The sequence below is a fragment of the Lytechinus variegatus genome, chromosome 17, assembly GCF_018143015.1.
Source record: "Lytechinus variegatus isolate NC3 chromosome 17, Lvar_3.0, whole genome shotgun sequence".
NCBI lineage: Eukaryota > Metazoa > Echinodermata > Echinoidea > Temnopleuroida > Toxopneustidae > Lytechinus > Lytechinus variegatus.
The window spans coordinates 28,692,287-28,764,375 of record NC_054756.1 but is presented as its reverse complement, the minus strand read 5'-3'; the positions used below and the strand labels follow the sequence as shown (position 1 = coordinate 28,764,375).

The following is a 72,089-nucleotide window of genomic DNA, read 5'->3' as shown; positions in this document are numbered from 1 at the left end:
TGGATTGCATGAATCTGTCAGCCATGTAAATGTTAGTGCAATAAGCAAATGTTTCAAGCATTCTAGTTACAATCAAGGAGAGAAGAGGGACTTATAAAATGACGTCTGCGGAAATAACAATATCATGATTACTTTATTTTCATTGATTCATGTCAAAACGAATATAAAACAGTAATGTGTTTTGTAATGCAATTATAATAAGACAGAAATAAATGTTGTTCATCATGTCTTGTTATTACATGTATGTTAATTTTCCCGAGTTTGTTAACTAATTTCCTTTATTAGATAACATTGTGTATTTTCCCTTTTGGATTGTATTCAAAGTCATGTATATTCTTAAGTCATACAGGGTCCACAAGTAAAACACTATTATACTATTGACGGGACTCCCGGTTTAAAATTCGTTTAATCTTGAGTTTATGAATTCCGCGTGCTAAAAATAGTCCGAGTCAGACCGGTGCTATCTTTACCGTTTTCAGTAACTCATGTTCTTGGGTCTGCACCAGGCTTGCACTGAAATAGTCCACACCACTAGCGTTCAGCACAGCAGATCTGCGCTACTATTTACGCAATTGTTACGATGGCGCTGGTCTGGTGCTTAAAATGTAGCAACAAAATAGCCCGGGCGTAGCGATGGCTTTTTTAGCCTGCGCCATTCATAAAATCAAAATTTTACGACTTAGCTCAGACCTGGTCTGGACCAGCGAGTTACTATAAGCGGGTAAACATGTTTCGACTTAGCCCGAAACTGGTCCGGATCAACCATGGGCGGAAATCCTTGGGGGACGCCACCCCCCCCCCCCACCCAAAATAGTAGGGGGGTACAATATCAAGTGTTCCCGTCACTATTTTTGGTCTTTTATGACGGAGAGAAATATATCATTCAAAATCGAAATAAAACATGTATTTTGGACGAGATGACCTAACTTTTGGGTAATAACTTTTTTTCCGCTGGCTTGTCAAATTTATTTTGGTGGAAATGATCTTTCAAATAGGGTGATAACCTTTTTTTTCCTCTTGTCTTTTTTTTTTTTTTCTGCTTGTCAAAATTTTCAGCCCCTGGTCCCCCTACCATTGGTGAGAGATTTCCGCCCTTGGGATTGGCGAGTTACTGAAAGCGGTTTAATTATACCAACTGGGACTGCCCCGGATGGCAGGATGGAAGCTTAGACCACACCATAATACAAATACATGTACTCACATAAATAAACTGTATACAATTATTTGTGTTTTCTTTTTCTCGTTATCCGAAAGCACTCAGAAAGAGTCCTGTTTCCAGCATGTGCACACGAACTGTTTTTCTGACGGTCAATTGGACCTGGCTTGCCCTAGCCACTAACCTGTCTCTGTGGTCTAGTGGTAATGCACCGTCTTTAAACTAAGGCTTGAGCTCAGGTTCGATTCAACGGCCTCACCAACGCTTTGAAAATAAAAATGATAGCATTCGGGAACTCTGATATATCATTCGGCTACCCGTATTCTCTATCCCAAAAACTAAAAGTAGGTATATATGCGATGAACATGCAACTTATACATGAATAACCATTAATTTAATGGTTATTCATGTATAAGTTGCATGTTCATCGCATATATACCTACTTTGCTATTGATGATTCTAACTGTGATATAAACACTTACTGTTCCTGAGGAGTTGTGTCATACAGCTGTATTTAATAGTTGTTATTGTTGTTAATGTACACTCTGGAAAATATTGGGTAAAAATACTCCATGAGGGTAATTACATGTCAAACCAAAATTGGGCATTTCTTTGGGGCATTTTTATTAATCCAGTGTGATGGAAGTTTTGCCTATCTAAAGTTAATGCTGCTTGTTATTTAACTTTACTGGACAATATGCCTCACGCATTTGGTAAATTACGGGCAAAAATGGTTGGGCACACTGGAGATCCATGAGATCCGTGAAAACATTTTTTTTTTGCATGTCAAATTTTTCCACCGAAAAATCGTGGATCCGCCCCTGGTTTGACATGTAATGGCCCTCGTGCTAGTTTAAATTTCATACAATATTTATTTTTCAGTGTATAGCTTTGACTTGACTATCATTAAGCTGATTAAATTAAAATATATTATACACATGCACGTTTAACTTGTAAAATTATCATCCTCAATTTCCTTGTATTAGACAATCAAAAGAAACTGAAGATCTTGGAACAAGTTTGCTTGTGTGAATGCAGAGGAATCAGAGAAACACTTAATGAAAGTTTTGAAAATTATGAGAAGCTTTGAGCATGTTGCTATCATTAATGATCAATGATTTGGATATCCTCTATAATTAACAATGTGACCATCATATGTTTTACGTCACAGCTCACCAATTCCTTTTCTAACAATACTAAAATGAAAAATATCAAATCTGTCCATAGATCAGGTGTGTTTTCCATGGGAAGACATAGTCCAGATACTGGCCGTAATCTATTGTCCGCTTAATTCTCCCTCACATTTCGCCTCTGATTTACATAGTGCATACACCGCGCTAGTCCACTGATCGCGCTGTCCACGAAAATAGGGATGATTTTTTTTTTTTTTTTTTTTTCATCCTTATTTTTTATGAATTTTTTAAAGTGCCAATTTAACACACGAGTCTATGGGGAATGAATTAGGCCTGTGATACCTGTATAGCAAGTGATTTAGAAATCCAAACACTCAAGCTTTCTTACCATTTGTCCAATTGTTGTGGGGTTGTTTGAGATGTTTTGGGGCTGGAAGGGGGTAATTGGTGCTTTTGTGTCTTTTGGGGCTATTTTCGGGGTAAAACTGTATAATTAATGATTTTGGGTTTGATTTGGGGTGTTTTAGTCTTAAAATAGTTCATTTTTGCTCTTTCCACACAAACTGACATAACTCGATAGTCTCTATTTAAAGGAATATAAGAAATTCACGTAGTGTAATTTGTCTAGTAGCATTCTTTCGTGAAATTGTATTTAGATTTGTAAGAATAGTAAATTGATTTGTTGTATGATATTAAAGTGATTATCATAAATTCAATTAAATTTAACATATTAACCATTTATTTCTGTGTTAAAGACGTATGAAAAGAGAATGATTTGGTTAGTGGATCTCTTCGTTACAAACCATTAGTAATCAAGGGTAATAAAATGTATCATTTAACAAATAAAAAAATTAAAGGAGCAAAAATAGAAAAAAAAATATTAATGACTGGTATCTCTTTACGTCTTTTGTCTTTTTTAATAATTCAACAATTCAATCTTAATAGCCCAGGGGGTTCAATGACATATGCTTCGGCGACAATTGCTCCGCAATAAAGTCCACACACTAATCGAATGGATAATATCTTTTCATCTACACAGAAGTGAAAAAAAATGTGTGAGGGTACATGTGGGAGTGTGTGTGTGTGTGATATTTAATTGGTTGAATAAAACGGATCATCACCATATGCGGCTTGTCCTTGGAATGTTGTTTCAAACAGCAAAAATCAGCTTATCATTTTTTTGTGTGAGGATATTCAATAATTGATTAAATGAAAACGGTCGATCGCCATCTACGGCTTGTCATCAAATGATGTTTGTGAATGCGGAGGCCAGCGGATCGTGGTAAGCGTATGGAAATAAAGATGAGTAAACTAGACACGATAGTAGTTCGGATTTACGCCCTCTCGGGTCCCTTTGCTCCTGCAATTGGTGGATGTCATGGGACCCTCCCCCCCCCTGGACTATGCGTATAGACCCCTCCATCCACCGTTACAAAATTACCAGGATAGCAAAAACAGAGAAGTTGAATGAGAATGTACGGAGTAAGAAAAGTAATAGACTGCCACCTCCTCCCCTTTCAGGACTACGCGTCGAAACGAGAAACTACAACCAGAGAATGTTAGGAAAGAAAATGGAATGAGATGGTCTGGAGAGAGAAAAATAACAGACTCCCAAGCCCGCCCCCCCCCCTTCAGGATTACACGTCAAAACCCAATTAACCACAAGAAAAATGGAGCTGAGAGAAACAAAGATGGAGAAATAAACAGAGTTGAGCATAAATAAATGAGGAATAGACAAACTGGAAATGGACAGTAGATGTAAGAAAGAAAAAGGGAAGAAAGGGAAAGAAAATAAAGAAAAAAAGTAAAAAAGGGAATAAGCCAGGAAAAAAGGTAGTGGGTGACGAAATAACTATTTAGAAAACAGCGTGAAAAGAGAAAGGCAAAAGGGGACTGATGAGATATCGGAAATTAGAAGAGAGAGGGAGAGATGGGGAAGAGAAAAAAAAGTAAAGTGGAAATAAATGAGGATATGGGAGAGGAAAGGGGGATACATATATATGATAGACATCGGTGAATGCTCGGGGTAAATCCATCAAAGATTTTAAAAGTCAACAGAACTCTAAGTTTTTGTTGTGTGACGTCACAAATATTTGTTCTGTAAAAATCAATTAACTTTATGCATTTCATATCGCATAAAACATGGGCGGCTGCTCGTATATGACGTTGCAAATATTTTTTTTTTACTTTTTTCGGCCATTCTTAAATCGAACTTTTTTGTTTCCATGGTGAACTTCTCATTTAAAACAACAAGTTTAGCGCTGCAATTATCATCATAAGGAGGTTGCTCACTCTCTCATTCGCTTACTCGGGTGTATTTGAAACAAAAAAGTATTGCCATTTCAATTATTATAAAATCATTATTATAATTTCTACAATTATCGCTTCGATTAACAGTATTACTATCGCTTCCATTCTAACCCCTAAGTAACATGACTGTCATCATTGTCATCGTTAGCATAGTTGTTATGGTAATAATTTGTTTTAGCGAGAAAACATAATTACATTCAACTAATATCAAAATCTGATCTAAGAATAGTGTTCGCGCAATGATCGAACTGTGACATGATTATTTCCAGATACTATCAAGCCCTTCTAATCCGATTTACCTGGGATTATCCATACTTTTTTCATCAGGGGAGGGAGGGGAGTGGAGTATCCCACTTCAGGATAATCTATCGTTTGGTCTATTTCGACTAGTATTAAGCCATATTGGTTAAAATCAATATTAACTAACATCCAATCAGTCGAATAATAGTTCGTTAATAACCCATTATGAGTCAAATGTATGTTCGTTGTAGATTCTGTATAGGATAAAGAAATATTTTTTTGAACCGATAGAGCAAAGGTGCTTGGGATGTTGTACATGTTGTACTTGTACATCAAATTGGCATTCCTGAAAAATAACACCCTTTCAGATTAGTCAGAAGAGTCCTAGTTTTATTTTGAAATGCGAATACTTTACGATTATGATCATTCTTGCAGTACTGTAAGGTAAACCCTGGAAAAAGGAGTAAACCTTGTAATAAGTACTCAGCAAGCAGGCGGTACCCTCTAGCAAATATTCATATTCAATTGTAAAGAGACAGAAAGGAACTTTTCTGGTCGGTCGCATCCCGTGTATCTGAGGCACACACCTAATTCATACCATTGGCTCTGACGTTTACATATTTCTGCATGGTCGAATGGCTAAACTTTGTGTCTTTGACAATAGATACTTCTCTCCCAACGTGAACTTTGCTTTGGGAGTGAGGAATACGATATATTTTGGTATAGTGCAAGAAATATGAAAAGCGGCTACACACCCATTACCAGTCCTGCATACGTTGGTGGTAGACAGGACTTTACCTGTACTAGAGATATAACTGCTGCAGTTTAAATAAATTGCAATGGATGTGTAATTGGATATTGATTTATCATCCGTCATGGATTTTCATATTCTATTCTGGACTCAATTCATGCTACTAGCTTTCAGAGGTTCAGGAATAGTCGGACAATCACCAGGTAAATGTATTCTTGTTTAAGCGTATTTGGGATTAAATACGTACATTATATGAGCCACGCCTTTGGTATATTGTCAGACTCTGTTTATTAATAATGGTATCATGCACTCTTCGTGATAAGAATAACAGCCGATGTGTATTTCAGAAAAATAATTATGCTTTTTTTCATACTTAGATCAGTCTGATTATATGACAAATAAACTGGGGTAAATATAGGCCTAAGGTTAAGAACATATACAGGAAAAACGATATTCATTTTTTTTTCATACGACGCTTTTGAACCTCACAAAAGTAGTTTAAAAGGTTTACAAAATTGTTTTAGAAATATGACTTAATATCAGTGGTCCTTAAATTCATGGGGTGTGGGTACATGCGTGTGTATTTTTTTTCAGACGTGCATCAAATATGATTATTCAAGTTTCCGCCTTTAATGTATATGTCACTATTCGAATGACGTGAACAAGTTTTGAACCTATAACCTCTGCATCAATTTGCAACGCTACAAAGCCCATGTTAGGGTGGGACAAAATTTCAAAGTGGTATTAATTTGTATATATATATGAATATATGAAAAAAAATCCAAAAGGAGCTAAATCTACTTTAGGCATTTTAGTGTAAATCAAGGTTTTTTTATCCACCACTTTCCCTTAGCTACTGTTGTTTAATGTTGAAATATAGGATAGAACTATCATCTTGTAATAATTAAATCATGATTTCAATAATCTAGCATTCATTATCATTTTTTGTACATAATTTTTGAAATTTCATCTTTAATGGATTTAGCTTCTTTTGGAACAAAACTTAGTAAAATGTCAATGATACAAATTTAAACATATTTCATTTTGGAAATTGAACAGCAGGTGCAATACACCGAGTGAACATCTCCTCTTTGACGAATGTATTTGTTTTCAACGTGCATAGGCTGTGACTGTCCTATACACGGGACCAACATTTGCGTCCTTTCCGATGGACGGAGTGTTTTCCAACTGCATTCACACCTGCACTGAATGCAGTGGTGAGGCACGCTAACACACAACGCTATATACACTGTAGCATCAGATTTTTTGTCAGACGCGTTTCCGCATGAGCGGGACTCGAACCCCTCACGTTGAGATCTACGATCTTATCCGAAACATGCGCTCTAACCGACTGAGCTACACTGCCTCACATAATTTATGATGTTTATCCATTGAAAATTACAGAAAAAAGAGAGACAAATATATATATTTTTTTCTTTAATGAGGACGGTGTCTATTCGATATTTAATTCCAAAAGGAGCTAAATCACAAAATATTTCTGGAAATGTAAAATTTTGTTATTTTCAGCAAAATTTACACTGATAGTGTAAACTTGTATCCACAACCTAAAGAATTGAATGCATAACTTTATGTAAAATAGGAATAATAATCCATTTTAAGTAAACGTATAGTGGACTTAGCTCCTTTGGCACAAAACTGTTTTGGATATAGCTTCTTTTGGAACAAAACTCAAATTTGCAATTAATTTTTGCCAACTTTTCCAAAAAGTAAATTCAATCGCGATATGTTGCATTTTAATCCCACGCCTAAGATACATATATTTGTAAAAAAAATCAATTTTGGTCAAAAGTGGATCAAGCTCCTTCTGGAATCAAGCTCTTCATATATATCTATTTTTTTTTCTTTAGGTGACGTGAGACTGGTTGATGGCAGCTCTTCTCTAGAAGGAAGAATAGAAGTATATTATAATGGTGTTTGGGGGACGATATGTGACATCGGATGGGATAGCACGGACGCTGGTGTTATCTGCAAACAATTAGGTTTGTATGAAAATTATGGCGATAGGTTAGATGGCTATACTCAAGGCTGAAAATAAATATCAATAAATGAAATGATATTAAATGAGAAAAACAGTGAAGTTTCATAAATTTTGATTAAAAAATAGATCAACGTTGATTTGAATGAAAACAGAAAAACGTCTATAAACATTAACACTAAAAATTCATCAAAGTTTCGCTTAATTTTACAAAATAGCTATGTGCACATCCTGACCAGTATACAAATGAAGGGACTGATGATGTCATCCACTCACTACTTCTTTTGTATTTAATTATATGAAAAATATTCTAATTTTCTCCTCAATGTGCTGTTAAACAAAGTTTTATTCCTCTTTAAAATGTGGTATCACCATTGTTTTAGTATTCCATGGTTCATTCTTGTTTACCTTAATGTCAAATCAGCAAAAAAATGAAATACAATGTAATTTAAACAACAAAAACAACAAAAGAAATAGCGAGTGAGGGACATCAGTGACTTTCTATTTTGCATGTCCCTGAGTTGTACATATAACTGATTTTCGTGTGAAAAATAGGTGGTAATTTAAAATTCCATTTAACTTAGTAATTTTTATATCCGATTTTGATGACGTTTTTTAGCGTTATGCTTGTTTGAATTTTCTTTATTGAATCATTTTTTGTGGGTGGACTTGATCTTCAACGGTATTATGTGAAAACAGATAAAATTATGTTCATCCCAATGAGGTGGGCTGTTAATACCAGAAAAACCCACTTTCCACTTTCATACTATACATGCTATATATACATATCAAACTTATCATACATGTGTGTACAATATGTTTCCCTTGAAACAGAATACTATAGCTATAATTTAGCAATAAATTTTAAGTGTATATTCTCGAAATACGAAGTATATTTTTGAAGTAGAAAATGAAATATAAGTTCATATAACACAGTGTCAAAGAACAAGTTGTATATGGCAAGCATTAGGCATTGCGTAATCCGCGACGACACGCATAATTCCATTTAGCCGAAATAATGCAAAACGTTGACTTGTTATATTCTTATCTGATTTATTTTGTATTTTGTGTGTCTTTTTTTTACTTCTATTTGCATGTACTCCTCAAAATGTTTTTTTTTTCGCCTGAAATGTTTATGAGCATAAGTATGCCCCGAAGTATAAAGGGAAAGGTATGTAATCTTAAAAATTTTCCCTGTTTTTTTTTAACTTGTCACTGGCTCCATGTTAATCACATTCGCATTTATTGACATATGTGTATTCTTCAGAACAAATACATTTCAGCATCTAAGGGCCTATTGTCCATTGCTTAGAAATATATTTTGTTAGTTAAGCAGGGGTACTCGGGAGTTTTGGCAACTGCGGCGCCGAACGCTTTCGCAAACATAGAGAATGTATTGTAAAATGCCCTTCGTGAAAATGAAGTTTTTGTCGAGAGTTGGTGAATCGAAACAGCAGATTCATACATCAATCTTGGAAAAAGACTATTGCTATTTTCGTTAGCTTCCAACGGTAGGGCGAAACTGTTTTTCCGATTTACCAATTTTCGACAAAGACCTCCCAAATTCTTAAAGTGATTTGACTTTGCATTTTTAATGCATTTGCTGTGTTCTCGGAGTCGTTCTCCGTCGCTTTCTGACATCTCTCACAAAAACTCTTAACATACATGTACCCTGGATCTAATTGATATATCCACGAGCTTCTAATATGATTGAGACACTGCTTCAAAACTTGCAGTGACCTCTTCTTGTTCATAACGTGACCTTTTTTTTATCTCGTTCTTTTAATTTCTCATATGACGTAGGTTTTCAAGTTTCCTTGGGAACGAACATCCCAAGATTTGGGCAAGGTCCGTTCACACAGACAGTCTGGTTAATGAATGTCCAATGCGAATCTTCAGATGAAAGTCTTAACGAATGTGTTACCAGTGACCAGTGGGGACAAGCTTCAGCATGTCCTCATAGTAAAGATGTGGGTGTTAGATGCTCAGGTACGTCTTCCAAGAATGGACATTAATGAGGAATGAAATTTACTTTCTTCACTGATACTAATTAAATATATTTCTGTTTAATATTCATTATTCATAATTCATTAGAATATATAACACAGTCAATTCTCAATCTATTTTTTCTGTATCTCATGTCAAACTTAATTTCTGGTAAAAAACGTGTCAATGAATGGTTCATGATGATTAGCATCCGATGATTTGGCACCTGACGTTCCATAAATGGGTGGTTTTAGTTTATAACCTAGGTTAAATTGATAGATAGTTTTATTATTTTGTAGTTCAATTTTCACTCAGATATGCAAAATGAAGATTAAGACGAGGGTGGAAGACAATAGAAAAATCACGTGACAGCTAAGGGAATTGTAAAATCGAAAAAGCCAGTTTGCATGGTTAAGTTGACTACTCTACATTCTTAGAGAGGATAGGCTGACTTAACAGATATGATATTTTTTTTAAATAGAATTCTAACCGATGATTTTATTTAAGGATTTGGTTACCTTTTACCATTTATTTGTGTGTAGGGTGGTATCGTGCACACATTCAACAACGCGTTGGTGAAGTTTTCCTATCCTAAGATTGTAGTGGTTAAAATGTCTAAATACATAAAATTTATTCCCTGACAAAATTGTTTTGAAAAATAAAATCAAATAAAAGTAAGACGAATATAACCAGCAACACAAAAAACCTTCTCAATCTAGCCATGGACGATACAAAGAACGTAGTTGTCAGAGACCCTTCTGCATGCCCGTTTGTATAATTATAATGATCTCCAATGGCCTTTTAACAAGATATATGCCAAATGTTGTTTTATCTCTATTTCTAGGTTTAAACGTGGGGATTGCACCAAATTATCAAGGATGTTACCGTTTCGAAGATGCACTTTTATCAACAACAGCAATTTCTTTTCAGTTAAACACGATTGAAACATGTTTAGAACACTGTTCAAGGGATTCTATGTTTGCTGGTTTATATGGAACAACATGTACCTGTGGTGATCAGATCCAACAACCTGCCCAGTCTGTTGATAACATCATGTGTAAAATGCCATGTCCGGGTAACTCAGCTCAGCTTTGTGGTGATGATGAGACCAATAATGAATTTGTATCTATTTATTCTGGTAAGTATATCAGTGGCGAATCAACACCCCCTTTTTACCCTCACCTCCTAAAAAAAATGAATAAAATAAAATAAAAAATCAGGGGGCTCAAATGGCGTATGGGGCAACAAATGTGAAGAGCTGTGAGCGAGCGAAATGAACGAGCTAAAATGTGATATTTTCAATACAAGAATCATTTTTTAAATTGTTTTTGTTTAGACAGATGATTTGAAAATCATCACATATCACCCTTTTCCTTTCTTTTTTTTACCGTTCTCCTTTTTTGTTTTCTTGGTCGTTGAGAAGTACAATGTATGATAATATGAACACAAAGAAATGAGATTGCTATGAATGTAACTGATTCACCTCGTCAATATTACTGTTTCCACCTTCAAGATCAGAAGAAAAAAGGAAACGAAGGATGACCATCTCATAAAAAATAGAACGAATAGTGGAATTTAATTGGGCATCCATTCCTGATCGTATCTTAATCTGGATAGCAAAAAAAGGCAGCTTTCCGGACTTGTTTTTAACACCTAACTACATTAGATCTCAATCAGTGAATGGTTCTATATGAGGAAAAGTTGGAAAACTGGTAATCTTGTGTATTGTAAGAGTTTTAGTGTTGTGTGTGTAAATTCATTTACTGAAATACATATTTGATATTGACTATAGCCCTCCCCCCAAAAAAAAAATGAAAAGGCTCGATAAATTGCATACAGTAAATTAAAAAAAATCTGAAGGACATGGTGCAAAACTTGAAATCTATTTTTGTCCGATTTTAATGACCTACGTAATTACGTGCACTTTACCTTTACCATCAATTCACACCAACCTAAAATCAGAATGGAGGACTCCTTAACTAGCATGTATGAATGTGTTCGTGAGATAATACAATTTTCAATAATATTCAGGGGCCGCGAAAGCCCCTGAATATGCACCCCCGTGTACAAAAACGAAAAAATGACCATACGATTGTGATTTGAAAACCGTTCCGCGGCCCGGGCCTGATATTGAAACAGTATTCTTTTATCCAATTTGATTCAATTCTTGATTCTTTCCAGTGTCTATTGGGGATGACTACCTAGCATCGCCATGGTTACCCGGTGATTACGTCATATCTAGTTCATCACAACCAGCCAACCTCGTCTCCAGAATCAATGTGACTGCATCATCAGGAGGAATCCTGCTTCAGGTTCTAGCTCTAGACCTCGCACCAGGAGACACGCTGACTGTGGAGGTTGGAGGTATGACCATTAACCCTACAGAACCAGGTGACACTGTGCTGTCCGGGTTATCAACCACACCGACAACTATAACTGCAACGTTGATGAGGGCTGCGAACTCGCCTGGAGCATCGGGGTACCTTATCACCTCTGCCGGTACGTTAGACTTTTTTGTAGTAGCCTACTTGCCTACATGTCTATGAGTAAAGGTTGTTATCACACACTTAATATTATAATTTGTATTCCGATGATTAAATACATGTATGGACACCACCACATTGAGCATTTTGAAACGCTACCTGGTGGTAATTGTTCAATCATATTATGATCCCGTCAGGAGCTTAACGCCAACAAGTTAAACATAGATGAGTATGATATCCACTCTTGCATTTTATTCGTGTAACGCTGTGCATATGCATGCTCTTTAAATTCAAGTGAAAAAACAACTTTCATAATTTTCCTATTCCAAATCAAGCTCATGACGACGGTCTCCTGCGTTCTGAAATTTAATTAAATAATATTTTTCATATACTTTTTTTATATTCAGAAAGAGATCGTAAATGATACGTGTGTCTAAAATGTATATACATGTAATTGTAAAATCTATGTAATAATTGATTATGTTGTCATGGTTGTATTATGTTGAACATGTTGAACGCATAAATAAATTTCAAGCAAACAAACAAAGCAAACAAAATCTAATTCTTATTTATATTTTTCTGTTTTTCTATATGGATCGCCTTTGTTAGGGTCGACTTGACTTTTAACTATAAACAAACATAAAGTGCATTCGTAATCCTTTTACCATAATCACCACCGTCATCATCATACAGAACCTCCTTTAACAACAACGAATCCGAATCCTCCAACTATGGCCACGATGCCCCCTTCTCAGGCCACTGCTACAGCTGCAACTAATCCGTCAGTTGTGACCACACCGTCTATAGCACCAACTGCTACAATACCTGCAGCAACCAATCAAGGTACGGATGAGACCACGCCAGTGACGTCAGTCACCCAACCCCCTGTGAATACATCTCCTGTTGCCCCTGTACCTACGACCTCAAGCACCGACGCTCCAACTGCAAATGTTTGTAAGTATTGTTAAACTTACATCAAACATGTCAGGCAGGACCGGATATTATTAATTGCCTTAATTGTGGAGCGTTGTGGCCCAGTGGATTAGTCTTCGGACTTTGAAACAGAGGGTCGTGGGTTCATTATCCCAGTCATGGCGTAATTTCTTTCAGCAAGAAACTGATCCACAATGTGAAGCACTCAACCTACGTGAGGTAAATGGGTACCGGTAGGAGGCAATTCCTTAAAAAGCTGTGTGCGCTATGAACGCCTAGCTTAGCCGGGTAATATAGGAGCCATTTGAGCACCTAACAAGGTGGGTATGTGCGCAAAATAAATACCCTATATAATTATTGCAATGCAGTGATTTCTTTTTAAATGACCTAAAACGAACTTAAGCTTATTTACAGTAAATTAAGGTGAGTTGTGTTTTAATTGACGAAGATTTTGTCTTTTTTTCCGCGAGTGGTAATCATAATCTATTAATTAGAATGATTGATTTTTGTGTGTGTGTCTTCTTTTACCAAAACTGGCATTATACGGTTAATGTCACAGAGATCAAGTGTCGAAATCTTATAGATACACTTGTAGGCATTCCTAATGGTCTTCAAATCATTAAAATCTCCGTAACTCTTTGGATCCTCCAGCCACTTGTGACCATCCAGTCGTAGATGGAGGGCGCATCATAGAATCAGACCTGAGTTCTTACCAGGTTGGTCAGGGTGTGATCCTTGACTGTGATGCGGGTCTGAACCCTGTTGAGAATACAACTCTGCAGTGCCAATCCGACGGGACATGGTCTCCATTACCAACCTGTACTTCAACTGGTCTGGAAGTCTGGATGATTGTTGGTAAGTTATTTCAGGCCCTCGTTTCATTTAGTCTTCTAATCTAACCACATTCCCTATAGCATTACCACTAACAGCCGATAAATGTAAATGATTTCGGTAGCTTCAAACTTGTATTTGAATATTGTTAATATGATTTTTTTTTCTTCATTTCATTCAGATATCTTTTTTTGTCCAATATGAAATGCTTTCATAACGCAAGGAGATTGATTTCTGAGCCACACTTTCCATCGTTTCGAGAAAAATGCATAACCCGGGCAGTAAAAATGTGTTCCATTACGACATGTGAACCTGCTTCAATATGCAATCAGTTTCATAGGTGAATGCATGAAATATATGGGGTTTATTTATGTTTTCTATACACCAAAAATCATGGCTTCCGTAAGCAATGGTATTAATGTTGCCAACATAATGTATTAAAATAGTCATTCAACGCTCACTGCGTATCAGATGCATTATTAACTGTTTCTGTGGCATAGAATTAGGTTTTTTTCGTAAGCGTGGATAACCATTTTGTTTACATTAGAGAGTGGAAGGTTTTTATCTCACCTGCCTAGCAGAGCGAGACTAAAGGCACCACTTTTCCGGCGGCAAAGACGGCGGCGTCGTCAACATTGAAATCTTAACCAAGGTTAAGTTCTTGAAATGTCATCATAACTTATGAAGTATATGAACGCAGTTAATGAAACTTGACGTTGGGGTAATCAAGTATTACCAAATATCCTGCTGGGGTTTCAGGTCACATGACCAAGGTCAAAGATCATTTATGGTCAATGAACTAACACCATGTTCGGGGAATCTTAACCAAGGCTAAAGTTTTTGAAATGTCATAACTTTAAAATTTTATGAAACTAGCTCATGAAACTTGAACATAAGGGTAATGGTATAACAATGGACATCCTATCTGAGGTTTAAGTCACATGGCTTATGTCATAGGTCATCTTGGATCAACAACTTTGGCCATGTCGGGGTATTTGTTGAATTGCCATTACAACTGTAAATGTTTATGGATCTAGTTCATGAAACCTGGACATAAGAGCAATCAAGTATCACCAAAAAAGTTTCAAGTAACATGCCCATGCAGGGTCAAAGGTCATTTTAGGGTCAATAAACTTCTGCCATGTTGGTGGTATTTTCTAAATTGCCATCATAACTTTAAAAGTTTATAGATCTACTTCATGCTTAGGTCAAAGGTCAGTTAGGCTCAGTGAGAATGTAGTATTTTATTATCATATAAGTTTTTCAATAATAACTATTTTATTAGTTGTTTTTCAAAGTCAGCACTGCTTTTATATTGAATGGCGTAATGCAGGTGAGACTGCCAGAGGCGCTCCACCTTTTTTTAATATTGCGTTACTTCCAGCATATCCAGTATAGTAAGTTGAGAATGAATGTTGTTAATATCCCTTCGAGTGAATAGCGCCATCTATGATACATCCCTGCCAGATACATGCCTTTTGCCGTTAGCCGTCCTACACATTTTTTTATGATTTTTGTTATCACCTAGGGCCCGTCTCAATAAAGTGTGTTCGCTTTTTTAGTTTGGTATATTACCAGGGGATCCCTGATTGGGATTGACTGCTGAGTCATGTTACCATGATAGTTGCCATTATGATGAAGTTATTTCAGTTGTAACTCTTTATCAAACGGACCATTGACTTTTAAGGCTTAGTTGCCTGTATTCGAAGTGAAGGTTATTTATTGAATTAAAGAATGAATGCATGAATTATCCCATGCAGTAAATTCACAAGTTTATAGTCAATGATACATCATAAAACAAGAATAATTGGGACAACATGATTTTATGAATGCTAGTAAAGTCTGCGCCCTGTGACCATGATCTAACTCTGTGCTAAAATTATGGGAACCAAAAGTCACATTTTTTGTTTATACTATTTTTATTTATGTTTACTGGTGAATGTAACTATTTTATTTGCCCTTCCCAAAACAGTCATACATAGTAATAGATAATACTTTGTAGTGCGCAATTGAATAGGAAACTAGATAAACTGGCGCCTCATTAATGCAATATATCGTATTATAATTATTTAAGATTCTGTTTGTTTGTTTGTTTTAAATGCGGTGACACATTGGTAGTCTAATGTGATAGATCTACATGTACACAACTATTGACTAATCCATATATCAGTGTATATTAAACCTTGACTTTAGACAAGAGTATAAATTAAACCGGACTTCAGAATACGGGCCACTATTTTCAGGTTTAAATATAGGGGGGGGGGCAAATACATGTACTTTACTAGAACGTGCAAAGCTCTGATATATAATGTTTGTTTTTCATCTTATTTTTCTCCCAGTGATTGCGGTGGTGATCGCCCTTTGTCTCGTCATCCTGATCATCATCTTCCTCATCCTCGCAGTCGCGTTCGGAAAGAGGGAAAAAAGATATGGCGTGTAAGTATTAAATTTTTTTATTTACTGCATTTGGTCTACCCCCCCCCCTCGTCTCTCTCTCTCGTCTCTCTCTCTTTCTCTCCCTCTTTGTCATTCGATACTTGATACGATAATATGGCGGCTCAGCTACAGCCGGGGTAATAATATGATACCAAGTATCAAAGTGCAGTTGATTATATGCACATAGTAACTGCGCTATATAAATGGACATATTATTACTATTATTATTAATGAAATACGGCGGTCAGATGAGTTTGATTTTACCATCAATAGCATTACAACTACGAGAGTAGTAATGTTAAGTCAACACATCATTCACTGAACGGAATTAGTGTTAATAATATACATTTGACCTTCTTCTTGGTGCTACCGGGTTCGCGACTCAAACTTTCTATAAGAATGTATTTAAGTCATTGCACTGGTCGTCATGTCACTGCATAAAAAAGGGCGGTCAGAGGAGTATGACACTCTTTCCATTGTGTGATTTTCCAATCAATAGCATCAACAACACTTCAAGGGCAGTAATGTTCGGTTAATACATAATTCACTGATCGGAATCAGTGGTAGAAATACACATTTGATCTTCTTCTTGATGCTATCGGGTTCCAAATTCAATCTCTTTACACTAGTGTATTAACGCCATGGAGCTGGTCGTCTTGTCACTGGGTGAAACTGGTTCCCCTATTTACTTCAACCACAAGAATCACACCTAACTTGATACCAATCTTGAGTTTTCACCCTGGACTCCTATGATTATTTCATGGATTCGTATTAAGGTTCAACGTCTCAAATAACAATACTGGTCATTTGTATTCAAACACATTATAACATTTCTTTTACAAGTTATCATATATCATTGTGTCTTTATTTTGACAACATAAAAGCCTCAACAGCTCACACACATTCAGTGGTGGATCCAGAGGGGGGCGCCCCGGGCGAGCCCCCCCCCCCCCTATTTTCGCCGGATTTTTTTTTTTATGGTTATATTTACTGGATTGGTACAATGTAGTCAATTTCAAGGGCTAGATCTAGTCAAAACTATATTTTAACTTACGCTCATGGCCTCTGTGTTCGCACAAATGCACCTCTGTCATACTGTATTGCAATATGTAAATTCCGGAATTCCAGGGCGCGCAAGTCGATTGGTTGGAAAGTTGCACCACTTGTAATCGGGAGTTGCAGTGCAGTGACCAGTGTGAAGATGTTGGATTGGATATCATTTTTTCCCGAAATTTTGTGTTTTTTGTAACATGCGTTTGTCCGTCTTTATGGCAAATACATGTAAATTGTAAGTAACAGATCGCGAGAGAAAGTGTCAACGATGCGAATGATAATGTCTATCCCGAGATTATTCTTCACTCAAAGATGAAGCCCTATATCGGGCGCCACGTGCGCAGCATTATCATTCTGCCTTGGTCATGTACGTTTTCACTGAAATGTATAGGTCCAGTGGCGTAACTACGGGTTGGGGGGCATGGGGGGCACGTGCCCCCTCAATCGGCTGACAAAAAAAAAAAAAAAAAAAACGGGGAAAAGGAGAAAAAGAGGAAGAAAGGGAGAGAAACGTAGTGGAAAAGAAGACATTATTGTTCATTATAATGTTATATTATATCATAATTATGTTATATTACGTAAGAAACATTTCTTTTCATAACTTTATGAAACATAATTTGCATAGGGCCTATGTCTTCATTGTTCCTGGTGCTCGCATTGTCTGTTTACCGAGATATATAATCCTGTTATACTATAAAACCTCCCGTTTTCAAGTCAATATACAACAAACTGCCAAATGTATTTCCTCGCACTTCGAGTTATTATTGTTTTATGTACAATAGTGTGCTTCTTTTTCATGACTACTTAAAAGTGATGGCCCCATTTAAGGTCTTAATATAAATCATTTCCTGTCCGTGCTTACGTTCGCAGTGGTGGCTTTGTGTAATATGTCTGCTCTCCATGAATTCGTAGAATCAGTCCTTAAAATGTCCCTTTTTCTGATCTGAATATCAAAAATTTTCAGCTCGCGCTTCGCACTCGCATCATTTGGTTAGTGAACTACGTATGGTCTTCGTGAATTCCTACAAATAAGCCTTAAAATGCCCCCCTTCAGGTCTGCATTTCCTAAATTTTCAGCTCGTGCTTCGCGCTCGCAAGATTTGATTAGTGAGATGGGTATGATAATCATGATTACAAGTGCTTTATGTGCATGTTTAGATGTAATTCTAACAAAATAAGCAAGCGCTTATGGGCAATCGCACTAGATGACTATGGTGAGATGTGTATACTCTTAATGGATTCCTAAATATAGTCCTTAAAATCTTCCTGTTTGGAGAGTCAATATTTACAAAAATTTCAGCTCGCGCTTCGCGCTCGCATTATTTAGCGAGACAGGTACGTATCATGGTTACAAAAGACTGATTATAATGTCCCTATTTAGGTCTGAATATCCGTTTAATGGCACTGTCCTTAAAATGTCTCTGTTAGGTCAGTATACCTGGCAACTGGGCGCACTTCGCGCGCTCACGAAGTGACTCAAATTTTTTGCTGATGCCCCCCAATGCCGTAACCCACGGTACGCCACTGTATAGGTCAGACATATTTGTATTTAATGTAAACTAACTTTTACACTTTCTGGTAGATTCAGAGGCATATTATCCAGGGCGCCCCAACTAAGTTTCGCCGAAGGCAATCATTCCAACGAATTATTATCAAGGAGCAAAATTGTATATTCTCAATCACCAGTCGACCCCACTCCGCGTTTGCTGTGTATAGGCAGCTATATGTCAGCGTAAGGAGCGAAGATTTTATGTGACGGGAGGGGGGGGGGTGGGGGTTAGGGAGAATAAAAATACTTTCGTGCTGGGGAAAAACGTCCCGAGGACACATTGTGTATTGTTAAAAAGTAGAAATTGTGACATTAACCCCCCCCCCCTTACCCCATTTTTAATGTTTGATAATCTATAGGTTTGCTGATTACAATATATCGATTACAAGTCTCAGTTTCGTATCATTTAAATTTGACGTTTCAATCACACGATGCAAGCAAGTGAAGAGCCTTTGCCAAATGTATGTTTTGAATGACCGCTTGTCTGGAAACCAGCTCCTAAATGAGTCAGTATGTGTCTTTTATTCATGAAGTTACAGTGATTTAAGTGTGCATTTTTCTTCTAAAGGTGCTCTCAAAATACGACTTTTGGACATGATTTTTTGAAAAAGTCCTTGCCGTGGGAGGGGGGTATCCCCCTCCCACACCCTCGCCGCTGGCGCCCCCCCCCCCCTATTTCAAAATCCTGGATCCGCCCCTGACATTCATGACAAAGACACATAGACCCAGGCACATTTTTATCATATGGACACACAATTCCTGTTATATTCATTCGGTGCAATTCCTTTTTACCTTCATCTTTATTTCAAACGCCTTTAAATTAATTTAACATCATCCATTTTTTTATATCTTCTTACTTCGTTAAGACGTGAGGACGATGAGGTTCGTGCAATCACCCACATGCAAACTCCAGCAGACAACGATTACACGAGTAGGCCTCCTCTTATTCCCATCAACGAGTCATCAGCAGCGGGGCTATCAAGGCAAGGCACAAACATCAGCACCGCCTCCACCTTAGGCATCCCGCCTCCACCTCCTGCTCCAGCGCCTCCTCCTCCTACTCAATCAAATGCCGTGCAGCAGACGGAACCAATCATCCAGGATCCACCATCTGAGCCGGCCCCCGACCCTCCATCACCAACCGAGTCTTACCCTCCCAGAGACTACCCCGGGGCTGGTAGACCCAACTCCGTAGTCTCCAACGGTGTATCCAATGGCCACGTCGGCAACCTGGGAAACGAAGAAAGGCAAGCTGTGGAACAACTCATCAATGCTGTTAGAGCTTATGATGATAGTCCTGGGGTTGGTTTGTATGGATCTGTTCCTCCTCGACACCTACGAAGTGGGTCCAGTTTGTCAGTGATTTCCAACCCTGGCCGTGTCACTGATGGAAGGTCAAGTCCTAGGTACAGCGGTAACCTAAGATCGGTTCAATTTGATCCACATAGACCATAGATATTACTTAATTTACATAGCCTGGATTCTTATACATATAGCCATTATATTAATTGGTTAAAAATAAATATCAAAAGTTGCGTAGTCGGCCGAGACCTTTTTACCAGCTCAGAATCCATGTGTAACCAAAACAGAGACATTTAAAACACCATCGTTGGTATTCTCCTTCCACTGATTAAGTTAAACATTGGCCAACATGTAGAGTCTGCTATCTCATACACCAATGGTGAATGGGATTGCAGGGATTCTCCAAAAATATATCATAGTACGACGTCTTGACAGGAGAATCACTGGACTCCTCATAATTATGTTTAGGCCAGAATGCGGTTCAAGAATTAAAGTAGAATGCTTTTACAATCATTAACTGGACGCTTTCTGGAACATAGCTAACAAATTGTCAAAAGCCCTTCATGCCAAAGCAGTCTTTGTCGAAAATCTGTGAATCAAAACAGTAGGCCTAGTGTCGTCCGTGACTCTGGTCCAAATGGCATAGCCTTCAGCTCAGAATTTTCCTGGTTTACTAATATTCGACGAAGACTTTTCAGCTGTTCATTGTATTTTGACGATCATTTTCAATAGATTTTCTATGATGTAAAATCCGTCCTCGTTGCGATTGCAAAAACTCTATTGATTCGAAATGTAAAGAAGCTTAGTGCGATTCTCGCTGAAAGAGGCAGGCTTGAACTGTATGCCTAATTTGTTGGTGCCCAGAAAAAACAAAAATATGTCACAATAAGAAGAAAATAAACGATAAATCAAGATGAACATGTACGTGTCTCTTTTGGTGTATAATGTTATTCACATGTATCAAATGTGAAACAAAATATGAGGTCTAGAATTACACATAAAACAATAAATCTTTTCAAAATGAACGAATTTTTTGTTCATTTTTATTTAAAATTTGATTAGACTGATTCTTAGATTTCTCAATCGCATTTCTGCATGTAACCACTCAATTATTTTAATCCTCTCTTTTCTTGTTTACTTATTAAGTAGTGGAAGGCGGGGTAAGATGGGCATATGGGCAAGTTGAGCCACCACCCCCAGGCCGATAATGAATGAGTCAGACATTGTGGTGGTGTCATGTATTGGTGACCCATTACATAACCCCTAACCCCACCACATTGTTTCCAATTTACAAACAAAAAATACTTTTTAGAGGGGAAAATACAAAATTTAGCCAAAAAAGTAAAAAAAAGTGTGTGAAATAGATGAGTGTTTTTTTACACACACATGTCTTTAAATATAATAAAGTCACAAGAACAGCAATGTTAGTCCAGGTATGGATCTTCATTCTGGTCATAGTCTTTTACATGATAAATGCATAAGAAATATGTGGATGCGAAATTATCGCATTAAGTTCAGGCTGGGGTAAGTGGAGCCAGCCAACCTGGGTCAAGTTGAGCCATGGTAATTCTTATGTTAACGTATTTAAAAAACAAATCTTAAAAAGCCATCGATATGCAAGCAGAAAGGATCAAATTTACAGATAAATTCCAGTAGTTGCAGTTAACACTGATTTCATGAGAATGTCTGTAAAACAAGGCTTAATTGCCAGTATATTATCGAGGATCTAGATCTGGTACAGTTACATTAACTGGACTTTGTGAAATCTTGAAATCTACGCTGAAAAATGTTCACACCGAAACTCCCCAACACAGATAAGCGCACGTGGGACAATGTATAATTATTGCTTAGGGCGTCGGGCCCGACGCCCTACCCGAATCCCGTGCTTATTTGCTGATTTCTCAGCAATTACACAATTTCTTCCAGAATCCTTTGGCACATGCGTTTTATTTATACAAACAGACACTTTAGTAGTCATTTCATTGGATTCTGTATGAACTCATTTTGATATCGTTACCAAAACTAGCATTTACCTTTAAATGACTATTCTTTTCCTTTTAGAGGATTTGTATTTATCGATAATTAGCAAGTGAAAAGACTTTAAATAAAAAAAATTGTCATGCTGGATCTTCCCCCATACATTACATTTTTTACATAGTTTTTGTGGCTAAACTTACCCCAGAAGGTGGCTCAACTTACCCCACCGATGGGGCAAGTTGAGCCATTTGACATCTCTTTTTTCAAAGTTGACAATGACTTTCAGTCTGTTGGTAGACAGTTATACAGAGGTGAAAAATATTTCAGAAGAATCAAATTTTAAGGCAAGATACTTATTTCTTCAAGATTACTTATCATATCAATTCTAACATGCAAAAGAAAAAGGTGTCACAACTTACCCCGCTTTCCCCTACAGTATATTGTACAGTCTAAACCGGGTTAACTTTTGTGAATACCTTCCCTAAATGTAGTTTAATCAGGGAGATATTTGATTATCGTATATATTGAAATGGATACTATGTATACGAAAAGAATTAACATGCATTCCAAGTAAATTTATTTTTTAAGAAGTGAATCACATGGGATATTTCATTTCAATTTGGATAAATTGAAATGAATGAATTGAAATGAATGAAACGATTTGGATAAATTCTTAATTATCATGAATCATAATTGTAGTTTCAGTTCATTTTCTTCATTATAATGCTTGTTGACTTATATTCCTTATTGTATATACCATTTGATTATCATTATTATTTAGTAGAATTACTTTATCACTCAATTCAACAAATATGTTTTTCATAATCGTAAATCTAGTTCATGTACATAGAATGCAAAACACCAGGAAGCGGTGATATGGTGGGGTCCTCTTTGAATCGCAGAACTAAATTGATTCAGATAATATATAAATGGTAAAAACTAAAGATTTGTTTATTATATCTTTCTCAGGAAATGGTATGTTTTTCATTCATTATTCATAGGTTCTCCATTTCAGAGAAGATTTTTGTTTTACTTGCTTTCATATCTACTATCACTAAATATGAATACTAGAAAAATATCCGTACTTTCATTAACAGTTTTATTGCAACGAAGAATCAGACTAGATAAATAAAATATATGTTTATATATTGTGAAGAGATTTATCAGATCTGCCTTTACAGATTTGAATATATTTTAGAATTTGTTCGAATTCTATGCAATACACAGTGTCTTTTAGCAACTTCCAAAAGTATATATATATGCAATTAATAACAGTACTAAATCTGCAAGCCTTTTCTTCCTTATTTATTTCATCGAAATGACAAAAATACTTTAATATTAGGGGGATAATAAAACTTGGGAACAACGTGGTCCTGTCGTTCGTGAGGTTATTTGCAACTTACGTGCAACTATACAAAATGAGTATTATTTGTGGATATAATTTTATTGTTGCAGCAATTTCATATCCAAGTATGTTTTATCAAAATTGGTATTATATCTTTCAATATAGATCTGATATGATATTGCTAATAAATTGATTAATTCAAAAATGAAAATAATGAAATACAGGTTTTATTGAAACTACTTCTACATACACGTATTCTATCAATAAATACTGTATATGCTTCTATTGTCATATGATATATATATTATTTTTGTACCAAAGTTTTTTTTCCTCTAGTTTTTGGAAAGCTTACCTATTAAAGCGATGATTATAAACTTTTAAGACAATTCCATGTTCTTTGTCAGGTTTGAATGAAAGCAGAACATGTAATAATTGACGGTATAGTGACTCAACGATGAATTCCTTAGTATGTTCACGGTGTGAGAATGAATCCCAATAAACATCCGTAATAATGAAACACGTTTTAATTGCAATTTTTTTTTTTTTTGCTAAATATATATCAATAAATACTGAACTTCCTTTCATTTTGGGTTTTCTTGAAATAATTTTGACTCAGTTAAGCGTAAAGTGGAGCATAAGTATATGAACAGCAACGTCAAACAGGCGGATGACCAATTCAATAAAATTAGACTAATAGTAGAGCCATTTGCCTGTTATACCTTGTCTCAAAATTAGGCAGAATGATACAGGACGGTGAGACAAAATTTTGAATTAGGAATGAGAATCATTTAAAGAATAAACTCTTAAAAATTCTGATGATAATGACGCAAAAGAAACATAAACAACAAGAGGGATGTTCATTATGCACAACTGAAATTGAATGGAACATTGTATATTTTACTATATTTCAGAATGCCTGGCCTAAATGTTTTGTATACCTGTTCACAAGGAAAGCATACTCATGGTAACATAAACCAGTAAGCTTTTCCGGTATCTCAATTCTTCGCATCTTGGATAGAAAGATAACAAAAAAATCACGTGACATCAACATACTCAAGATGTAAGCTACGCAATGATGGTGGCGCCGTAGCCAGTAACAGGTGTATGATGATGTTGTTCTGACCACGAACACCCGAGTGGTTGACTTATCACATTAAAGTGGCAAGCGGGTGATTTGTCGAACATACAGGTAGGACTTCTATACACGATATATATACCAACACGAGATATATACCAAAACGTCTTTATATCTCCCTTCCTTCTATCTCATCTTTCTCTCTCTCCTTCTCTCCCTCTCTATCTCTGTCTCACTCAAACATAATATATATCACTTTCTTAATTATATATATCTGCCCTCTCTGCATGTTTCCTCTATACCTGAATATATTTTTGGTGGATGGGTAAATATTCCTTTTTTTCTTAAAGGCAATCTACCCGAGAGCCCAGTTACTTTCGTTCTACCCCCCCCCCCTTCTCTCTCTCTCTCTCCCTCTTTATCCGTCCGTCTGTCTGTTTCAGTATCTTCTCTTTCCATCCTTTCGTCCACATAAACCTTTATATCCCTATCGCCCCCCCCCCCCTCTGTCTAAACATGCTCTCCCGGTCTATACCCCCCCCCCTCCCCCTTCTCGTCTTTATGCAAGCAATTTCTACGCACCCTAATGATATAATACTCGCGTGATGGCGTTAAAGTAATGTTTATTTGGAGGTTCAATCAGATTTTGAACCATGCACTTTTCGCAGGGCATGTACATGTATCTTGTGATAAAACAACTCGCTCTTTGGCTCTGATAGAGAATAAACAATGATTAGACGAATCAATGCATTTTAGATTCAACGAATATGTTTATTCTTCTAATTAACATAATTTTCAACGGAAACAAGTCTTCTCCAACGTAACACGTACAGCGCATAATAGAAAAAAATATAACACTTGAACAAGGTCATTCGAATAAAGGTAGCTATTGGTGATAATGATCAATACAAAATATATATGGAGAAATCAAGCAAGAGAAGAATGAGAGCTTGCATTGAATATTGTCAGAATCTACCCACATGATTAGAATCACAAACGTGAATCACAGGGCCTTTTCATACCTAAATCTTGAATCATCATTGTAATGATGATCGCTATTGTTATCGTGACTGCGATTGGCGTTCGACTGTGATTCTATCATGTTCTAGTTTGGTTTCACACGTGCTAAATTTTCGTCATTAGCCGTATTTTTCAATGGAATCATCATTCAAATTACGATTTGTTTTACCTTGTGAAAGGGCAGACGGTCACGATTACAATCGAAATTATCATTAAAATGATGATTCGAGAATCACCTGTGAAAAGGCTATTAAGGTATTGAATTGAATGCACGTTCATAACGGAAACAAGAAAAGTTCATGCGTTGTACAATAATATACCAGCAAGTGGGGTTAACATAAAAAATAGCGACTAAAGTGAAAACAAATACTAGCGAGCAAACTAGAAACGGTACGACAACATTATTGCATACTTTACTACTTCACTATGTAAATATGTGATGTTTTAGTGTTTTTTTAATCTCAATGAATTTACCAGCTACCATCTCTAAGTAATAGGATATGGTGTGCGCATGTCAATATTTGATGAACGTGGTCTCTTCTGTTCTTTTCCTTTCTCCTCCCCATTTTTCGCCTCGATACTTTTCTCTCCTCACTTTTCTATCCTCTCCATTTCCTGCCTTACACCTCCATGACTTCCTCTTTTATTCCACTAACTCTATATTTTTTTAGGATCACATAATGTACATAATAGGTTTGTGTATCATTTAGAAAATGTTAAAATACTTTTCATGAAAACTTTATAGCTTGCATGTTTGTTTAGCCGATCACAATTCGGCCTTTGGCTGCGATGATTTTTTTTGGCTATACTATTTTATGTATGTATGTATGTATGTGAGGGTGTGTGTATGTGTGTGTGTATGTATGTATGTATATATCTATCTACCTATCTAACTATCTATCTAGCTATTCGATTCAATTCGATTCAAGACTTTATTCCAGACACAACTGCATAAGCAGAGGTCCATATGATAGTATATATTAAGATAGACATACAGAGACAAAACTAGATTAAACAAAGAACAAATAATTATGTATAAAGAATAGAACAATGTATAAATAATCACACTAAAATGATGCTAGAAATTAACAATGAATACACAAAGAAAAATGGCAGCAATGTATAAAAAGTACAATGGAAATATTCACAAATGGCAATATAAATAACTTGTTTAATATATCTATCAATATATCTATCTATTTATATTTGTCTGTCTATATATCTATTCTAACGAAGTTTCTTATTTCACTTTCCTTGACCTGTTGACGAAGACTTGCAGGTTGTAGAAAGATAATTAAGATATAATGAATAACACTCGAAATTATTAATGTTCCGATAAAGATTCGGATCAAGATAGAAAAAATAAAAGAATGTGTTAGTGTCTTTCCCATTTTTTTTTAGAATACTGTGTGCCAATAACTATGGATTTTGTCATGTGGAGCGGCACATTCAAACATACCATCCCGACGGATGTGAATCCATTTTATATTAAATGGATTTTATCTGAGCCAAACAAAGCTAGAATTTATTCGAAATAATGTATTATAGATTTGACACGCCACAGAGGCTCGCAAAGACGACAAATACTCTGCCATCAATGCAATATGTTTTAATGGATTGCATAGAATATTAATATGGATAATGGTTAGAGATATGGTTAACTTAAAACCAGAAACAGTAAATTGGCGCATCACGGGAAAAAATGAAGAGAATTGAAGGAAGGTCGGTTCATACACGACGCTTTCAGTCATAGGTTGCAACGAGGTAAAGCGTGCAATGCAATCGATCGCTCGACGCCACGAAAAAGGGAGTGAGGTTGCAGTGTTTTGTGAGTGTGTGTGTTTGCACTGTGCGATAGCTTCATCGCAGCCAACCCATTCCCGCTTCTGATTAACATCAACAAGAATTGAGTGCCTGGATGCGAGTTCTACACACACACCCACCATTAGCTGGATGTTGCTTTGATATTCTAACAATCTATTAGGTTCGCAACTAATTCTCGTTTTCTGAATTCACGACCCACAATCGAGCTTCAAGAATTTCCTACCAGCAACAATCGCTGCAAAAGCTGTCGTTGTAGGATTCTCTGGATATCGTCGCAAGCCAGGCGGTTGTTTTTGGATTGCGCGCTCATTACAGAGTGTGCAGAATACATCGCTGGTGAAATAGATTGGCAGAAATCAAAACAACCAGGTTACTTCTGTGGTTGAACATCCGGGACTTTTTGGAAACAATATTAGGATTATGGCGCACGGTGGGATCTGCATCCTCCTGGTGGCTTGGGTGATGTCAGCAAGTCATCTTTGCTTGGTAACATGCACCGAAGGTAAGATGATAATGCATGAATGGGTTTACGTGTTGCATGGATGGTATAGGGTAGTCATCTGGGTAAACATTCCGTGGTGTGTGCAAGGTTTTCCATCCATGTGCCCTCTCCCGAGGGGTGATGTTTACAAACTCGCATCCTGGAGAATCGATCAATAGAAAAAGGGGTCCCTTTAGATCAACACGGATCACTGCCTTCAAAAGTTAGAAGACATCTTTAGCCATAAACCTCAATCATCTATACCTTTTCCCTTATAGCTAAACACTGAAATGAAAAGAAAAGAAACCGTCGATGATTCAGGGTTACGGTTTATTATCCAGTTCAGGGGAGTGTTTCATGAAATATCATGCCAGTGATTTTCACGAAGTTGCTCCAGCCAATCAGATACTCGGGTTTCAGTAGCTTATAACCAATACTCAGTAAAAAAAGAATAATATTGTTTTTCATGAAATGCTCCCCTGTATGCTGTTTATCTCTCATCGATTCAGAACTCTAAAGTATTTATAATGTTGCCATCGATATGTTTGGGGTTATATATAGAGTAATGTGACGTATAGAGCCTTGTGACCCAGTGGACGATTCTCAGACTTTGACCCAGCGGATCGTGGGTTCGATTCTCAGCTACGGCCTAATTTCCTTAAGATAGATATCGACCCAAATTGTGTTGCACCCAACCCAGGAGAGGTATATGGGTACTGGCAGGATTGTATTCCCTTGAAATGAATTGCTCGTCCCAGCTGCTGCTATAGCCAGGGTAATTTTGATGCATTGCCGTAGAACGCTTAGTGACTTAAATGGGAGGATCACCCTGACCAAATGTTTTTTTTTTGCAAAAAAAAAATACCAGACAAAATGAAAAATCATTGGTTAAAGTTTGAGAAAATCACCCCCAAAAAAGTTTTGGAATTTTCTCTTCATATACGAGCAACTTCCCCATACGTTGTACTTAATAGAACTTTACCTTAAACATGTTACAGGCCAATAACAGGTCACCAAAACCGGGAAAATCAAGAGACTTGCTAGTGAAGAACTGTAAAAAAAAATGAGTCAAATACAATGTTATTATTCATAGAATTTTAATGACAAAAACCCTTCATTAAATCATCCACAGTCCCCCCCCCCAAAAAAAAAGAAATATCATCGAAAGGTAATAATCATTTTAATCCTAATGCAACTAAATGCGCTATCATGATATACGTGGCACTAGGGAAGGGCCTACGCCCAACGCCTAACAACTCATGCATAATACTTATGATATCACATGGGTAAATGCACTATTCAATTACATTACGAAGGTTATTTCAATATATGCCACCAGCTCTGCGTAAGTAAGGCATAGCAAATGGAGGGCAAGGCTAATTGAGAGATATGGAGGCAGCGATATGATATTGTTGGAAAAGAGGGGGTATAATGTGAAGGAGTGTGACAGAGATATGTGCTGATAGCAGATGTGACAGGGAAAGGGGAGGATGGGTGGCTAGCGATGGATTGGGTGTTTTGGGTGATGTATGTCGGGAATGGGTGGTATAGATACAGAGAGGGGGAGAAAGAGTTGGCCTTTTCATCTTATATCACTGTTTCCTTATTTCAATGATTTTATCGGTTTACATTATCTCTTGTATCAGGTAGTGAAAACATAATCTAATGAATCAATGAGACAGGGAGAAATGAGCATAATACAGTTTTCAATCTCTTTTGGACCAAAAATAAACGTACAGCATGGATTTTACATTGATATACACGATCTGATCAAGGGGAAACTATCATTATTTCAAGCTCTGTAATATCGCAGTAATATCATGTTCTGGACAGATTGGTCAAAACATTTGCACTGTTTTAAAAGGAGCAGCACCGGTCGGTTTGCTGCTTGTTTCCTTTATATGAATTCGCAATTTCTATTTAAAGAAAATGACAAAAACAGATTCTAAAAGTGTGTACAATAGCAATATCAATTCAAATCAACATCTTTTCTGAGGTGGCCTTGACCTTTAAATGCCTCAAGTTAAAAAAAAAGTAATGCTATACTATATCAAATTCAGTCCTTTGGGTTAAGAATTACCATGGAATCGTAAAAAGCATAGTACCCGTATTTTCAATGGTATTACACAACTTCTGAAGCTGGCTCGTATCTTCATATTTAATTCTAATATAGTATTTCTGTAAGTGCAACCATGGCCATTAGGTGAATAGAATTGCGATGTGTCTTCTCGCTCCCGGAAAGTGTTGCCTGCCTCTCCAGGAATGTAGACAAGGTGAGGACTTGATTAGACCCAGCAGGTAGAATCAGTCCTTCCACCTCCCCAATAATGCTACAGTCCCATTTACGAAACCGACGCCAAATCGACCGATAACATTTCATTGGAAATAACGTAATACAGTAGTTTTGATCGGTCTGGAGTATCTGAAGTGTGACAGCACCACAAGAGACGCAGTCTTTGCTCGACTAGTGTGAACAAATACAACCAGTACTAAATTTTATTTGTAGATCTACATCACTGGCATACAGAATGGGGGGTAGTTGGTAGGTTACACTTCGTAATTCCGAAGCTTCGTAATTCCGAAGGTTCTTTATTCCGAAGGTTCGTAATTCCGAAACACGTAAATTGCCTATACCTCGATGTTCGTTAATCCGAAAACGAAAAAGGGTTCGTTAATCCGAACATTTGTGGCGTAATTCCGACGGTTCGTTATTCCGAAGGTTCGATAATCCGAAAACGGAATAAGGTTCGTTGTTCCGAAGGTTCGTTAATCCGAAAACGAAATAAGGTTCGTTGTTCCGAAGGTTCGTTAATCCGAAAACGAAATAAGGTTCGTTCTTCCGAAGGTTCGTTGATCCGAAAACGAAATAAGGTTCGTTGTTCCGAAGGTTCGTTAATCCGAAAACGAAATAAGGTTCGTTGATCCGAAAACGAAATAAGGTTCGTTTTTCCGAAGGTTCGTTAATCCGAAAACGAAATAAGGTTCGTTAATCCGAAAAATTAAAACCGGGAAAGCAGAGGCAAGGGGAGGGGGGCGGGGGACACTGTTGCCGTTCAATTATTATGAGGATGGGAAGGCAAGGGCGGCCGAACGAATTTTCGTTGGGGGGTAAAGCCAAAAATGAAACTCATACGTCAAAATGGGCACTTTGGTGATATTTTCACCTTAAGATTATCATCTGCTTGAAGTCATTGTGTGTTTGATAGTGATTAAGTAGAGAAAAACTTTTTTGAAGTGACTTCTTATTATGGCAAAATGTATATTTACGATTTATTTTTTCGGGAGAGAGTATAATGAGCGAGCGGCTTGGTAAAACAAATTCAAAGGTGAAGTTGTAAAACGTTTTTGGGGGTCAATTATTCTTAAAATGGCATTATTGCGAGGTGTCGCGAGCGTGAATCACAAGCTAAAACTTTAGGGTATTTCAATAAAAAATGAAAATAAGTTTTTAAAAATCCTATCAGATTTCTGCTGCTGTCATTAAAAAATGTGCATCTAACTAAAAAATTAACACGAGCGCAAAACGCGAGCTTAAACATACTGACCAGAAAAGGAACCTGTTGAAGAAAGTATTTAATGACCTCTTTAGGATGCATATTTCACCAAGCGAATGAGAGTGCGAAGCGCAAGCTGAAAATTTGCAATATTCCAGCCTGAAAACTTAACTTAACTTGTATACTTTAAAAAGAGTATTTCAATTCGAAAAAACATGAAAAACGGCATATTTATTTTTGAAAAAGGAACTTTCCCATTTTGGAAAATATTAATTTCCCTGTATTTTATTTCATTTTTAGGGTGCAAGTGCCCCCTGCCTCCCTCCCGGCCGATCCAACTTTCGTCAAATGGGGGGGGGCAATTTTTTTTCAGTCATATTTTCCTCGATCGGCAGCTTAAAGTTGATTTTTGTTTGTTTCTTTGAAAGGGTAGTCCTAACAGTCAATAATTAGCTTTATACTTATAAAATAAAGTAAATATGTAATAACATGATAAACCCTTTTTAAATAATGCGAGCGCGAGCTATATATTTTTTTTAATATGATGGGCAATAAGTTTGTGATCTTTGAAACGAGATGCCTAATGTAACTAAATTTAGATAACTGCGAGCAAGAAGCGCGAACAGAAATTTTAAATATATAAGCTCTGACCTGATCTAAAGGGGACATTTTAAGAACTTTTTGCAGTTAGTCATGAAGACGGAAAGACAAGAAATCGGAAAAATTTGGCTCACGTTTCTCGCTCGCATCAAGTATTGTTTATTGGAGAAGTCATTCTATTCCTGGTTACAAATAAAAAAAAGTATGAAATGTCCAGTTTTCAGGTTGGAATATATTTTCTAGAGGTTACTCGCACGCGACCAACACACTTGATCCCCTGCATCTTTAAACCATTTGCTTAGGCAGCAATTGCTCAGATAAAATCGAAATCAGCCTATGCTTGATCAGGGCGCCTATATTCTTAATGAAATACATGCTTTTGGCCACAACACACGCATGTATCATCGATCGTTATTACTATCATTGCATAATATCGTGTATTGTAATGACAACATCGTTTTTGTTACCAAAATGAATTATTTTTATTTTCGGAAATACGAACCTTATTTAATTTTCGGATTAACGAACCTTATTTCGTTTTCGGATTAACGAACCTTCGGAATTACGAACCTTATTTCGTTTTCGGATTAAGGAACCTTCGGAATTACGAACCTTATTTAGTTTTCGGATTAACGAACCTTCGGAATTACGAACCTTATTTCTTTTTCGGATTAACGAACCTTCGGAATTACGAACCTTATTTCGTTTTCGGATTAACGAACCTTCGGAATTACGAACCTTTTTTCGTTTTCGTATTAACGAACCTTCGGAATTACGAACCTTATTTCGTTTTCGGATTGACGAACCTTCGGAATTACGAACCTTCGGAATTACGAACCTTCGGAAATACGAACCTTCGGAATAACCGAACCTTCGGAATTACGAATGTATGCGAGTTGGTAGGTGGTGGTGAGAGCATGAACGTTTATAAACAAACAACAAGAGAGACGGCTTAAGATCCTGTCCTGTCCTGGTAATGAGGATGGATGCCTAACCAAAGGGCTCTAGCAAACCAAGTGGGAATCGAACCCCTGCCATAACGACTGAGCTATCGCGGTGGAGGGACATGATTCTCAAAAAGGTTTCATAAACCACGGAAAGGTGTAGTATAAGAAAGATGAGAAAGAGAAAAGTTGAAATTGCATATAATTTCATGAATAATATGCATTTGAAATCATTACAGTCTTAAATTTAAAAAAAATTGAATGTGGTCGCTTCCTTCGATCCGTTGCAGCTTTTATACTATTTTGCCCATACGCCATGCCTGGCCCCCTTAAAAATAATATATTCTTTACTCATCATAAGCTGATCTACATTATAATTGACAGGTTTTATGCCAATATTGAGCATGTCACGGTCTGATTAAAACATTTTTTTTTGGGGGGGGGATTTGATCTAACAACTTATCTTATGTTAATGTTCTCCACATTCAATTTTCTTGATTTTTGTTCTAATCATACTACATCCCTAAGTCTCTGCATCTTCTATTTAACACGTTCAAAGTCATGACAAAATCTTTTTCAGAATCTTTATTAATATAATGTATTTTAGTCAAAAATCTAAAGGCAACAAAATATTCAGAGCTTTCTTCGTGCTCGTAACTGTAAAGATGTACCAAATATACGTCTATGAATTTTAAAAGCGCTATCGTCGGAATCATCAAGGCGATTCGTAGATAATATTCATTAAGTGTCTTGTGGTTATATCACTCACAAACACATTAGTAAGAGCAAATTTCCCAGTCACTAATTAAACAGGGTAATATGGACATTAGAAACAACTCCAAATAGTCAAATAGTAATTTTTGATCGATTGTTGTTACATTGCCTATACAAATGCTAAAATATGGTATCTGTCTATAATATGAAATAGTCCATTCATCCATTAAAAATCTTGAAAACTATTCACACGAGCTGAAGAGCCACTTGTACACATAGGTGATATGTCGAAGGTGATCAAAATAAATGCATTGACAGCATCAGGCGCTATGCAACAGGTTGCCACCATGTATCGGATGGGATATGCAGAACACCCATCTGAAGTCAATCATTGATAGATGGTCGTCTTATCATTTATTCTTTCTCAGAAAAAGAAAATTAATATTCATTTTAAATCATGTTAACGGTTGACTTTTCTTATAAATAAGACCCCCTATTATCTCCCCCTGTCTATTTTCCTGTTATTGTTTCTTAATTTGCATCTAAATGTCTCTCTCTCACACACACACACACACACGCATGTTATTTTACCTTTTTTACCTCTACCAACACCCCCCCCCCCCTCGCTCTCTCTCTCTCCATTCAGTAAATATAAACACAAACACACACACGCACGATTGCCCCTACCTAACACTGACATGAAAGTAAAATACCGCATACGCCATTTAGATGTGCTTTATGCATGAGACGAGAGTGTGTGTTCTTTTTGACCTGAAGATACGAACGGCAGCCGATCGATGGCGACGATTATGCGCGCTGAAGCTGACATCCAATACCGGGGTAGCGTCTCTGCCCTAAAAAGCGGCATCCACACGGGAATACTTTCTCACATAATGCGACTGAGACCCGTGGGTAACTGTAAGTCGTAACAGCCCACCCATCACAAATAAACCTACTTACGCTATACTGCCATATTATTCAAACATCTCTAAATGACCCATCCACTTCCCCAATCGGGATGAAAGGATGTACTTCTGCGGTCCTCTACTCCTAGTAGTGGTAAACTTGTGTGTGAGTGGATCTGGGTGTGTATGTGTGATTGCGGCGCATTTTATACGTCCACAAAGTATCGGGACATATGACATTTTAAATTATTCAATCTCGTCTACATAAGCTATTGCACCATACGTACCCTCTTAGATGAATTTAAAAGATTTAATTGTAAAAAAATCCGCATGATAAAGGTAATTTCATGTGCATTGGTTTGATTACCCGTTGTGTGCGTGCGTGTACGATATTTACATACATGTAGTATCAATCAGTCTTAGATAGACCTCCAAGGTCGCCATCTAAAAGATGAGACCAGGGTTCGAACCTTTGCATCGATTCGTAGCTCCCCTCATCATGTTCATGTAGCGATGATTACAGATGCACGCCACAGCGCACCGCTCACAAACCTCTGTTTCATACCCATCGTTCGTGTTACAGCCTTACCTGGGTAACAAACAGCAGAGCGATCAAATTTATTGCAATCTTTCAAATGACAAGTAATTGGTCGGTTTGGAGTTATTTTCTAGGTGTGACAGTAGCATTTCATCGAAGGAAAAGGGTTAGTTGTTGTAAAACTGTCGGGAATTAATGATTTACATTCGATCATCAGTTCCATTCTCGCTCATATCAACCCACACTATCTTTTAATAACTCAATGCTACTTCGTCATGTTGGATTGTTGATGATATATCTGCATAAACTTGATTTTCATAGAGTAACCAATTTACGTACCGATTATATAATTTCCATAGGCTTCCTGAAGATTATTTAAACGATGGCCCAATACAAAATACATGCTTGTTTGTTTCTTCTTTATCTTTTAAGGCTTTTAAGCAATTAGTTTGTTTCATGTTGCATAAAATATTAAGGAAATCATACAGTCTTAAAAAGGTTGGGCGAAAAGGGCCCAATATATAGCCATCACTGGGCAACATGCTGTCTACACAATTATTGGTTAAAATCTGTACAAATTGGGAAAATAAAAAACTAATAATTGGGTAATAAATTTGCTCAATAGGATAATAATTGACAGAATGAATATATATATATATATATATATATATATATATATATATATACCAACATACATAGTACACATACATTAGATTACCAACATAATGGACAGTATGCTGGCAAACATTTAAGTGCGTATACCACAGCCAGACAGCCTATAATACAGTTGTTAGTGAGACATTACATATTGCCGTATAAATATCTACTTATAATCCAGTACATATCAGTGGTATATTGACCAAAAGCGTACTGTTATAATAGACCACGTCACTTTACACCGATTAGAACATACCCAACGGGGATAATTGGGCATTCAAGCTGGTTGAACCTTGGGCTATATAACTGTGAAACTAATTTATTTGTTTTATTCATGCTTTCATATACCGAAATATGATGATTAAAAAAATGTACATGTATATTAATGCATAACACGAGAAATGAATGCGTCAAGTATAGTCAAGTACCAGAGGGAGGTTGCTTTTACATGTATCAAGAATATGTCATAACAATTTTAAAAGAACGCTATTAGTGACGAATATCAATGCATTAACAAATGCGAAATATCATGCAGATGTTACTTTTAAATCAAACCCTTTTTTATCTCATACATCACCTTTCTATTTGATATCTAACAAATCAAAATAAACATAAGCCATGCACTACGTGTAGGTAGGCTTAGGATACGCACTCTATTAAGAAACCGTAACATTCGTGATCTGGAAAACAGGTTGCCCTTGCCACGAATACGCCTTAAACAAATAAAATTACACATACAAGTACATGATGCGTACATCGATTTACTGATGATACAGGCAAAATAGAGAGAAAAAAAATCAAAACGAAATGATGAATGGAGATACAAATAACGCAGTAGAAACAATCAGTTATTGTGACAACATGTTCGAATTAAAGATTTCAATAAGGATAGAATAAGCATATCAAACAAAACATTGGCAATCGTCACAATCACGGACATCATCACCGTAATCATAATTTTACATTACGAGTACTTTATTATTGTTCAGTTTTTAATAAATATTGTAAATAAACTATGGAGTTGGGACAGGAGGCTTTATGCAACATTAATTCAGTTAACTTTTCTGTCCCTGGCGTTCCAATGGTTGATATTTCTTTTTTTGTATTATTTATATTGAAATGTATTTTTGTGTTACAGTGTATTTGCCGAATAAGCAATAATAATCATAATCATAAGAATCATGATTACTGACTTCTCCTTCAGGAATACAGACTAAAGCTAGGATTTAGTTATTCGACTGTTAGATGCAGTGGCGCAACGGCTCAAACATTTTTGCCACAGCATATGCCATACTGGTGAAAATCTCAAATAAGCATAGTGTAGAAGCGAGGGAGCAAGGTGAGCAAGCAAATAAGATGAAAATATGTAGGTCTGGCACATCCCATCTTTATAAACATAGTATAATTCCTGATATTCTACCTTTTTACCTCCTTCATTTTTTTTATCTTTTGTTTTTCTCGGTTGTGGATATTGTAAAGTCCATCTGTTCATTTCTACATTCCTTTCCTATCGATTGAATATGTATTGTTACTTTGATTACATTTTTGAAATTTTGTTGAACGGAAATAAATAAATCTAAAAATCTGAAGGGGTCACTGTCTGTTTCAAACCCAGTACTGTTACACCAGTGACTAGAAGTGCCTGGATATCTATATTTGACAAGATCCGCTACTTCTTATTGATAAGAAAACACAGACATATTTTGTCATTCAGTGTGGAACCTCAATATTCATATTTATACGAGCACGTTCTCTCTTGAGGGCTTTAATACTTCAACTTTAATATCAGACGATATGCCGATCGTTTGGCTCCTGAACAAATAGAGAAGTCAACTATCATATACTTCAACATCACGTGATTAGAATCGGTTGGGGAACGTTTGGGGTTTTTTCATTTTACCGATGCATTATTGATAGTCTCTGATGGAAAGAAGGGTTGCCATGGTAGCAAGGTTAGACAGAGGACGATACGGCTGAGTTCCGATGCGGCTAAGGATTGGCTCCTCTTTTATGACCACAATAAAGATCGGAAATGTCACAGATCTACTTCTCTCCCTATATTTTTCTTTGTTTCAATTGTTCTGTGTGTGTGTGTTTCTTACTTTTTTGTCGTTGATTTTTTTTTTGGAGGGGGGATGGGGCTAGAGTTTTTTTTTTCTCTCTAGAGTATACTTATTACTTTGATAATATGGTGTATTAATGATACTGAATTTATTAATAGGTACAATGTTTCAATTGTTAATTCCATTTTTGTGCAGTATCCACATCGGTATTTTCACGCATTTATCACAAAATAGTTGTGCTCTCGGCGTGCTAAATCCACATCCTACGACTTGTTGCATTAAAGTTAGCATTTTTAGTTCCGACAGTTGCAACCACGGTAATGATGCTCAACAACCAATCAAAATCCAGGATTACATGGAAGATAAAATTCAATCATTCAAAATTGTTTATATAAATGAAAAAATCCATTGCAGCACAGAGCCGAATTACAAAAAAGTTGTTACAATTGTGAGGGAAAGTTATTTTTTGATAAATGGCTATGTAACAAAATAATAAAGTCATGATAAAGAGAGCAAAGAATTGTATGCTCTTTCCTCTGTTGGGACCTCACTGGGTTGTTTGAATAAAGGTTACACAGAAACACAAACAAGTCATGCAAATTTAAACAAAACTTTTGAGAAAAGAAATCGTATCCACCAAAGCACGATAATGCTACGCTCTATCTTACCATCTATCTCTCTCTCTCTCCCACCATCTATCTCTCTCTCCTACATACACACATACACCCACACGCACATACATGTACGTACAGCCATCCTTACACCATTTATCTCTGTCTCGAAGGCACAAAACGAATCTCTCGTCACCAATTATTATCAGAATAATCACCCATTGTGTTTATATCCATGTTATCCCTTATCCTTCTCTCTAACTACCCCCCCCCTCCCAATTCTCTCTCTCTGTCTCTCTCTCTTTACATCTTATTCCATGTCATATATACTGTCCTGGGTTATGTTTCAGGTAGTCCTTACACTGAGACCAGTGTTGTCCCTTTTGAGGGACAAACTTAATGTGCATCCATGTGTCAATTATAAAGCTATTAGCGAGACGGCTTCCATATTAATAACAGACCCGCACCCGTTGGTGCAGACTATCATGTCACGTGACCATGCACAAACAAGGCGCCACCGTGTCCGTAATTTAAGGCATATACGTTCAGAATATACATGGTATGCAAAGAATACTGACCAGTGTGTAACATTATGCTCAAATTGGAATACCTGTTCAACGCGAGAGACACCGAGTAGTAGTTGCTAGGGTGGGATGGCAGGTGGGCATGCACCTACTTATCACTTCCTTATAGTTTCTATGCAGCAGTTGCAACAATATGATCTTTTAGAGCAGTATGTTTTAATGATGATAATAATAGCAATATAGGTATATTGACCCAGGGAAGCCACTTCAGTTCTGAAAACTGTTCTCCCAGCGGACCCTTCTAATATTTTAAAATGAAGGCTAGGTTGCGTTCACGACTTTTTTTTATTCTTGATGTTGCATTCAGTTACCTTCTGCGTCTTTTATCGTTCACAATACCACAGCGCATGCGCTTTCCCATCGACATAATCATGATATTGGTCTCGAAAACCATTCATGTTTTACGCCTTATTAACCTCGGTGGACTAAAAACACATGTTTGTATTACTACTCAATCGTGGAAAATTGTTTATAGGACAAAACCAGACCTTCGTTATTGCCTGGGTGTAATAGTATACCTCAGTGCACGACGCTGGTTCATGGTAATACAATGAAGATATACTAAGTTAATCAACATCTTCGAGTCGATGGATTTAGCAGCTGCATGCCAGCCTAATCAAGTTTGCATATACCACATGGGTGGATTAGTGCAGAGAGCAATGGTAGTCTTGATGTAGCAAGTTTGCTCTTTAAAATGGGTTGAGTAAACAGTAATGACGATAATGATGATGATAACATAACAAGATACAGGAAAATGTAGCTTTCCAAAAGCTCACAATGCACTTCGAAAAATAAAAACATTAATGAAGAAAAGATGAAGAAAAGTTGCTGGAAATGTTCTGATATTTTTGGTCAAAGTTTGCCCAGGGTGTTCGGAGTTGTTTGCCTGTAGGTGTTGGTGTAGGATAATGAATAGCACTCGTGCATTCTGCCCATGCAGCTTCATCGTGGTATCACACCCATCGTTTATAAGAGTCATTTCAGTGAATTATCGAGCTGACCATATTTATTTATCTTAACAAAAAAAGACGAACTAAAATGTACTACTTAATTACTCAAAGTCACTCTTATTCCACATTCCTTGGTCTTTGGTATTCTGAGTTCAGAGTAATTTTGATTCGAAAACAATTTAATCCCAACTAACCTCATGCTACGTCAAAACTGAATGTGCGAAAAGATGGACATTGTCGTATAAAAGCAACTTAGAGATGCTGAATTATTGATGGAATCAATAAATTTAAATGAAATATGGATGATTGTCATAGTTTTTACAAAGTGTTCCAGCATTAAGAAAGTCGCTAAACAATGTCGTGGAAAAGACGACTGCTATATTTCAATATAACTTGTTTCAGTTAGCAATAAAGCTAAGTGATAACTCATTATCATCCGTACCATCAGATAGTCATCCCCATGGTGCTGCCATCATTTCTTTCTGATTAGTTCTAATGCTTCATTGATTATGGTTAATATCATTCCTCTCGAAATTAGTCTTCATTCAAGAGGTCGATGCTTTAATAGCATGCCATTCTATGTAAGTCCTAATAAAACTGAATCATATTGACTTTCACAGTAATGAAGTCCTCTTCAGTATGCGTTTTCAAAGCGGGCACTCTGGCACTCGCATAAAACAGAAAAAAATAGCATACATTTTGATCAGTAGTTCTTATTCTAATTTCAAGGATTAATAAAAAAAATCAATGTCGGTTGGGAGAACTGACTCCTTCACTAGATTTATATTTAAACCAGATGGCTTTAAAGCTAAAAGGAAAAAGATACATTGTATGATTCAAAATTAATTCATTTATCGACTGAACACTATTCACAACTGATATGGATTCATTTCAAATCCTTGAAATGTAGAGACTGTGTAACATTTTACTTTCGGTAACGCACCTCTCGACGTTGTATGATTTAGATTGATTGTAATCATGCTAATAGAAAAGGGTTCCGACTGAGTGGCAGGTTTGGTGACGCTTCGTTTATCATCTACATCTCATTCACTGATACTTCTGCTTTGATGAATAGCGTATTTATTTTCAATCCAATGTTTGTACATATGAATATTTTTTACTGCATTTCGTTCCCCTAAATGACCCGTTACATGGATATGTTTGGATGCGTTTTTATAACATGGATCTTATTTATACTGATGATTAGCTTCCCGAAATAATAGTGTTTTTTATATAATTGGATTTTATTATTGTTGGCGGGGTTGTTTTTTTTTTTTGGGGGGGTGGTACAGTTGGTTCCCTGTGAGTGTATGTTACTTGGATAATAATTGGACGTTGGCTGTTCTTTTCGTAGATTATGATTATGTTTCTTGGACATTATTGGGTGATTTGTTGATGATGATAATGCACAGCATTTGTATAGCGCCACATATCTTTTGAAGACATTCAAAGGCCCATTTTTGGAGGAGCCAGCCAATCAATGTGGCCTAGAAGGGCGCGCACACAGAATTGTGAAACGCATGTCTCTTCTTTTTTGTGTACAATTTGATTGCTGTTTGAGAACGTCCTGAATTGTGAATTGGTAATCAGTCCGTTGTCACTGGGACTAAGTAAAATGAAATCAAGAAATCAATCAATGAATAAAATAATAGATAAAATTAATTATTAAGTTAATTATCCTGAAGAATAAATAGTAGTAAATATATAAATTTCTGGAAGAACACACCAAAATCAACAACAAACCGTCCACCTCCGCCAAGTGCAGGGTCTTCATCCCTCCCTCATGTTTCTACATAGGACATATCGTTGGAGATAGCGATATAGGGTGGATGTCATCATCATCATAAACTCTGCTGGGTATCTGAATTGGTATAGATGTTATATGCCTCGGTGAAGCCATCAGAAAATCATCAAGTGCTTAATTGCTTGGTGTGTAGCTATCGTCCGTGCCCCCCCCCCTTCTCTCTCTCTTTCATACACACACTCTCTCTATATTCTCTTTCCCTTTCCCTATAATCTATTTTCTTTCCAATACTCTCTCCATATATATATGTTTGATTATTCGCTTTATTCTCTTATTTTTTATTCTATTCCAACTTCCCATCATCTTCTTTTTCTTTGTCGTTTTTTTTTTTCATTTCTTCTAATTAAACAAAATCTACATCAGCTTCTCCTGTACCAGTATACTCCCTCGTATTACAGCTTGTACCACTGCTTCTTACTATTATCTTACTCTAACTTTATCTCCCTTTCTCTGTCTGTATCAAACTCCATCCTCGTCTCTGTCTCTTTTTCTTTTTCACTTTCCCTCCTTATCTCTGTCTCTCTCTCTATCTATCTATTCATCTCTTTCTCTCTCTCTTTCTATTTCTCTTCCCCATTCATTAACCTCACATTGCAAAATGCATTGTCATAAACAGGTGCAGCTGCGCAATATCCTCCATGTAATCCCCATTAGGTTTGATTCTGGCGAAGTAATTTCGCATACCAGTGTTGAGTAATTACCTTATTAATTGTTTAGAAATGCATTTCATTTAACAGATGCGCATCATGAAGTTATTCTGCATCATAAACATATTGAACTCGACACGTTTTAAGTTATCAGCGTCGCGCGCCAAACTTGGAACTGTATAGGGGGAGTTCATATCTACGGATGATATTTCTATACGTTGGGATTAATATCGGATTAGATCAAAGATTGAACCTAATACACTGGTTGACGTTGCTTTGCCAACATCTACCAAATGATAGTATTTTATGCTTTAAAACTGTTTGATAAAGACTAAAAACTATATTTTTGTGTTCACATCTATTTGCAATTATCTTCGTGTCACATTAGCTGATGTAGGATCGAATTTCAAATGTCTGTGTTCACGTACCCGTCCAAAAATCGAAACTTTAAGGTGCATGCGCACATATTAAAATGTGAGAGTATTGATCAAACCAACTTATGTCGGGTTTTCTTTTTTCTGCTTGGCTAAAAATAGACAATGGCCGCCAATTTCTGTTTAAGTGGCCGAGTGATATTGCAAAGTATGAAAGGCTTATTGTTCCTCTATGAATTTCTACGATGGAAGTAATTTCATATCGTCATGAAATAATCCTCATCGTGCGTTTTTGTCGCTCGTAGAACAGACAAATTCATAATCATTTGATATTGCATCTTCACGATAGCTTGGTACTATGAATTTAATTTGGTGCAGATGAACACAAAATTTTGGTGTTACTTTTGCTCTGCAAAACTCGAAACGCGATAGCAGGATTTCACATGTTCATGCAATTGCTTTACCATTTTTCCCCTTTGCTCTCAGTTTATTGCTAATATCGCTTCTCATTGCAGGTGTGCCATTGTCATGGAAACTAATGCATGATATATGGTTAAAATATATCCTTGCTGGGGATCAAATGACATGTAGAAGCTATCGTCTTTGGGGGTGTTTTTGTTTTTGTGGGGTTTTTTTCTTCTCCATCTTCTTCTCCTTCTTCTTCTCCTCCTCCTTCTCTTTTTATTATTCTTCTTCTGTCTTTTCCTTTTATTTTTTTATCATTATTGATCTCATTTCAAGAATATTATACATGTACATTCGGGTATTCTGAATTAACTGATGTGATTATTTCACTCAATATTTCAAGTGTATTTCTTGTTGCTTTGATATTTTGAATTTCTGAATAGAAAATAAAATTGGTGTCGTCCATTCTAATATGAATTCTTCATTCCACATGCTCTTACTTAAACAATATATATGTTTATCAGTATGGATGTGTAAGTGTAACGAACAAGAGAACTATAACTACAGCATGAAGACAAGGCGGCGAGAGGAGTTGAGAGAAATCAATTGCCTGTCACTATCTATTCCCCTAACCTATCCATTACACTACGGTGACATCATATATCAACTCATCTTGACACGCCAAGGGGGTGTCAGCTTGCCATCTGAAACATTAGGCGGTGACCTTTTAAACAAATTTGTAAGGTATTTCAATAAACATACGTCGGGATGATGTAGCACATGTGAACATCGCACATATAACATGCTATAAATAATAGCAAGGGGTGGTTTTTCTATCCGCTTACTTCAGAAAGATATCTTCAACACTTAAATTGGTTTTAGGGTTTTAGGTTAAGATTGGTAACGTCTAATGTAGATGTCCCCCCCCCAAAAAAAAGTGACAACTTTCTTTTGTATTAAGTCCCCCCTTTCCTAATCGTGCTATTCTGTTCTACATATATCATGTTTGTATATTAGAGTTATTTTTTGCCATTTACTTTTTTGCCGCAATTGCCTCCTTAGTTCCAGTTTTTTTTCTCTTTGAAATGTGATATTGTGGTCTCGGAACGTACATTTGCATTATTAAATATAATTATGTGATTATAATGATATATCAATTACGTGAGGATAAATCAAACATTTTATTGAGGAACCAGCTTCGTAATATGTGTATACTTTTCTGACTCTTCTCTTTTTGCACATCTCAAGGCCATTCTGAAAACATATTAAGAGCTGTTTTTTTTGGGGGGGGGGGTGTTTTTGTGTATTGATGTTATTTTGTACATTCTTTTCTTATATGTTTTTAAATGAGCTCAACTTTTGTGAATTCAATTGTTCCTGCTTTATTCAGATTGCCATCCTGCATATGGCTAGTGCATTAATGTTGCAGTAACCCTTAAATCAAGATTTGCGTTTATACTTATCTTCGATTTCATCACTTTCCCACATGTACTCTTTTTCATACAGGTGCGCGAGATGATTGTAATGTGCAAAACATATTGGTTTTCATTGAGGGCTTTAAACGAACTGATATCGCTTCGTACCTGGGCAATGATTACTCTAAATCCTCTTTCCAATCAAAAAAGCCTTGCTTGCCTCGGGTATTGTAATGGGAAAAGCAGTCTCATAATAGAGGCACATTATGGATCCTTGCCCAAGCCATCCTCTTCATTTGCATAGATGAGGAACATTGCCGGGGGTAAATGGTCTCGGAGCGCTGTGTCAATAAAAGTAAAATTGATGATAAAGCTAAACATCCCCTGCAGGCTACGTATGCCGCCTTAATGTTTCATGTTCTTCAAAGGGTTAGGGGGTGGGGGTTCTACCCTTGAGGTGTGGTCTAGTGGACATTCATCCGGATTGTGAATCATATACACTGCCGTTCGAATCCCACCATTGAATAAAGGCAATTATACCACCCTCAACCCAGGTGAATTAAATGGTGACATGGCAGGATTGCTTTCCATAATTTTCAGTACTTTTTCATTGCAAAAAGTATGTTTACTTTCATTGACCTGTGTTCCGAACTCAAGTTTAACTATAATGTGTAAAATGTGGTGTTAAATCTGACACCAGTTGGCATTAATTGAGGACCTCATCCTGGGGTGTTATAATGACACCCTAGATATTGAACAAAACTCTAAAGAGTGTTAATGTAACAACCAAACGTGTTGTAATAACAACTACAGGTGTTCAACTAACACTGTCAATTTAACACTAGTGTAAAATAACTTGTGTGGTCGTCTATGTACACCGGTTAAACACAACAGTTTTTGCTGTGCTAAACCATAGAGCTATGGTTAAGCCATGACGTAAATATGGGATATAACTTTAGGAGGCTCTCAGTGCCAAGCATTTTTTTACACTAAATGTTTGTTTTCGTTAGTTTACTGGGATATTTAATAGTGGGTAAAATTGTTGTATTATTGTGGTCTGAATTGGTTTGACTGTCAGATATGCGACAGTGATCAACTATGTATGAAGATTTGTTCTCATTTGGCTGCCCATACACTCTGCAAAAAAAAAGGTTCAACCAATATTGGGTAGAATGGGAACATGCTTGATAGTTTGGTTTAAAAAAATATATCAAATATTTTGTAAATTTAACGCAATGTCGCGTTGAAATGTACCCTTAAAACCTGTATTTAGCCGAAAAGGACTAAACAAAATACCCAACAACATTGCACGTTCCCTGTCTATCGAATAATGGGTGAAATGGGAACATACATGTTGGTTGGGTAAAAATATATTGAAAAATGTGTGAATTTTACTCAATGTTGAGTGAAAACGTGCATTTTGCCTTACATAGGGTTAAACAAAATACCCAACACACATGCCCGTTTCCTTTCTACCCAATATTGGGTAAAATTTTACTCGGTGTTTTTTTTAGAGTGTATACTTTAATTAAACTACAACTTTTAATTTGCCACCCGCCAAAAAAAAAAAAGAATTGTCGTACCATTAGCTTATTCTCCTTTATTTATGTATATGGCCTTATTGACCTTTTAATGCATGGAATTTTCTTATCATTGTATTAGTAAAAGCCTGCGTGCGGTCTGTGAAGGAAACCATTCTATGTATAAAATTGACTAATGAATTCGAATTTAATATAATTGAATTAAAATGAACTAATACCCTCTTAGATCTAATTCGTTAACATCAAACATTTATAATTGTCTTTAGACTGTAGCTAGTGAATAAGAGTTTCAGACAGATATACTTATTTGGTACTTTATTGGGAATCGACTCCGAGAGTTGTGTGTGTGTTATTGCTTCTAATTTGTCATCAGAATTCATGGCATGTTTGTCCAAACTACAATAAATACAATTTTTACTCTTATCTTACTTGCCAAATTAAAAAGTTATGTTATCGAATCCAGTTGGCTGCTTTATATGGGATTGGGTCATTTGGACGCGTAACCTAAAAGACCTGTCGTGCATCGTTGAGCAAACGAATAATTCTGAACGCATTGCACTGGGCGTTGACCTTTCCGGTAAAGCATCTATGTAAATGAGATGGGTATGCAAATGGGCAGGGGGGGGTAGTTGAAGAAAGGGTACGCAAGTAGTCTTCGACCCCAGTCACTTTTGTGTGACATCTCAACGTGGTTATACACGTGTTTCATTAGTCTTAATACAAAGTGAATGTAACCCTAACCCTATCTATTTAAGGTACTTTGTGTTGAGTAAAGACATCCCGTTATATAAGCATATCCTAAAGCTAATAAATTACACCCTTCCTTTCTTGTGAAGCACGTCAAATTACATTTCCGGCTTAGTACGAATTTCCAGGGAGCGGTTTCATCTTCATAAAGCAATTCGGGTCGTATTGCTATTATCATCATTATTAGTATTATCATCATTATTATTACTATTGTTATTATTATTATTATTATTATCATTACTTTCATTTCTATTACTATGATTATTGTTATTATCATATTTCGTAAAAGTAATTATTATCACTATTATCAACATCATTATCAATTAAGATAAAAACCTGTTATAAGCCACTGGGAAACTGGCATCTGATTGGCTGGGAACCAATTAATCAATTAGAATCACCCCCTCTACTCTGCCTCCATGACTCCTCCTTGCCATAGTTCAGCTCAACCCGCACTCGACATGTCTCGCATAGTAATGGGACACATTAAATCCATCCAAGGAAAAGTGGATTAATTAAATATAACGTCTCCCTCGATACAACGATATGAACCACCGTACATTTGGATTCAATCAAATCATTATTGGTAGGCATACTTTTGCCAAAGACATGACAGAGAGCATATTACCCTCCCCCCCCCAAAAAAAAAAAATAGATAAATAAACAAATAAATAATAATAATAATAATAATAATAATTAAATAAATGATAAATAAAACAAAACAAAATAAAAAAAAGTAAAATAAAAAAATCTACATTTCCGAACGTAGTTGAAGTTCTATACATGTAGTGATCATGGTCCTATTCTCTTAGTATTTGGTTGGTCTTGATTAATTGTATTTAATTTCATGAATGTAGGATGTGGGTCTACCGGCCGGACCTATGAATTGTTGGGGGTATTTTAACCAAAGAAAACTCTAACGAAGCACAGAGGGTCTCAAGAAGCAAAAATAAAAACAATACCAACAAAGTAAATGACTTCATCCCATCGCGAACATCTATTACCTTTGATGTTTTATCGTCCATACGGTCATTCTCAAATGTCTGTACTTGAAATCCATTACACCTTGTGGGGCCGAAAACACTGATACAAGATAAGGGGACAGATAGGGAGCAGAAAGCAACGGAATGGTGGGAGGGAGGAGATTGGTATTAAGGTTGAACTGAGGACAAGGAAAACAGGGTTTAAAAAAGAAAATTTAAAAGAAATTTTTTACAAAATGAAAAAAGGGCTATGGAAATCATGGAAAGTATGGAACGCGGACAAAAAGTAAAGGGACCCAGTTCATGAAAAGTTGTATAATAACAAACGTGTTATATTTACTGAAATATTTCAGTTATTGGTTGATGGTAAACTTGTTATACAAATCGAGCAGTTGTTATTCTGACAAGTGTGTATGAGCATTGACTGAAGCAGCACCCGTGATAGAAAATGGAGAGAGTGGAGAAAGATGAGATTGGGGATTTAAAAGACTGCTTTCAAGGGTGCAGAGGAAAAAAAATAATACGAGTGAAAGATAATCGAAAGGGGGATACGTAAAGATACAATATATAGAGTGGTATAGGGAAGGAGAGAGAGAGAGAAACGGAGATGGAGAAAATCAAGATTGAGATCATGTAATTCAATGAGGCAGGTTTTATGCGCTCTGTGGCTCCTCTGCTAGATCCCTCTACATATCGCTGGATTTCATTATAGGATTGTGAATTTATTGCCATCCACTTCCGTGGCTATATAATATACTCGGTGGTTATATACTCCGTCCATTTATACATCGGCCTACCATGGATCCATTGGCCTACGAAAAAACAGAGATTGTGCTTCATGTGTATTTGCTTCTATATCTAAATTGGAGAAGCGTTGCTTAAACTTGAATAAAACGTTGAACTGAACTGAATTGAAACTTTGAATAGATATTAAAGATTTTAAACAGCTGTGTTCTTTTTTTAAGTTAATAATATATATTTTTAATTATCAACGATATCCCATATATCAGCGCGAATAACATATTGTAATCTTTTCATGGTTGCTGTCAATAAAATGGTCGAAATTTTCTTCCAACTCCGAATTCATTTACCAATAACTTTTAAAATAGTAATATGTGCACACGAGGATGTCACAGCGATGTAAACTTGCTTGCCCTGTCTTCGACATTCATTCGACCACCAATCCTTTTCGAGATTCATTGAACAATTTGCCCATTTATAGGATAAAGTGAACGACAGACTGACAGATACATGACTTATTTGACAGATCTATGCATGTATACTGTATCTAGTTAAGGTTTTATCATTTTCTTGGCTAGCACACATTTAAATCTCCTCTAAACATATTGACATCTGATTTCAAGATAGAGTGATACTAGAGGTCATTGTCACTATCTTTTTTTATCTGAATTAGTCTTATAATATATAAGATGACCGTCATTTCCTGATCATAAAGGTTGTAAGGAAACACACGAGTAGACATTTTATGAGCGGAGAAAGAGAAGAAACAATGAGATGGAAAGTGAATACAAAAACAAAAGAAAAGAGGAGACAGTGGTTTACCAAAGAAAGAAAGAGTGAGGGGTGAGAATAATATGGTAAATGTTTAGGGGTGCGAACGTGTGAGTGAGTTAGTGAGAGAGATGGGGATGTGTAACAACGTTGTGAACAAAAAAAAACAATTTGTCATCCTTATCACCGTGATCATGAAGCTCTCATATATAGTATCAACCGATGCGCTATAAGATATTATTACGATAACCATGGAAGCATTTTCCAATTTACAAAGAGTACCGTTTTTTAGCATCAATTCATTTTGATAGAAAATGACCTTCGATCGGAGAAGATAATGAATATCGGAAGATGGTCAACACATTTTCCAAAATGTTGAGAGACTGGAGTTAGATAGTGAGGGTTAGAAAAGAGCTAATATAGGACACAGGGGCGGATCCAGGACTTTTTAAAGGGGGGCACATTTTCCATAGAAACAAATGACAAGCAAAAGAAAAAAAAAGGGTTTCAAATAAATTAAGGACATTTCGTCCACGAAAAAAAAAAATTTTTGCATTACAAATTTTAATTGTGCCTCTCAAAGGGAGGGGGCGGCCGGCTCTGCCCCCCCCCCCCACCCCGCCTGGATTTGCCAGTGATCGGACGTAATATATTTTTATTTTTATGTCTAAGATGAGTTAAAATTAGACGAAAGACAGCGATAGAGGAAGGGAGAATATTTTTTGGGAAAGGAAAGAGATACATGTAAATGAGAGAAAGAGTGGGTACCAAATTACTGATAACGAAACATAAATATTTTGCGTAAACATAATGTGTGTGTGCGTGAGTTTATAGTTTGTGGTTATGGGTGTGTGAGGTTACAGAAATCATCGATGGCTTTTAAAAAGCGCTACAGAAGATGGCCATGATAATCATGAGATAGCGTCTCATATTATGCAAAAGACATCATTTATATTCACCTCATTCTCCAAGGTATATGATTTAGAATGACCTTGGTTAGGTAACGAGATCATGAAGGCAAAAATATTATGGAATCATTATTCGCCGACCCCAAGGACTTTCACATTACCAGAGGGAAATTTCGTATTATTAGAGACGAATAAAAAAGGAGTATATGTCTAACCACTATCTGCCATCTCTTTCCTTCTCTATCTCTTTCTCTTTCCATCTCGCCCATATCCCCCTCTTTCTTCCTTACTTCTCTCTATCTCACTCTCACACACACACACACTCACATACATACACCCATCCACTTCCCTCACACACACATTTACACTCTCTCTCCTTGCCGACAAACACTATTTGATTAAATAAGAGGGGAAATGAGGAAAATAAGATAAAGGGAATAAATAATAGTATACTGTTAATATGAGAGTTGTGGCGTACAGATGGCGGCTTGGGGGCTCTTGCCTCTTAACGATTTTTCTTTTCACGACCAAGAAAAAAAAGAGAGAAGAAAAAAGGGAAAAGGTTGAAATAATCTATATTGTTTTCTGATTATTATGTCAAAAGTCATTATTGAAAGCAAAATGATGGATTTACAAACGAATCAAAGTATGATTACTTCTTGAAATAAGTATAACCAGCATGATAAAATTAATGAATCATTTCTGCTACCACTTTTGGTTTGTATCCTTTTTATCTACTCGAAAAAGAGAAACACAATCTAAAAATACGTTTTAGACCTGTCAGCAACACTGACCGCATCTTTCTTTAAATAAAGCTCATCTGGTTTAGTTGAAGTGCATGACCAGGAGTCAGTGGCCGGGAACAAATTGTTAGCAAGGTTAATAATGTATGAAGGCAATCGACCTAGCCTCGTTTCAAGCAAGGGTGAAGGAAGGAGGTTACAGCTCCTTGATACAAAATTCTTAGTCTATAGAATTCAGACTCCTACTGAATATGATAGATTTAACATTTCATCTCCAACTGTGTGTGAGCATGATTGTGATCTTGTGTGCAATGCTATCTTTATTATTTTTAGTATTGTTTCATAATGAAATATAAACAATCTAAGCTAATATCTATATTATAATATGGTGATCTTTATTCAGGACATGTGTATTTTTCTAATTATGGCTTACATGTACTTATAACTGCAGCGAACAACCTAAAGTGGCCCTAATGGAGTGTTGGCAATAAATCTTGCTAATTATTCTAATAACGACTCGACAACTCCAATCTTCTCCCTACTGTCTTTGCTAATACCAATATTTCTAGAATGCTTGATTGTCATAATATCTGTCATCGTCACTATTTAAATATGATTTATGTAAGTGGTTTCCCATTGTAGCGAAGTGGTTGCCATGAGATGTAGCCATCCAGAAGACTATTGTTTTATCTGCAATTGTTTTTGTGTAAGGTTTTACTGGTTTATTTTGGAGTTCGTATTTTCATTATAAATGCTCAAACATGCATTTATTACATGAAAGTCCGTGTGTAATTCCACATCTTTATCATTTTGCAGGTAAGGTACGAATGAAACGAAGTTGAGATAAACACTACAAGATATTATATCACGTTATTGTAAAAACAATAACGTAGATCACACAGGATTGACGATATTATAATGATATTCCGTTACATGTCGCCAAGAATCTGGCCGACGGAAGAATAACTGTTTTCCTATTGGATTTATCCAATTTTTTTCAGTATCATTTAAATCACGATGCCGTAAAAGGGTGAAAATGGTAAGGTAAATGCACATAATACCATAAGAAAAGATATATTATCTTAAGTTGCTTACATGTTTTTTAAAAAGCAGTGAAATGTGAATGACGATTAGAGAGATTAGCCACAATGATCCCGGATAACGTACCTTGATCTGTAGTAGATGTGAATGTAGTAGGCCTACTATGTCTTTCAATCTATCTTCTTTGTCAGTACGCCATATTCTGACATAACTTGTTGTCATATTAAGCAAATGGGAAAAAATATGTCTTCCATCATTGTAACAAAAAAAAATGGTTGGTCATGATTTTGCGGCACCACCATTGACTTAACAACTAGAAGATAATAAAACAACATAAAACTATTTGAATGATCACATATTTTCCATGCATTTCAGATTTGTCCATGTATTGAGTGTTTATGCAACTCATAAACAAGCGAGGTTATACCCTTTATTCGCTTGATGTTATTAACATACCCGCGGCACTGGTGCGGTCTGTTGTAAAACACGGTAATGCCAAATTAATGATACTGTGGTTTACTTGCGGACTAACACGTATAATGTGCTATCCGCATCGCAAGCGCACGCCTCGCGAATCAGCGCTTGATTTTATGCAGTACGGGAAACCAGTCCCAAATGCACCCCGGGCCGAAAAGGATAATTCATTCTCCATTCCGTAGTCTTGTCAAACGCACCTTTGATTTGTATTTGGTTGGTACTAATACTCGTTGCGATTGTAAGAATTTTTTTTTTCCTAAGATAATATTTATGTTATCCTTGAAGTTACCTTAAAGTTACCTTGATGGCCACATCTCACTGTCTTCACGACGAGGGTGTACAGATGAGTGTGGCAGGGTTAAGGAGGCTCTTAGAGCCCATTTAAAAACCCAATTTTGATAATTGTGTCTTAAATTGCAGGAGTATTGGTGCCTCAGTTGTGGACTGTGGGAGTTAATTCCATTCTTTATTTTTATTTGGTTGGAATAGCGCTTTAATTATTTTTTAAAAATAAACATAGTTTACCTTTAAAATACGTTATTTTGAAATGACAGTTTATTTATTGAGATCGGGTCATGGAAAATCTTGCCAAACTTTATATTTAAGCGTGGTTTCGTGCTTTCCCCTTATAATATAAAAAAAGTCACATATCCACTTCCTCCTTTACCAAAAGGGGATCAGGCCAGTGCAGCAGAATAAGGAATTAGGATGATGATTATCAATAACAGGAAGCAAGTACGGAGACACACCCCGGCCAAACACATAAAACACACTATCAAGGGGAAAATAAGAGAATACGAAAAGTGCCTTGGCTAGATGGAGCAGCAGACCTAGGCGACTATGAATGATTAACATTTGATTTAACAGACATTCCCTGTTTTCTGAGGCCCCGTATCATTAATATCTTATGGATATTTGAAAAGACAGCATTGCTGCGTCTTGTGATATCTACTCAGCGCTAAACCCATGCAGACTCATAAAAATGATTCTGAAGTAGATTTTTCGTGTTGTTGTTTTTGTTGACGCCAATGAAACTGTCTGTGGATTTGTGGTTCATCAGTGTAAATATCGAAAAAAAACCTGGTTGGTCTGGAGTCACTTAAACATGTGTGGCTAGGGCATTCACCACATGTACTACCTACCAACTTTGTAATTATCCTCGAAATTAGAAAGAAAAATGTATATACTCATCTTTCTTGATTGTTCTACTACTTTTCTACCCGATGCAAGGTTGTAAATGATTACAATGTCACCTCCCTTTTAATGCACAAAATTGTGATAATAGGCCATACTAAGTTGCGTCAGCGCTCCTGGAAAGTCCCGAGTATTAAGACCTCACTAGCGCCTTCAAGGGGTAAGTGCGGTCAAACTAGCATCGCGTTTCCTGCAGCAAACGGGTATAACGTATGCCAGGTAGGGCATGGCATAACGTCGTTGGCAAATTTGTTTTATTTACGGTAGAGGCTACGAGTTAACGGAGATCACTCTAAAAGGTCAGCCTACTTGCTCCGGGACGAATCTCATACAGCACATCTTCAAATTTGATCAATCGTCCCTCAATGCAATTTTAACAATAACTCTCTCTCGGAAAGCATTCATGGACTTGGTAGAAACAACTCTGGCGTACATATAGAAGAGTACCTGCTTTTTAAGGCCTAACTACAAATGTTTTGTCTATACTTTATGTGTATATATATATACTTACACCACAGTACATTATCTTTCTTCTAAAATGAATCATAGGACCGTATTCTAAATTCGGTTTAATTTTGGTCTAAAGTTGTGGTTTTTACTATGGGTAACAGGCTGTGACACAGATCTCTGACATAACATGTTAGATTTGTTAGTAAAATCATTCACAACTGCCTGGAAAATATAATTTAATTATTTCCTTCCCCATTATAGTATGAAAAAATGTTCAACATCAGTGAACTAAACAAACACACAGTTTTAGGCCTTTTCTTTCTTATTTCGTTTTGTTTCGTTTTGTTTTTTTTTTTTGCTTCCCACAATTTTTAGTGAAAAGTTAGGCCATGGCCTAGGTTATGCCGTTCATCAGAATATTGAACTTAGTGTTAGATGTTAATTACATGGTTACATTACTTTTGTAACTAAAAGTGAATCGAAAGTTTATTACTATATTGTTCATACGTCGTATACGAAAAGGAGAACATTGTTGTTTAAATGCTTTTGCAGTCTCTCATCCCGTGTTGTTTTCTTTCTACTCGGAGAAGCATATTTATCCCAATTTATCTCTTTCTTTGTATAAATATATTTCTCTTTCATCCACCATGGCCACGCATCACCTTTATCAGTTCCTCTCCCACGTCTCTATTCAAACTCCATCATCCTTTCTCCACCCTCTCCACTCCTCTTATTCAGCTGCTAGGTCCCCAGACGAACTCCCTCCTTCCCCTCCATCCATCCCTCTATCCTCTAGAGCCACCGCCTTAGTTTATCCTCCATCATTAGAGTCACGTATCAGCTCCATCGTCGTTGATGCACTTCCCAATACCTCTCCCTCGTTTACACCTCAAGTCGTGCTTTTGATAGGGATATGCCAAAATATGAAGCTCTCCTTATAGCTACAGAGAGGGAGAGAGAGAGCAAATACGTTCGATAACGACTGGTATAAGTTATGCATGAGGACGGGAAGAAAAGAATCATCAATAGACAATAAGGCGCAATGCAAGCATCGCCGCGGAGGCCTTCCATTGGATTAAAAATTGTGTCGTGCATGTTGGATGCTGAATGTTATCAAAGGTTGCACGACACCCATAATATGGGTGTGTCAACGAAAATGTCTTAAGTAAAATGCGTGCATGGAAAATAAGGGGACATGTCCATGCTATATCATATCATTAAACCTTGAGGGAAACACAACATGTATTGCCCAGAGTCGAGGGCGAGGAAAAAGCGAGTAGGCCGAAAGAAGTTAGTCCATTTCGATACTACCAATAAAATCTTACATTTAAATCGAATTTGATATTCATTAATGTAGAAAAAATGGCAAATCATTTCAGGAAAGTAGATGAGATCGGGGTCCTAAAATGTGCGCTGCTTTCCAAGCGAAAAATTCATGCCAGATCCCCATTTCCTAGGGCACCTGGGTTGAGAGCAACACATTGGGGATCGGTTTCTTGTCGAAGAAAATAATGATGTGGATTAGATTCGAAGCGACGAGCCACTGTTGCAAAGTGTGGTGAATGATCCACTTTTAGCAGCAGAGTATAAATTCCCCATAGAGTAACTTTATTATCATTATTACTGGGGGAAAATATCCTTGCGAGTATATCATTTTGTTTCTTTATCTTGCCTCTGGAATTTGAGATACTGTTAATACTGGAATGTCTAATGCTAAAAACAATTGAAGACTTCTATCTGTCATTTTCTTTTATGAAATGATCTTGGAAATCTCTCCCCATTTGTGTCTTTTCAGAGGGCGCCCTTCAGCTAATCGATGGTGAAACTGGTTTCCAAGGAATCTTGCGGATATTCCACAATGCAGCATGGGGAACGATCTGTGCAACCGGCTGGGACTTCAACGCAACTCAAGTAGCATGTCGGCAACTAGGTAGGTTAATCGTGTTTCCTTAGGAAATGGAGCATAAGAGCTCAGAGACAATTCATCTGCACAATTGATGACGAATGCTCTGTTAATAAACGCGCGTAAATGTATCATATAAATATGTATGTAACTATGATATAGTATATTACGTCCTAATAATGTAATAAATTCTCAAAAATGCATTTGTCACATTTTGTTAAGCTGTATAATCCCACTTACTCGGTACATGAGTATAATATCATGTTTTGAGGTAACATTTGTATTTGTATTTTTAAAAGTTATTAAAGTGTATAAATAGTTGTTTATATGCACAGAAAAGAAACCCCCCAAAATGGAAAGGAGAGACCAGCTCATGCGAGGCTTGTATCACGCTTATCTCTCGAACAGAACGCAAAATAATGTAAAATGAACGTAAATAGGAGATTGAGGAGTGTAAATAAATATATGCATGTCATGGATGATTACAAAGAAATGAATGAACAAGATGGCTGGGAATGGGGATCCACGAAGAAAGAATAAGAAACAACACAATTTTAAGGGGGAAAGGGGGAAAAATAAAGTGATATAAAAATGAGGGTTGTAATATTTAATGTTTCTTTGTATTTAAACGGGGTCTATAGGAAAACAAGCCGTCAATCTATGAATGAACTGCAAACAGTGCTAAAATAGGGTCCTGGCTCAAAAATTATTTGGATATTTGCAGATAACAGTCATTTTGCCGTCATGGCCGAGCTAAATTTTGAATTATTCCTTTATTATGATGTATACCTCTTTAGGATACCCCGGGGCAGCTCTTTCGTCTATCCCGTTTGATATTGTGCCACCAAGCGGTGATGTATGGCATAATAATGTTAAATGCCGAGGAAACGAGGAGACATTAGAGGACTGCCAAAGCGAAGGAATGGTCGCCAGGACGGACTGCCTTCAAGGAGCAGGTCTCGTAAAAATACAATGTCAAGGTATGTTTTTAATCCTCTATTTTTACCCAGAATTGTACTTCCAGAAATCATTTTTTTCTGAAGAGCTTAATGTGTAGATTTAGATAAATGGTTTATTAAAAATCCAGACATCATCGCGGCTAAGGCCGAATTGCGATGTATTACAAGGTAATAATGATAATAAAATATATTCAAACAGTAACATAGATAAATACAAAATAAATGACACGGATAAAGTATTATATTGAAACTAATTGTGTTGTAGAAATCTAGAAGGAAATATTAACTTAAAGTGAATTGTGTGTCTAGGAAATGAATAGTGTGTATGCCATTGTAGTATTCAATTATAATAAAATCGGAAATAATTAACAAATTAACGGAAAACATTAAACATTTTGGAAAGAGGTATTTCAAATGACGGAAAAATAAAATGATAAAGAAAAAAACTATATGATTCATGCATGTGCTATTATGAGAAAGTGGGCAGCGTATGTTTTAATTTGTTTAGTATACTGCCAGTTTCTTTAAAATTTTACGTTTATCGATTTCAAGTAATTACCTATTAAAAAAGTAATCTATTAAACACAAACATAATGAACAATCCTTAAATCAGTGAAAATATGAAGATTATGGTCAGAAGCGTTTCCTAGTGTACAAACAAATTTGAATAATAGAGATATACTGGCGGGAAATCAGTAAAACATCATTAAAATTAATCTGAAACTAACCATTTTGTTTAGGAAATCTAAAATTAATATCGCATTAACAAATCAATTAGCAAATATTACAAATTAAATCATGGCATTGCATATGTATAGACTATGATAAACAGATCTATTTAAGCCGACCCGGCAAGCTAAAACAGTCCATTCTTATTCAGAGTAGTCGGACGAGAAATGGCAGGGCACTACTCCGATACCGTACAGTCCTGCATTTGGGTTCTCTAAGTTTATCACTATGTCTCAGGGATCTATGAGTGCTCTGAAGTTCAGGTAACCAGTCACGAAACCTGATAAAGAGAGACTTGGCAAAATTCAAGCAGGGCACATCCCGTCGGTGATAAAGAGTGTCAAGTTTGGAAAGTTGGAGAGCATTCTTTTATGTCACATACTGATCACCATAGATGAGACGCAATGCTCTCTTTGGAATCCGTTCGATGGAGGTATTCTGTTGGTACTCTGTTAGATTTGTCCTTTTCCTGAAAAAAAAATAACCAGAGACGTGTCCCTCTTTCTTTTTTGTGAAGGATTTCATGCAATTTTGAAGATGTCCCTTGTGTGATATATCCAACTGCACAGATGGAATTCAACAAATATTTTAAAGATATTTGATACTTTTCTACTCGCTCTCAGATTGTCTTTCAATATTTAAACGTTTTTATGTTTTTTATATTTAGTATCAAACTACCTAGGATGTATTGCCGTGGATGACGGGTCGCCCGCCCTCACCGGCAAGTCCCAACCCAAGGATCCTGACGACCTCAGTGTTGTTTCATGTATAGAAAAATGCCGCATGGGTGGCTTCCAGTATGCCGCGGTCCAAGCACCATCTTCCTGTGACTGCGGGACGTATGGAGAGAAGCCTGCCGAAATGGGAGGGGAGCACCTCGAAAAATGCAACCTCTCTTGTCCTGGAGGGGACATGGAGATATGCGGTGGTCCATCCCATGCCAGCGTATACGACGGTATGTAACCTCCTTTCGCTGTATTAATAAATGTATCAAAAGCATTGGCATGCATTAAAACGAAGGTGGTGGTAATAGTAGTACTAGTAGTAGCAACAGCAGCAGCAGTAGTAGTAGTACTTATAGTAGTTATGGTTAAACTATATTTGTAGAAGCAGAAACGGCAACATAACAGAAGAAATAGCAGCAACCAAATCTTACAAAGAGTATTTTACTCTTTGCCGCTTTCGAGCGTAAAATGAGTTTTGAATTTGATTGGGAAACTAATCCAACGATTACTTCCACAAGGGAAGGGGCACATAAATTGGACATTGAAGTATTAGACTGTACAACTTTGGATCCAAAAAGGGACACATAAAAAATGGCATACATGAATGAAAAACGGGTAAGAGTTCGCCGTACATTGTAATAATTTGTAGGGATTTAGTATCGTTCCTCAGTGCCGGGGTGCTTGGTCAAGTCAGTTTGCATTAAAACAAAAACGAATTTAGGTCTACGTTGTTTACCATCTCGTTAAAAACTGAGTGGAACTATCCGATGTAATTTACAAAACGCATTTTATCACGAACAGTTAGCCAAGGAAGTTGTGGAGGCAAGACGATGGGTAAGAACATCAGCATCGTCTCCCCGGGGTTTCCAGGGAAGTACTCTGCTGGCTTCACCTGTCGTTGGGAGGCCACGATCACAGGGAACTCCTTTACCACCGTCAGGATGCCTGTTCTGAGCCTCACCGGCGGTGATAAAGTGGTCATTACCCAAGGAGGGGAAACTCGTACAGTGGTGGCAGAGGATACTTTTGAAGAGACTGTAGTTGAAGGAGTTACCAAGGTGACCGTGCTCTTCACGTCGGAAGCTGACTCGGCAGGGGCGGGAGGGTTCATGTTAACGTTCACAGGTAGGAATGATAATGATGATGATGATGATGATAATGAAGATGATGATGATAATGATGAAGATGCGGTTATTGTGATTATTCTCGTCATGATGATGGTAATGACAACGATTGCATGAGTAGTAAGACGGGGATGACGATGTTGATAGTGATACTCATCCTGGCTAACAAGATCGTGGTATCGATGTTGTTAATGATGGTCATGGTTCTTTGGAGGGATCTTGCTGGTAATTATGACGATGATGATGTTAATGATGATGATGACATTGATGATGCTGATGATGACGACGATGATGATTATAAAGACGATCATGATTGAGTTGTTTTAATAGAGAGTGTTTGCAATCAGTATACAAACGCATCATGGAACGTAGAGAATATATTGTCCAAAGTCCTTCATGGCAAATCAGTCTTTGTCGAAAATCGGTGATTAAAAAGAACTAAAAAATCGTGACCCTGGACAAACGACTCACATGTATAAGCAATTTGTCGTCAGCTAGGAGTCTTAGGAAGATCTGCTAACCCCGGTTCACCAATTGTCGACATAGGCCTCTCAGCTGGCCATTGTGATCTGACGGGCATGTTTAATTAATGTATTTACTGTGTACTAGCATCTGTCCCTGCTGCAATATCAAAACTCGCTAATAATGATGACGAGGAAGAGAACGCCTTCCATTGCACTCAGCAGGAATCAAGCAGAATCAGCTGGAATGAAAAAAAAATGAATATCTTGAAAGTTATGGGAGGGGGTCCGAATTCACCCAATTGGAGTTCTGATAAGGTAAATTTACCAGGCGACTCATCATACACTTGTCACACTAGAGTCGAAATGAGCCTCAATGGAGTCAGGTTTAAAATTTGAGCAGCGTTCTTGGATATTCGAGGGGCATTCTAAGATTCTTACTGTTTTATATTTGCATTCGGAATATTCTGGCCAGTTCTTGTGGACGCTCAAAACGTTTAGGTCATGTTCGAAATGTTTGAGATGCGTTCGAAGTGGAAAGAATATCAAACGGTGTTCAACAGAATACATTCTTACTGTATTCTGAATGCATTCTATGCATTTTTTTTCTAAAACTTGACCAGTTTGTGGTCGAACAATAGTCATTTAATTCTGGCTGATTCTGCTTGATTCGGAATAAGTGAGATGGGGGCTGAACATCTGTATGACACCATATCATGGTAATCGGATTTATACACACACTGAAATGCATACAATAGGCAAGAAATCCATTGAAATTTCCGGTGGAGATAATCACTCCTTTGATAGTCAGATTTTTTTTTTATTCTTCTAATTTTTCTTTCAGATGACAGTTACTGCCCTCCTGCGGAAATTACCAATGGTAGTCTGCTGGTCGATGACGTCATGTATCGGCCAAGGGATATAGTCGAAGTGCAGTGCGACCCCGGCTTCATGCCCTATCGTAAATTTACCACATGCTCAAAGTCAGGCGATTGGTATCCAGAGCCTCGGTGTATTGGTAGGTCGATAATTCAGTTATATTGTCTGACCATAGTTTGCCGCTTACTATATTAGTCATTTTCAAAACTAATCTTGCCACGCATCCAAGTAAAAAGGTATACCACAATGTCACAGAAAATTTTTAAAGTCAAGTGACACACTGAGTTATGATGTGTCCCCAGGTGACCCACTTTTATAATTTAAATTACATGTATTCCCCAAAAAATTGTCAAATTGCAGGGCTGGCAGAAGGGTACACATTTCTCGCCAAGCAGAAGGGCGCACACGCTATCTACATGTAACTTATAAAATATCAACACTTTCCAGACCAAACTTAAATGAATGAACAAAAGAATGAAATGGAACGTATAATTAATTCGTGGAGAAGTTTTGTACTTGTTTCTTAAGGAAAATGACCCTGGTCTGGTTTATTTAACTAGAGCGACTAAACAAACCTGAAAATGAATTGAAAAACGGTACCAAGTAATATGAATTTGGAGGACTTGAATAAAGTGGGCAACAAAATTATTATCACATTTTCTTTACCATTAACCCTCAAATTGTCTATGCATGTAGATATATATTCCGCGTATTTTTAATGAATAAGCAAAATGTTTTTTTTTTCCTTTGCAAAAAGATTATATCCCTAGAGATGAATTAATATAATGCATTCGTTGGAGCTCGTCTAAGGATTTGAGGAACATATGCTTTTAATAATGTGAACGTTGACTCTCCTTGAGTACAAAGGTTTAATCACCATTGCCATGGTTGCACAAGTTTGCACATACAAATACAATAAAGATGTTGGAAGGCAACATCTGAGAATAGGAACCATGCGCACATATGGTTTTATAAAGGGATACACGCGAAGCGAGGTTTATGATCAGCATACTCTCCAATATCACCTTGACTTTGCGATCACTAATGGCGGGAATCAATCCATTGACTGGGCAGAAGCTAATTGCATTGTCTCACCATGGTAACGCTTTCGCTGATGCACAATACGATTTTCGATTCAGGCTCCTTAACACACTTGACAAAAATACGAACGGACCCTGCGAAATGATATAGGGGTAGCCTCGCCTTACAACAATCTCTTTTGGTTTGTCGAAAGAACTGCGTATAAGACCCTTGATACATTGCATGTATGAATGAAAATAAGAAACGAGCGCTATCATAATTCGATGAATACACATCAATCATGTTGAAGTAAACATTGAAGCTTTGCTCTTATATTCAACATCATATGAATACGTCCTTTATGTTATTAGTTAAGGGAGGCAAAAGGGGACGTATTTTAAATTGCACGATATGTGAAGGTGCATATTGATGAAATCATTGCTTGATTTTATGTTTATTTTCATGTATTATGTCATTTTTAGGAACGTATAATATTATTGGCATGGCCACAGAATTTCAAAAAGGAATAATGAAAATGTACGTAGTAGTATAACAGAATCAAAAGTCAATGACTGGGTATTACAAAGAAAATAAAATGTTATTAATAACACGCTAGACAGAGTAAGGATATATCAAAATAACAAGTTAAGCTATTTATTCAATGTAACTTGATTACACTCCAAAAACGTTGTGTAAAATTTTACCCAATACTGGTTAGAAAGGGAACATGCATGTTTGTTGGGTATTTTTCCCCCATATTGGGCTATTTCAATGAAACACTGCGTAAAATACAAAATATTTGGTATCTTTCTAACCAATATTATTAACATGCATTTTACCCAATATTGGGTAATTTTTTTCAGAGTGTAGTTTTTGTAATATTTGCACAACTCGATTTCGTTGTAAATATTTGTTGCACTTCTGCTATGAAGGCATTAGCATGTTGGTATATCAATGTACTTGACAAAATGTGAAATGCCAGTCGCCAGTAATCAAGGTTGGTGCCTATCTCAATGATACAAATGACCTTCTTCTGATCATGCGCAGAATGGAACTCCGAACTGGCTTTAAATATGAAAATGCTTTAATATGAAAATACTTTAAATAAATTATACAATGCTAAATCATTTGGATGTTTTATAATATCTGTTGTTGATGTTGTTTTTATTGCAGTGTACAATAAATGGAACTCCTGGGAATTTAGAAGAACGATACTATTTATTTGTAAGTATATTTATGTTTCACAAGCTTTTCCCCCTATGTTTACAAACGACTTTATCAATGAATAAAAAAAATCAAGCGCTAGATTTGATGCCACCCGTAGGTTTTTTTTTTTAAGCGAACAAAATTAGAACTTTCGCTAGACAGTGCTGATGTGCTCAGCATGATAAAGTGTAGGAAGAATTTGAATTCATATAGCGCATAACATTACTCCTATTTTTATATCCACATACCTCGTGGTGCAAGCTTGCACTTTCCACAACATCTGGCAACAATATGTCAATATTACGATGTGTAATTCACTTGAATGTCTACTTCTTTATGTGAGCGACGTAATTTAGCAATAAATCATATCAGGGTTTTGGAGGTGGTAAAATACTTTTGAGGGCTGTGAATACAAGGGGTTCTATGTCATCTGTTTCTAAGGCAAAGCATTATTTAATGGTATCAAGAGTCCCTGAATTTGTCAAGGTGCCACACCATTTGATAACGTAATAATTAGCGTGAGTGAGAGTTTACCCTGTGCATAAATTGGGGCGTTGCCAATTAAGAGTAAGAGCTCATTTTATCTGTATGCAGATGTTTGGTTCAACAAGCTGCATTTTAGTTGATTGGCGCGATGATAACAGTTGTCATGGATACGAAAGCTAAGGTCGTTCCATTCGATGATTGTATCAGTTCAATGATTTAACAATAATCCCGCTTCTAATAATGATGATATTCATTTAGAATAAAAGATGCGCAGTTTTTTTTTCTGTAATATGTGTAATTATTGTTGCGTATTTCAGTTTCTTTTTGCATTGCATTGACAATCCGAGTATTTTGATATCTACCTCATTTGTCCGGTCTCTGCCCCACTTCCCTTAACAGTACCCCACCCCTCTTTATAAACACCCTTGCTCTCTCTCTCTCCCTCTCCAACTCACTCTCTCTAGGTATTACCATTATTATCCGGCATAACATGTGCCAAGTAAACTGTACAATGATCATGTTTACCATGAGGCTTTTTATGTATATTTAATGACACAGCATTGTATAAAATATAGGTAATATGCTTTATTGTATTATTCAACATTCCCGGGGCAAATCTGGACAAACTTTTTTTCTAGAATGTGATTAGATCTTGTACCCACTGCCATGCTTTTTAAGGTGGTAATTACTCTTAATGCCATTGTGATTGCCTTATTTCTGTACGTCCCACCCGTATTGTAAACCGCGCTGGGTACATAATTTAATTGTCAATTATTATTACCGTGATGTAATGGACACTTTAGTTTAAAGCAGTGCACGTGGTAGACCTTTTGTTATCGCATCGACCCAGTGACCAAACCTTGAACTTTAACAAAAGATCAATATCAGTCTGGGATGAGAGTACGCGCGAGAAACGCCCTTTTCCAAAATGTATTGTCTTGAACAAATTCATAATTGAAGAGTTTAGTTGCAAAAGGGGTTAGGTCCATTTTGGACCATTTCACCATTCCGAGAAACACCATGTTTTTTATTCTCACTTATTGCAATATTTTTTATGAGAAATTGAATTGTCATAAAAACTTAAAATTTGGTATGAAATAAATCTACCTGTCTTAAATTTCCTTCTATTTATTTTTCAAAAAATTATCGTTGTGGACCTACCCCTTTTGCAAGCAAACTGAAATGAATCCAATCTCTTTTGATTAAACAAGGTAATTTGTCTTTGCCATTTTATTTCACGTTTTCATTTGAATTTCAAATTTTCTTTGGCATCATCGCAGCGACTAAAAATTCAGAGGTTTAGAAACAGAAAACAATAAAATTTATTTTAAAAAAAGGGACCTAACCCCTTTTGACAAATGGGTTCTTCAGAAGAGTTTGGCTGCAAAAGGGGTTAGGTCCACTCCAAGAAAATATTTTTTTTCAATTCTACCATATTGCAATATTCTTCTGCGAAACTGAATTTTCATGATACACTGCCATGAGAACATAAAATAGGGTATAAAAGAAATCGACCTGTCTTCATCTTTTTAAGATATTCTTTTCCAAAAGAAATTTTCTGTGTACCTAACCAATTTTGTAACTGAACCGAAATGGACCTAACCCCATTTGAAAAAAAAGTGATTTTTCTTTGCCATTTTAGTTCACATTTTAATGATAATTTCAACTTTTCTTTGGTATCATCAAATAGAGCTACACAAAATTGAGACATACATGTAAAAATCAAATTTGATCAAAAATGGACCTAACCCTTTTTGCAAGTGAGCTATTCAATAATATTCAATGTGGTGAGAGAAGAGTACGGAATGCACTTTAATCATGATTAGACAGCATTTTGATGTTTTGCCTCAAATAAAGTGTGTTTAGCATCTAATTCAAAGTCAAGTATTTGTCATATTTATATCGGAAAATCATTTGTCTTAATACTGTTCTATTTGACACGAGCTGTTTGTTTACAATATAATTCCCCAAGTGATGATGAAGCTATTGTTGATTAATATGTCCTACAGCAGTAATTGTGATAAGATAAATGATAATAATGATGATAATAAAGTACTGACATTAGTAATGATATTCATTATAATTATTTAAGTACATGTAATAACAATTATGCTAATTTTGATTAACCTTACTTGTACCATTATCATCATAATATGATGATTTTGATGATAACAATAATACTACTAATAATAATATTATCAAATAAAAATAATGATAAAATGATAATTGCAATAATTGTAATAATGATAATAATAGGTGTATATACACCATAATGCGTAATATCTGTTGATTATCTTGCAAACATTTTTTTTCAGATTGCTCTTGAATAATTTCCCATGATATTGAAATACTTATTTCTTTTCTTTGTTTTGTAGCATTGATTGCTGTATGCGTCTTATTCTTGATGTTCATGCTGACTATATGCTATCTGTTGTGTGGAGACACTAAAAAGAAACATGATGGGTAAGTCTTTTCGAATTGTTCTATTCGTACTAATAATCGAATTTAAACTGAAAAAAAAAACATGTTCCAGTAAAATTATTTTATGAGAAAGTTGCCGACTATATGCGAAAGTCATTAAAATGAACTCTAATTGTCAGAATGAAATCGTTCATGTAGATCTAGATCTTGTACATTTTGTATCAACCTAAATCATATTGCATTATTGTCAATTCTGTAGACTGATTTGGATGGATTTTCTCCAAACAGGCTCGAGAAATAACATTAAAATTGACAAGATAGTCTTCTGAAAAGATCACAATGAATCACATTGCTTCTGACCATGTGTTTACGTTATGAAAGTTCTAGTGCAAATTCATGTTTTTCTTTCATTGCCATCAAATACATATACAAACGTAAGTGCTAATTAACTACAGATAAACAATACAACTTGTACAATAATATTATTTTTATGACAAAAGCTTGTAAGCTTACAAACATGCGCTTGCCCGTTTTCCTTTAATTCAAGAGACACAAACATGTATAATTGAGAGGTGTTGTGGCTCAGTGAAATAAATCTCCGGACTTTGAACCACAGGGTCCGGGGTTCAAATCCCACCACATCGCTTGCGTCCTCTGGCAATGCGTTTATCTACATTTACCACTCTTCACACAGGTGTAGTAAATGGGTACCCGGTAGGAAGGAATTCCTTCAATGCTCGTGCGCCCGATCAGGGTAGCCGTGCCAAAGCCGGGGTAATAGTGTGCAGCGTTTAGAGATATTTGTATTAAGCGCTACATAAATGCTGCATGTTATTATTATCATAAAATAATGAGCTCGATATACATATTTTTCTTTTTCATTCTATGTCACCTCATAGCTTCTCTCGTCTTGATGAGGACAGGTTTGTAGAAAACATAACAGACCCATTATGACTTGTATCGCTCTTGCAAAAATTTGTATATAAATTATATCCATGTATTTATTCGCTTCCCTCTGGAAAAAATATATCCTTTGTAATACGCCCTATTCCCTGTAGCAAAACACGATTATCTAAACTTCTAAGAAGAAAGCAGACCGTTTGCAGAAAATGTGTTTATTGTGTTGCTTTTCCAAAAATTCTGGAGGTAATTCTTATCATACATGTAAAAAAACAGCCATTCTACGAAAATATAAAACAAAATATTGCATCTCCAGCGGCTAGCCCTTTCTGGAGAAAGACCTGATATATATTTGTTTGGATATAATCTATACCTCTAAAATATAAAATTGCGTGTTCCAGATAAATCCCTGTACAGTATATGTTTATGTGCCCATATGATATAATGTATCCCCAGCGCTTTGTTTATTAAATCTACTTTTTATCCAAGTTTGTTTTCGTGGAATGCAAAATTAGTAAAGGATTTTGGAAGGAAACAGAAAATATGTATTATAAATGAAGGTTCTCAAGTACATGTTAAGGTTAGTTTTAAAAATATAATATTTGGTTTCGATGAGGATTAAAAATGATGCATTGAATTGTTTGGTGTGTAGAATCAAACAACATTATTTCTACACAAGTTAACTAGTAAAAACATGTTTTCATATGCAAAGAAAAAAAATGATTCAGTATTATGAAGATGAGAGATAAATGGGATCTATGCTGTGCCTGTTTAACAAATTTGATACTTCATTTTTTATTTGCTTGAGATAGAGTATTATTGTTTGAGTTTATTTATTGATTGTATAACAATTATTTTTTTGAGAGTCAAAAGGGGCCTAAGCTTTCGATCCTAGCAGAATCTTCTTCGGAGGCAAAATGACAAACATACAAGGTTGAATACATTTTTTTTTTGGAAAATATTGTATTCAATAAAAGGCCATCGGAGGGTTAAAAAGAAGAAAAAAAAAATACGCTGCTTTTGCAATTGTCCTCCCTTTTCCATGCTCATTGGAGAACCCTTAATAAATCAATTGATATTTTCAAATACGTGTCGATTTAAAGGTGCTATTAATGAAAGTAGGATTATGGTTTTATGAGGCTTATTTTCTTTTGGCGTTTAAGTTATACCATTAATGTTATACCAGGTTCGATTCGGTGTTAATCGTTGGTGTGCGACACACGACCATATACTAGTAAATGTTTGGTAAGTCGAATGAATAGGTATGTAAATACCATCCCACCGCAAATGTAACAAAAACATTGCATGAATACTACTAATTACTGACGAACACACTACTTTTTCATGATGCCAAAAATGAATATTCACCATGTAGGTTTTATTTGCTAAGCCCACTGGACGAGATGATAAGTGAATAAATGTGATTAGGTGCCCTGTGGAAAACCTGTACATTTCTCACAAAATGATTACGTTCATGTAAAACATTATGAATGATCCTAATGATGTACTAAATCTAAATTTTGATGTGTATTTCCATAATCATAATGTGAGGCGACAGTCAAAACAAACTGCATATTCGTTTTGCCACTTGGATGTAGAAATATCAATATCAGCGAACTACATAGAGTATGAAGTTATTTAGGAATTATTAATCATGTAACAAAAGGGACCATAATCATTACCATCGCACAGATTTACCGCCTATATATTATTTGTGCTCAATACCAATAGATACTCTGCACCAAGTGTTAACCATTTCCACGATAGTATCAAAAAGCTAGAATATTTTATCATTGACTTCGAATGTAAAGGTTTTAGATATATAGAGATGCACATCGTACAAGAATAACTAATCCATTATACGGTAATTAAATATATCAATTTATTTATTTTTTTATTTGTGAGGTTTATTACAATATTAGGTGAAAGTCCCTTTGGGAACTGACGGTGTCACAATGAGACCACACCCGACTGCCGGCCCATCACAATGGTGTTGGATGATATAATAATTATGTTGTTGTTGTTGTTTCGATATATAGGAATCGATGTGCAATGACTCTACACTGTTAGAAAATTCATCCTCAAAATAAAAGAAGTTCCTGCAGCAGAGTCTCGAGAACACCTGTAATTTTGCCAGATTGCGTAATCCTATATTATATCATGTAAAATTACAAGAAATTGGTATTTGGTGTATTGAACTTTACAAATTTCCTTTAATAAAACACCCTGTCTCCCTTTTTAATCAGACTTGTTCTGTTAAATTGCATAAAAAAAATCAGTTATATGAATTTATAGAATTATGTTATTGGTTTCTGCAAAATCTTCTTTTAATTTTCTGTAAAATCAGGGGATTTTTTGACAGTGTACTTACGCTAAATTTGGGCTTCATATTCTCTGTATGAACCATACATAAAGCATCCTAGTATTAGAGTGGATTCACGATTGGAGCGCCCCCTATATTTTTTGAGGGATTGATCAACTGATTTATATTTTTTTATCGAGGAATTCAAATGTTTGATTGGGGGGAACAAACTTTTGGGTTAAAACTCATTTCTTGCATGGACCTGGCCACGGACAATGCTCAGCACCCCCAGTATCAATAGAATAATCCTCCATGGACAGGGACCTGCTTTCCTAGGGTAGAATTCCCCCCCCCCACACACACACACACACACGCACAAAAAAATGATTCAGTATAATTAATTACATGCACTTATCATGGAAAATGCTTATGGTATTCATAAACATTCATCACGAAAGAAATATTCTGTATAAGTGATTGGCCTACTGATTGCGCTCACTTGGTCATTAACCATGTTAACTGGTGTCGAAATATATCATATATATACTGTATATCAGTTATCAACCTGAAAATATGGAACGGTTTGAGTGCCTCCGTTTGTAGTTGCACTTCAGCACTTCCTCCTAACCAGTGAGTTGGAAGTAGACTCCTGATCCAAACTTAACAGATCGTATGGATAGAAATACACACATTTATAGACAGATCGCTAGTTTTGCACTATTACACATGTTTACTGCGTGAGCAGTTGTACCATGTCAAAATGACGATTCCAGTAGGCATGGGAAAGAAATAGCTTAATAACCCCAAAGCACAAAATGTAATTTTATTATATGAATATATTAAAAACAGGAATGCACTTGAACAATACAGTAATCACCTAAAAAGTAGCAGATCGAAAGCAAAATATATAATATATATGTGACTTTCGTCATAATCAGGCGTATATTATGTCAAATGTTGTAAACCACATGATTAATTATATTCGTCAGCCGTATATTTTGTATATTATCTACAATTGTGAACAAGCTTCAAAGCTGTTGTGTGTTTTTTTCCCAACATGACAGAAGTCGCGAAAATAATTGAGTTTGACTTTCAAAAATAATACCATTAACACATTTCATTGGCCATGATCAAGGTCAGTGGCATAACATTTACTTTTATAGTAACTTTGCAATCCAATTGTAGCTATCATGTTAACACTACTCAACAGCCAATCAAAACCAAACGTTCCTTTGGAATTAACATTGGATGGCAAATATACTATAGTCATAACTTTATGGACAGAGGTCATATTCTCATTTTAGATAGACGGTAGCACAATAAAAAACGTTTTTCTTTTCATTTCACTGGATTACAGTGAAACGGATATTTAGTGCGTGATATGGAAGCATAAAAATGCCACCTACATGTTCGGATGATCACCTCGTCATGTCTACAATCATCTGAGAAGATTATGAGATGACGGATCTTGTCATGCGTTTGAGAGATGACAAGACCTCGGATCTCGCCATATCTACATCTTACGGGAGAGATGAACTGATGACATGATATCGTATCTCGTCATCTTTTAGAAGAGATGATCAGATGTCGTGATCATGGACTAATGATCTTTATATCTGATCATCTCTCCCACACAGCCTTTAGACATGCCGATATCCATGATCTTGTCATCTGATCATCTGTCCCACAGGATATAGATATGACGAGATCCGATATCTCATCGTCTATTTTTTTTCTAAGGGATGCAGACATGCATGTAACAAGATGGTTGTCTGAACATATGGGTGGCACTTTTATGCTTCCATGGCTTGAAGTAAAAATCTGAACTTTTGAAATGCAAGAAAGGATGGATCTTGCATAAAACAAAAAAAAATAGCAAAGCAATTCAATTATAATTCAGCGTTTATAATTTTTATGGCGTTTCATTGACTCCCATTTCAAGGTCGGTCGTTTCCTTTAAAAATGTCTAGAGCAGCGAATTAATAAAATATGAGTTTGATTACTGATTACCGTTTTGTTTTAATCCCGTGTTCAGCAGATATTACGGGATCAACACGGACAGTGGAGAGCGGCATACCCATGACGGGGAGACCAGCCCGAAGGAGGAGTACAAGGCGGTAGGAATGGAGGATGCAGGAGACATAGACGAGGAGGGCCGAGAAGCAGTCATTCCGCTAGCTTCTGAGGTCGATGTTTAGTGTTTGTATAGCGAGGTGTCAGCTTCTCGGCGACCATGCTTGCGCGCCAATGCAAACGCTCAGCTTGCTATCTGGCTGAAACAGCATGAGTTCACAAAATGTGCTTTCTATTATTTTGTCATGGTTTATCTCGGACCAACTAGCTCACCCGGATATTATTCTCTTCGGATGACGTTCTGGATAGCTGGCCGTGATGGTCCATGGCCTATGTATGTAAGTTGGTCCCGGAGTACGAGATATGACAGGTCATGTTAAAAGTAAATTTTCTCGTATGGTGGTGTGCCGTCATATAGGCGGTTTTGGGACTTGCGACGATTGCTTGACATGGATAAAATCCTCTACACTAAACATTAGTAGATACATGTAGGTAAAAATTTCACGTTAAAGAGTGTAGAATTGGCCGCTGGAGGCAACTGATTCTTACACTAGTGTATTCACAAATTGTAATTGACTACCAATAGCCGCACACTTTGCTCAAGAATTAATGTCTGGGGTCATCGTAAACTACTTCAGAGCCAAATAAACTGCGGCCCTGATGGTTTGCCTCTCATAGTATGAGCAGATGAAGCACATGCTGGGGTGAAAATCTGGTTT

The 72,089-nt window shown here is 36.4% G+C and overlaps 2 protein-coding genes across 3 annotated transcripts; both read left to right on the top strand.

The window, feature by feature from the left end:
• The first annotated feature begins 5,544 nt into the window (after positions 1 to 5,544).
• Positions 5,545 to 21,125, top strand: LOC121431140 (mucin-5AC-like). Its single transcript, XM_041628646.1, has 9 exons — positions 5,545 to 5,793; positions 7,459 to 7,590; positions 9,390 to 9,575; positions 10,417 to 10,710; positions 11,754 to 12,071; positions 12,749 to 13,009; positions 13,640 to 13,843; positions 16,159 to 16,255; positions 19,724 to 21,125. Exons 1-9 carry the CDS (start codon positions 5,715 to 5,717, stop codon positions 20,310 to 20,312), a joined length of 2,160 nt encoding a protein of 719 aa, XP_041484580.1. The 5' UTR covers positions 5,545 to 5,714; the 3' UTR covers positions 20,313 to 21,125.
• A 6,243-nt stretch (positions 21,126 to 27,368) lies between these two features.
• LOC121431103 (scavenger receptor cysteine-rich domain superfamily protein-like) lies at positions 27,369 to 71,783 on the top strand. Of its 2 annotated transcripts, none has more exons than XM_041628601.1 (9): positions 27,369 to 27,902; positions 55,978 to 56,112; positions 56,883 to 57,065; positions 58,441 to 58,728; positions 59,300 to 59,623; positions 60,928 to 61,101; positions 63,156 to 63,206; positions 66,050 to 66,137; positions 71,336 to 71,783. In XM_041628601.1, exons 1-9 carry the CDS (start codon positions 27,821 to 27,823, stop codon positions 71,493 to 71,495), a joined length of 1,485 nt encoding a protein of 494 aa, XP_041484535.1. In that variant the 5' UTR covers positions 27,369 to 27,820; the 3' UTR covers positions 71,496 to 71,783. The 2 variants fall into 2 exon arrangements, with proteins under 2 accessions (XP_041484535.1, XP_041484534.1); XM_041628600.1 differs by having other exon boundaries at positions 27,370 to 27,902; positions 71,333 to 71,782.
• The last annotated feature ends 306 nt before the right edge of the window (positions 71,784 to 72,089 follow it).

Excerpts from the sequence above, each read along its gene's own strand:
- LOC121431140 (XM_041628646.1), top strand. The coding sequence starts at position 5,715 with ATGGATTTTCATATTCTATTCTGGACTCAATTCATGCTACTAGCTTTC. Across the intron at positions 9,576-10,416 it reads TGTGGGTGTTAGATGCTCAG|GTTTAAACGTGGGGATTGCA; the intron begins GTACGTCTTCCA and ends CTCTATTTCTAG. Across the intron at positions 13,844-16,158 it reads GGAAGTCTGGATGATTGTTG|TGATTGCGGTGGTGATCGCC; the intron begins GTAAGTTATTTC and ends TTTTTCTCCCAG.
- LOC121431103 (XM_041628600.1), top strand. The coding sequence starts at position 27,821 with ATGGCGCACGGTGGGATCTGCATCCTCCTGGTGGCTTGGGTGATGTCA. Across the intron at positions 27,903-55,977 it reads CTTGGTAACATGCACCGAAG|AGGGCGCCCTTCAGCTAATC; the intron begins GTAAGATGATAA and ends GTGTCTTTTCAG. Across the intron at positions 66,138-71,332 it reads ACTAAAAAGAAACATGATGG|CAGATATTACGGGATCAACA; the intron begins GTAAGTCTTTTC and ends TCCCGTGTTCAG.